The sequence below is a fragment of the Pyrus communis genome, chromosome 9, assembly GCF_963583255.1.
Source record: "Pyrus communis chromosome 9, drPyrComm1.1, whole genome shotgun sequence".
Classification (NCBI taxonomy): domain Eukaryota; kingdom Viridiplantae; phylum Streptophyta; class Magnoliopsida; order Rosales; family Rosaceae; genus Pyrus; species Pyrus communis.
This window is the reverse complement of record NC_084811.1, coordinates 8,710,618-8,781,453: the sequence shown is the minus strand read 5'-3', so window position 1 is coordinate 8,781,453 and position 70,836 is coordinate 8,710,618. Positions and strand designations below refer to the sequence as shown.

General features: G+C 36.6%; 5 protein-coding genes across 6 annotated transcripts; 4 read left to right on the top strand and 1 right to left on the bottom strand.

The window, feature by feature from the left end:
- Positions 1–9,926: 9,926 nt before the first annotated feature.
- On the top strand, positions 9,927–11,799 carry LOC137745030 (actin-depolymerizing factor 3-like). The gene is made up of 3 exons (XM_068484883.1): positions 9,927–10,070; positions 11,080–11,345; positions 11,449–11,799. Exons 1-3 carry the CDS (start codon positions 10,068–10,070, stop codon positions 11,678–11,680), a joined length of 501 nt encoding a protein of 166 aa, XP_068340984.1. The 5' UTR covers positions 9,927–10,067; the 3' UTR covers positions 11,681–11,799.
- Positions 11,800–19,302: 7,503 nt separating this feature from the next.
- LOC137744813 (actin-depolymerizing factor 2-like) lies at positions 19,303–21,341 on the top strand. Its single transcript, XM_068484614.1, has 3 exons — positions 19,303–19,460; positions 20,467–20,732; positions 20,836–21,341. Exons 1-3 carry the CDS (start codon positions 19,458–19,460, stop codon positions 20,984–20,986), a joined length of 420 nt encoding a protein of 139 aa, XP_068340715.1. The 5' UTR covers positions 19,303–19,457; the 3' UTR covers positions 20,987–21,341.
- Positions 21,342–22,285: 944 nt separating this feature from the next.
- LOC137744812 (pentatricopeptide repeat-containing protein At3g53700, chloroplastic) lies at positions 22,286–25,156 on the top strand. The gene has a single exon (XM_068484613.1). The coding sequence runs from the start codon at positions 22,395–22,397 to the stop codon at positions 24,720–24,722; it is 2,328 nt and encodes a 775-aa protein (XP_068340714.1). The 5' UTR covers positions 22,286–22,394; the 3' UTR covers positions 24,723–25,156.
- Positions 25,157–37,046: 11,890 nt separating this feature from the next.
- LOC137745635 (UNC93-like protein 3) lies at positions 37,047–40,216 on the top strand. 2 transcript variants are annotated; one of them, XM_068485621.1, is made up of 10 exons: positions 37,047–37,579; positions 37,808–37,971; positions 38,059–38,122; positions 38,207–38,320; positions 38,394–38,438; positions 38,820–39,070; positions 39,191–39,281; positions 39,461–39,573; positions 39,716–39,839; positions 39,926–40,216. In XM_068485621.1, the coding sequence occupies exons 1-10, from the start codon at positions 37,412–37,414 to the stop codon at positions 40,106–40,108; spliced, it is 1,317 nt and encodes a 438-aa protein (XP_068341722.1). In that variant the 5' UTR covers positions 37,047–37,411; the 3' UTR covers positions 40,109–40,216. The 2 variants fall into 2 exon arrangements, with proteins under 2 accessions (XP_068341722.1, XP_068341723.1); XM_068485622.1 differs by having other exon boundaries at positions 37,439–37,579; positions 37,769–37,971.
- Positions 40,217–60,074: 19,858 nt separating this feature from the next.
- On the bottom strand, positions 60,075–65,084 carry LOC137746033 (short-chain dehydrogenase TIC 32 B, chloroplastic-like). Its single transcript, XM_068486080.1, has 8 exons — positions 64,943–65,084; positions 62,425–62,656; positions 62,264–62,343; positions 61,927–62,080; positions 61,756–61,834; positions 60,736–60,820; positions 60,523–60,569; positions 60,075–60,438 (listed from the first exon to the last, which is right to left on the bottom strand). Exons 1-8 carry the CDS (start codon positions 65,058–65,060, stop codon positions 60,265–60,267), a joined length of 969 nt encoding a protein of 322 aa, XP_068342181.1. The 5' UTR covers positions 65,061–65,084; the 3' UTR covers positions 60,075–60,264.
- Positions 65,085–70,836: the final 5,752 nt, after the last annotated feature.

Genomic DNA, 70,836 nt, shown 5'->3' with positions numbered 1-70,836 from the left:
TTTTCAAGTTGTCATACAACTTGAGTTATTGGACTTGACATTCGAAGCCCGTTGGGCCTTGAGGCCCAAACTAACCCGAGGTCTAAAACGAACTTATTCGTTTGATTAATTAACATATTAATTAATCCTAGCCATAAATAATTAAACCATTTAATTATCCTTACTCATCTCCGTTGTTTCTTCAATCTCTACCTTACACGGTGTATGATCCATTAGGTTCCTTTTAGAGATGCAGTGGGTGATTAGAACTCTTCAAATCGATTGTGAATTGAAACTTACTTTTCAATTCTCCCTTTAGTGATTATACACCTTTAGGGCTTCCACAAACCATAAAAGACAACTAGCAACATGTCATGGCTACCTAAGCTAATCAGAAGAGGTGGAGAACTTATTCAGTTTGAGATTATAATGCAATACGATCTTTCTTTAATACAATACTTTTGACCACATTATTTGATTTGATAGTTTATTCATGTCTACTATCTAATGTGATTCTCTTATTTATATGATTACCTTGAATGTGATTTGGAACGAATTCCTAAATCTTATTCATACTTTGGCCAGAGATTCTTAATCATATCATAGAGTATTCTTCCTTAAACAGTTTGAAGGTTAGAGATCCCTTGTTGTGCATTTACTTGCCTCCATGACTAAGTGGCTTAACCCTAACTATGTCGTGGACACCCTTTGACGGAATGACTTTGATATAGTCAAAGATTAAGGACCTAAGCATAAGATAACTATGATGCCTTAGGTCAAATGACTACTTTGCATTATCCCAACCATGAGTTTTCATGTGACATGAGTATAAGAACTCCTTGTTGATCGCGTTCAGTGGACTTATTCTCTATTGAGCACCTACATGCTTGTCTTGGTATCAGTCACACCAATGACTCGAGACCAATCACTCTTTCTAAGAAAAGACATAACACGTACTGATCTTAACGGACTGTCAATGCCCAATTGGCAATCCTATGATCAGGAACATTTAGGATATGTATACGAAAGAAAATGGTCTCATGAATCTAATTTCTTTAGATCACATTCTCCCAATTACATATTCCTTGGACTTATCGTTTAAGCATATAACATTTATATGAGACGGCTTTAAACAATAATATTTGCCCTTTATATTAAACTAGATTAGTTTAACATGTGAAATGTTTGTAAAGTATCATCATATGATTGGCTTTAGGCACATTTCTAACAAAACGACGTTGTGCAGATGCAGAGAGAAAAATGTACAGCTTAAAGCTAGATTTGCAAAGGTGCCAAGTACTAAGTTTGACCCGCTGAGTTTGAGATTAGACCGAACAGAAAGAGAGAGAGAGAGAGAGAGAGAAAGCTAGTGCGAGATTATGGAAAAAAAGAAAGTGGTTACGCTTGGGATTTTGGCAGAAACAAAATAAAACCAGAAGATCAGACATAGAGTGGGTAAAGGATGAGCACATCATTGTACCAACGGGAACTATTCACCCCTACTCATCCCTCTTTCTTTGCCTTTCTCTCTGTAACACTTCCCCTCACCAAATCTCACACCTATCCCTCAATCTTTATTTTAACAAAGCAAATGGCAAACCAAACAATAAACAATGATTTTAAAACAGTGCATTACTTGTTGAATCAGAGGAGAAAATTGAAAACCCACACTCTCCCATACCTCCGTCAGCCATTCTCTCCAATCCATAGCTCTCATCTCTCTCCAATCTGTCAGTCCCTCTGTCCCTCTGTCCCCCTCATCTCCTTCCCCTAATGACCCTCTGACTGATGCATCAGCCATAGCCACACCCACCCTCTAACCTGTCAACCCTTCTATCTCTCTTCCCTCTGTCTCCCTGAGTGAAAGGCCAAATCCAGCCCCAAGACCCAAAACCCGTTCTTAAGCCCAATGGAAATTTTGTAAATGAAGCGAAATTGGGCTGAAGGCATGATAATGGCAGTCTCGTAAATAAAGTGAAATTCGAACCCAAACACTGCACATTCGTACAATGCAATTTCCCTCCTTACTTTAGACTAAAGTAATGTTGTTTCTCCTTTTTTATTGGTAAATTATTTTTCATTTATTTTTGTAGATACCTATAACACAGGCTAAACGTGTTTTATCAACCTATGATATAGGTATTATATATGATGACAAATAAATTTTCTTTTAACTATTTTCTATGAAAGCGATTAGATTTTCATATTTAAACATTCAAATTGAAAATTTGAATATAGGTGCAAAACTCAAGAAGTATAACTGAAGTTAAAAAATAGGGAAAGTGAACTAAATTCAACAACTGCTCAAACTTTTAGACCTGGATCAAAGTATCATTTTAAAGATACTTTTATGGTAATTTGTTACCATCATATCCTTACGTGAGCAGCACGCAATCCAAACAATTAACTGTGTAGTCAAATAACATTTATGTACCATCAACCACCCTTTCACCTCTACCTAAGAATTTTCTTTTACTAAATTTTTTCTTACAACCATCTTATTTTGTGAGCAGTAACTGGTAAATATAATTGAAAAGACGTATACGACCGTCTCATCATAGAACTTTTACTCTCATACCCACTCATTATGAAGGATAAATATGGCATTACATAGTTAAATCTTCCCATTTTATTCCCAAGATAGTGTGCCCAATAGATCCCGGGGCATTAGATAATCCCAACCTACCAGCTTTTAACCATTGCAAAGCACTATAAAAACAGAGTCAACACTGTTTTCTACATGCCCATACCACCTAACTGCTTAAACACCAACTCTCCATACTCTCACTCCCATACTCATCATTCCTCCTCCTCCTCCTTTTTCTCATCCTTTTTTCTCACAATCCCAATTCCAAAAAGAAGCTGAAATGTCTCAGAGAACGAATCGCCACCAGAGAAGGCCATCCCAGAGCTTGTTTTTGTCCCCTGACTATCTCTTGGCTCCCTTGTCTGATGATGCTGCAGCTGCAGCTGCAGACAAGGTGGCTGCTCCTGCTGCGGCTTCGGGTCAAGCTCCGCCACCGCAGATGACGACTCCTCCTCTTCCACCGACCCCAAAAGCAGCGGAGACCAAGGAGGTTTCGACCGAGGAAAAAACAAGAACCACAGACGTGGATAACTAAACCCAATTGGTAATTGGAATTGTGTTGGTTATGTTGTGTTGTGTTACTTTTGTGTTTTGCTGATCGGTGTTGTTATGTTGTCTCAACACTCGAGCGTTTTTATGATGTTGAGAATCACAGATGAACCACATTAATGAAAAAATATAAATTTAATTTGAGTATAATTAGTTTTTAATTCCTTTTATTATTTATGATGTGTATTTCCGTGTTTGGATCCAATAGGGAGGCTCATTTGAGCAATTATCTGTCACAAATTAAAATTAATGGAATAATTAAACAATGGAGTTCAATGGAGGGCATTGGGGCGGTGGATTGAAGGCCTTTGCTGCAAAATCCAAGAGTTGGTGACTGGTGCAGGTTGTCTTCAATATTAGCACATCGAGTGTAGAGTTTTGTCACAAAATATATCGCGTATCATTAATGAATTCATGACATACATACTGTTGAATTCAAATTAATGAATTCGGGGTAGAGTATTGCTCTTGTGAGAAACGAAAGAGATTCATTCCAACAGGTAAGATCAAATTTATTTAGAGGCTAAAGGCAACAGTGGTAGAATTGCTTCTTTGAGAAATGATATATACTTCATAAGAAAGAAAAAGTAATTTGCTTCTTGAAAGAGATAATGTTGTGGATTAATTTACAAGATGGTTTTAAACTCATCTTTTAAAGTGAGTTAGTTTAAGGTATTGAAAAGTTAGAGATCTTCCGAAAAATACCTCAAATGTGGAGGAGTATAGACAAATTACTTAGTAAGTCTTATGTTTGGAGCACTTAACATCGAAAAACAACTACTCTTAAACGAATGTTATATATTTTCATGCATGGATGGGTATTGTGATGGCCATATAGTATTAATAAGTAGTCATCCTAGTGGTACCAATTATTAAAAGACTAGCTAGAGAGTAAGTCGTATCATCTAGGGAAATGAGCTAAAAGCTTGTAACTAGAGTAGTCATAGTGGAAACCTAGTGGAAACCCAACTAAGATGACTGGAGATCCCACGATCTAGGTTCAAAAGGGACAATTAAACTATGACAACTCGGAGTAGCACTACAGAGATATACTCTCTTATCCATGTCCCGTAATGATAAAAGTGTTGTCTGCCATTGAAATTAGGTTAAGCTTTATGCTTTTACTAATTTCTATAGCTTGGAAGATACTCTTAATGGGAAGTCACCTATCTTGAGTGTGGAATAAGATTGTTCCTGTGAGAATTTTCTTAAAGGGCTTAATTCTCTAGAGTACTCATGAGAAACCAAGAATTGTTCGGGGCGAAAGGAACTGAACCGAGCAACCACAACGTGTCTGGAAGGATATTGTATTATTACTATTATCTTAGTTTACACAAACAACATAACAGTTAAGATATTGTGTTCACTGGATAGCAAAGTAAACCTAGTAGTAATTCACTACAAAAGGTTCAAAGCCAAAAGTTATCTATTGCGATGCGGTACTTTTTCCACTAAATTCTCTCTCTAATGTCTGCATTGCAATTTGCATAGTGTTGTGTCAATTTCTATTCATTGGGGGTTCGAACCAAACCGTGGTACAAGAGCAACACTCATCTTCACCACTGTGATAGATGACCACTTGCTATTACATTAAATTTATTAGTTGAATGAAAATTAAAAGTGGTGTCTTTTAGTGAAAAGATGTGTCTATCCCAATTCAAATGAAGAGTTGCAACTTTTAACAACTCTTCATGAATAATCATATGCTTTCAAAAGACGTATATCAAATTCTATAAATAAAGAAGACCCCAATAATCGTTATATAAATTTTCATTGTTTACATCATAGTACATAGAGTGCACTAAATATTTGAGTCTCATTAAGTTCATATGAGGTAGTTTTCAATACAATCTTGGTTCATTGGAGCATTGTGATTTGAAATGCTACTATTACAATAACATGGTCGTATTCTAAGAGATAAACGTCAATTAATCATGAGCATCGTAGAGGGGCATAAACTTGTCTTAAGGATAGAATATCTAACATCTGACCCAACCAATAATGTGCATGCTTTAAATTGTGTATTTACTTGCATTCTAATTTATGAATTTTATATGTTATTAATATTGTAATTAGATCCTATTTTTTCAAGAACCAATTTATAAGGAAAAGGTATACATTCCCACTGATTTCATATCCTTTGTCTACTGTCTACTAAAATCAAATGAATGAATAAATAAGTGGGTCCTACATAGATTTTGATATAGGATATATGAAAAAGGTCGTGCTATAAACATATTTATTTTTACTTTTCACACACTTTTTTTAAATTTTTGACTTTCAAATAGAATAAATTAAAGAAAATCAATGACAAAAAATTAACAGAATGCATCGACAGTAAAAATAAATGTATGAATAACATTATCCATATGAAAATTTAAGGTATCCCATTTACATGAAGGAAGTTGTTTATTCCATATCCAATCCTTCTCATCCCTAGTCCTTCCTATTCTCATTCTTTGTACCATACAAGTAAGAACGACTTAATGAAATACTTAGCCAGATAATACTTATTTGCTATAAACGAACCAAAATAAGATAATGCATGGGTGTAGGAAAATATGATACTTAATATAAGCTTCAAAATATCTAATCCAACGGTCCTAGACAAAGAATTTTCCTGTACCGTGTGATGTAGGAAAACGATATTGTATATTCTAATGAGGATTTTTTCCGGATTCTCTTTGTGAGGATTTTGAGAATCCTTAAATTGTATTTGTTTATCGTATGTCTCGTGCGACCAAAAATCATTTTAAATACTTTTATTTTAAATTAAATATGAATAGTACATGACGAAAACTGACCGCACGATATACGATGAACGGACAAGATTTGAGGATCCCTAGAATCCTCATAAAGAGGATCCTCCTAAGTATATTCTAATACAAAAAGTCAGGCGTAATAATTGCAACACAACACATTTAAAATTCCTAAAATGTTTTGTACTTAGTACTACAGTTTAATAATATTCTTTTACAGTTATAAGTAAAAAATTTTAGGCTTAACTCACATAGATTCAAACTTAATACCAATTTATACTGACTAGTCCATTGTAATACTTAATATGAATCCCCCCATCTTTTAGTATAAATATATCACCGAATTAAAATTACTAAAATGCTTTGTAAGTGAGTAGAGGAAGATGGAAGAATTTCAATTGCAACAGGCAATCCACCATTTGCATCAATGTTTCTTCTTCCTTATGGTGAGCATATTTGATGAATTCTTATTTGACTTGGCCTCGTAATGGTCCCAATTTGGATAAGAATTGACTTGTGTGGTCAATTTACATGCCCAACATGAATAGTATGTGCATTCGTTCGGTTTTGTTCAAGGGCATGCTATTTTTTGTCAAGATATTGTCCCACATTATAAATTAAAATAGTGTTTTAGACTGTAATACTTGTTTGTTTTAATTGTATGTTATTCCGCTCCAAGTTAGATCGTTGTATTCTCGAGTAATTTGTCAATTCTCCCTGTGACAAATTTTTTTATTTGTAAGAAATTAGTGATGCAAACTATCAATAAGAAAATATAATACTTACAATATTAAATACATATAAGTATTATAGTTCGTCCCCAAATTTAGTTAGTAATTTCTTACTGTTAAATCTATCGATGCTTGATCCTATTTGCCGTCAATACGAGAGAAAATGGTTTGCTTTCCGCAGCTACACAGACCTTCGGCTACAACTCACCAGTGAAGGAACTAAAGAGGGATTTGGGAGGTCCCAGGATCCTTCGGATAACCTAAATCGTGCTTTGAAATTTTTTGAGGACCCCTCATACTTGAAGATGACGGCCAGTGCAACTGCAGCAACGACGTCTTCTTGGAGAAGACGATTGCGCAAAGAATAACTTTTTTTTTTTTTTTTTTTCTGTTTTAAGACTTGGCCCATGAAGCCCGTTTAAGCCAATTGTTTGGTTTTGTTCGATTTTTGCTGTTTGTTTGTGGGCCTAATATTTTGCTTAGGCTTTTGGTGAGATGGTTGGCGTGTTGCTTGTTTTCTTGTTTTAAAGGCACTTTTTCTTTGCATTACTTTTTTGGGTCTTTATTTTGTAAAATTTCTTAGTAACTAATGAATTTTATCTTTGTATCATTAAAAAAAAAAAAAAAAAACCCCAAACCCCTATCACATCCCCCCGCGGTCCCACCCCATCCCTTCCTCAACTTGATATTATATTCTTCCTTAAAAATAACTTGATATTTATATTTATTTTGTGCATTCTGATAATGATTTTTCTCAATTAAGAGGGACTAGCAATCTTGCTAAAAAAATGGTGGAAGAAAGGGTTGCAGCAAATATTTGCATATGTATATTTGCTTATTCAGTGGGCTTTGGTTTTATCAGTTGCAACTGCTTCAATAGAGATGACATTTTTTTATATTAATATCATTGAGGGTCTACTTCGCAACAAAATGAGAGATCAATAATTGCGTGGAGATGACATTTTTCACTGTAATTTTTTTTATCTTTATTATTGGGACCCTCCGAATCTAAAATCATGGATCCGTCATTGCAACTCACCCCACCCAATTAAAGCCCACATCACCAGCATGTTCATTGGGAGAGGGAAGGGTCATGGACTAAATACGAAATTTTGCCCTCCAAACTAACACTATTGATGAAATTTAACCTTCCAAATTTTTTGTTGTTCAAATGGTGTGAGAGGCTAGGAGTTAAAAATGGTTTTTTTTTGTCAAACGATAGATGTTAAATTACAGAGCTACCGATGTTCGAATCCACACCGTAGTACAATAGGAACACTTCTCTCTATCTTTATGGTAGAGGGTACTTGCTAAGAGTTCGTGTTAGATGACTAGTTTTCATTCACTACTAGATTCTTCCTAAACTGGCCCTTGAAAAGCCTTGAAAAGCCATGAAGATCCCTTGGCTATTTTAGCCTACGTTGGATATGTCCTATTAAAATTTGATTTTTGTCATTTGGTGCTAAATAACACTTTAGCCTAGAATAGTTTGCGTGCATTCACCATGCTCTAAGGGTGATACACTGTGAACCAGCATTTACAACCACAACCAAAAAGTGCTAAACAACCGATGCCGTATTTGTGTTACCATTCAAAACATAAAATAAAATTAAACTAAAGGTTCATAAGATAGGCAAATTTGTACAACAAACTCAAAATGAATTAGTGCAATTTATTTGATTCACAAAATGACATAGATATGTAAATCCCAACAACCATCGCCTCAATTACCGCCCGCCATCGTGGATTCGTGGCCACCCCAACCAAGCCCAAACTGCAGTAGGACACCGGTCCAACCATCAAAGTGGCCAATTCCATTCATAACTTGCTACTCTTTGGTCACAAGTGCGAGATACGATTATCAGACAACGTAGTTGAATGTCTGAATAAAAGAAGAAAAAAAAAGACAACACAATTGATTCTTGAGCAAGGGAGGATATACATGAGGACTAAGGTGGTCACAAGGTTACTTTGAATTTCAGAAAAATATACATGTGAAGGTCTTCTGAGGAACCTTCGTATGTTTAGTACGAGTCCCTTTTATGTGCACGTAGTGTTTGGTGTTATGTCTGCTAATATATCTCGACAGATTGCATCAATAGCACTCTGCAGATTGCATCAATAGCACTCTGCAGATTCTCTTAATCTCACTCATTAGATTACTTCGGCATATGTCGATATTTGTTGATATATGTACAACATATTTGACTAACAACAATAAGCCCACCAAGTTTCGACGAAATGTCTTAGTGAATAAACTGAATCTTTTTTGCATTGGATAGTGCTATTCAAACACTTATTTTGATCTCTCACACACCCTTTGTTAATTTTTGAATATTGATATTTTTCAATACTTTAGATTGAACTATAAAAAGTTGAGCGAATTGTATAAAAAATAAATATGTGGATAACACTATTTATAAAAATTATATATAACAGAGCCCGGTAACAAAGAAGAACTGAAAATCAATAGGGATTTTATATCAAAAAAAAAAAACAAAACAAAAAAAACAAAAAAGAGGAACTAAACTCGATGCACACATTCAAAAGTATTTAAGTATTATTAGTTGTTCAATTATTGAGATCACTTGTGTTTGTGTACCTCATGAGAAGAAGAAGGGATTTCAAAACTAGTTGATCATGATCGTTCATGTGCTGCTGATTTTTCTTTTTGTTTATTTCTTTTCTTGATAAAAGTAGTGGCAAATTAATAATTCAAGTTCATATCAAAAGGTGGTGTAGCGTTGTATCGACGCAGAAAAAAGAATCTGTGTGGACCCCCCCCGGTCCGTGTGTTGTTTTGGTTATTAAAATTTGGTGTAGCGTTGTATCGACGCGGAAAAAAGAATCTGTGTGGACCCCCCCGGGTCCGTGTGTTATTTTGGTTATTAAAATTTGGTGTAGCGTTGTATCGACGCGGAAAAAAGAATCTGTGTGGACCCCCCCCCCCCCCCCCCCCCCCCCCCCCCCCCCCCCCCCCCCCCCCCCCCCGGTCCGTGTGTTATTTTGGTTATTAAAATTTGGACAAACATCTTCTCCGGATTCTCTTGATTGGGATAAGTAATCTGCGCACTATAAATTAGTGTTCAACTCGTCATCAACGGTACCCATTTCTTCCAAGTCTAGTAATAACCATGTCTTAAAATAGGAAATTAGTGCATATCTCATAAGCCGAGTCTGGAGAAGCCGACTCAAGCAAAGCCACTCCCGCATCCACACACAAAGACCCGTACAAGTCGTGGCGGCACGCCATTGGCCGAACCGCTCATCACCCGCTCCTCTATCATACGGTCAGCTCCACGTTGTCAATCCTCTGGCATCCAGAGAGCCACCGAAGATAAAGAGCCCTTGGACATTTCTTGTGCGAGACACAGATAGCCGAGTCTTCATCGGAGGAGACGCCCTTTCCCTATATCTCCTCCTCCTCCTTCGTGGCCAACAGGGAACCGAACAGCAGCGAAAATGGTGAGTTTTTCGCACTCTTTTAGCTCCGTTTTGCTCGGATAGGGTTTTCTGACTGTAATTTCTGTTTGGCTGCCGAGAAAATTCATAGAAAATAAAGTAAAATCACGGATTTACGTCCGATTGCGATTTCTGGGCTGGTTAATCGATCATCGGTTTTGTTGATTCGATTTTCTTGCCTCCGCTGTGTCGATCTGATAGTTTTAAGCTAATTTGGCTCCAATTTGTAGTTCATCTACTGTTGTCTATACATGTCGTGCTTTCAGATCTGTATTTTTGTTGAAATTTTGATCGCGACTTGTTGTTTTTGTTTTTTTTTTTTAAGATTGGATTTTGCATCGTCTATGTGTTTTGGGCCGGGAATTTGATCTGGTTTTTGCTGATTGGGAATGTTGTGGATCTACTATCTGTAACAGATGATTTGGGCCAGTCTGGTCCGGTCCAGGTGTAATTTGTATATTTGTTCTTAAACATATAATAAAGTAATGAGTACTTGGTAGGTACCATGAAATATTGTTGAGTACTTAGTATTTACGTTTGTTTATGTATAATTTGCTGATCTTGTATTGTTGGGCTATTAATGTGTGTGCATGTTGTGTGAGAGTCAATTTGATACGATTCGGATGAAAATTAAACATATAAATGTGCAATTCGTATCATTTTTCTCTACGGCACGAGGGAAAGAAGTTTGACATTGGTTGTTTTTGTTGTGTTATTACTGTACTCAAGGCATTGTAGAGGACCAAAAGATTATAATTTTAGGATCATATCATGAAAAGACATTCTGAGGATAAGAAAAATTGTGCACATTTCACCCGAGTTATGTGTTTTCCTAGGAAATAAGACATGATGGATTGGTTGAGAACTTGGGACTGCATGTAGAGATTCATTGTGTCAAATTTTTGTTTGTTAATCTTAGTTTGATAAAACGTCTTTTCTATCTGTATTCATTTCTCTCTTGAAAAGTTGTAGTGTAGCCGTTTGATCTTTGTTAATTGCATGCAATTTACAGGCCAACGCAGCATCTGGTATGGCTGTGCACGATGATTGCAAACTGAAGTTTTTGGAGCTTAAGGTAAAGCGGACCTACCGCTCCATAGTTTTCAAGATTGAGGAGAAGCAAAAGCAAGTTGTGGTGGAACATGTTGGTGAACCAGCAGAAACCTATGAGCAGTTCACTGAGAAGCTTCCTGCTGATGAATGCCGTTATGCTATTTTTGATTTTGACTTTCTTACACCTGAAGGTGTCCAGAAAAGGCGGATATTCTTCATTGCCTGGTAATGCCCGGTTTTTTAATCATTTTCAAACATGTGTGTACTCTGTTATCTAATCATCCGTTCTCTAAATTCAATTGTTTGTTTCCCTCTCCTTTCTATGAAGGTCTCCTGATACCTCAAGGGTGAGAAGCAAGATGATCTACGCAAGCTCCAAAGACAGATTCAAGAGAGAGCTCGATGGAATTCAGGTTGAGTTGCAAGCGACTGATCGAACTGAGATTGTTCTCGATGTCATTGAGAGCCGAGCCTCAACGACAGATTCAAGAGAGAGCTCGATGGAATTCAGGTTGAGTTACAAGCGACTAATCCAAGTGAGATTGAAAAGTTATTCTTAGTATTGTAAAGTTAAGAGATCTTCCGAAAAATACCTCAAATGTGGAGTATAGACAAATTACTTAGTAAGTCTTATGTTTGGAGCACTTAACATCGAAAAACTACTACTCTTAAACGAATGTTATATATTTTCATGCATGGATGGGTATTGTGATGGCCATATAGTATTAATGAGTAGTCATCCTAGTGGTACCAATTATTGAAAAACTAGCTAGAGAGTAAGTTGTATCATCGACGGAAATGAGCTAAAAGTTTGTAGCTAGAGTAGTCATAGTGGAAACATAGTGGAAATCCAACTAAGATGACTGGAGATCCCCTGATCTAGGTTCAAAAGGGACAATTAAACTATGACAACTCGGAGTAGCACTACAGAGATATACTCTCTTATCCATGTCCCGTAATGATAAGAGTGTTGTGTGCCATTGAAATTAGGTTAAGCTTTATGCTTTTACTAATTTCTAGAACTTGGAAGATACTCTTAATGGGAAGTCACCTATCTTGAGTGTGGAATAGGATTGTTCCTATGAGAATTTTCTGAAAGGGCTTAATTCTCTAGAGTACTCATGAGAAACCAAGAATTGTTCAGGGGCAAAGGGAATTGAACCGAGCAGCCACAACGTGTCTGGAAGGATATTGTATGATTACTATTATCTTGGTTTACACAAACAACATATCAGTTAAGATATTGTGTTCACTGGATAGCAAAGTAAACCTGGTAGTAATTCACTACAAAAGGTTCAAAGTCAAAAGTTATCTATCGCGATGCGGTACTTTTCCCACTGAATTCTCTCTCTAATGTCTTTATTGTAATTTGCATAGTGTTGTGTTAATTTCTATTCATGTGGGGGTTCGAATCCACATCGTAGTACAAGGGCAACACTTATCTTCACCACTGTGATAGATGACCACTTGCTATTATATTAAATTTATTAGTTGAATGAAAATTAAAAGTGGTGTCTTTTAGTGAAAATATGTGTCTATCCCAATTCAAATGAAGAGTTGCAACTTTTGACAACTCTTCATGAATAATCATATGCATTCAAAAGACGTATCTCAAATTCTATAAATAAAGAAGACCCCAATAATCGTTATAAAAATTTTCATTGTTTACATCATAGTACATAGAGTGCACTAAATATTTGAGTCTCATTAAGTCCATATGAGATAGTATTCAATACAATTGTGGTTTATTAGAGCATTGTGATTTGAAATGCTACTATTACAAGAACATGGTCGTATTCTAAGAGATAAGCGCCAATTAATCATGAGCATTGTAATGGGGCGTAAACTTGTCTTAAGGATAGAATATCTAACATTTGACCCGACCAATAATGTGCATGCTTTAAATTGTGTATTTACTTGCATTCTAATTTATGAATTTTATATGTTATTAATATTGTAATTAGATCCTATTTTTGCAAGAACCAATTTATAAGGAAAAGGTATACATTCCCATTGATTTCATATCCTTTGTCTACTGTCTACTAAAATCAAATGAATGAATAAATAAGTGGGTCTTACATAGATTTCGATATAGGATATATGAAAAAGGTAATGCTATAAACATATTTATTTTTACTTTTCACACACTTTTTTAAAAATTTTGACCTTCAGATCGAATGAATTGAAGAAAATCAATGACAAAAAATTAACAAGAATGCATGGGCAGTAAAAATAAATGTATGAATAACATTATCCATATGAAAATTTAAGGTATCCCATTTACATGAAGGAAGTTGTTTATTCCATATCCAATCCTTCTCATCCCTAGTCCTTTTTATTCTCATTCTTTGTACCATACAAGTAAGAACGACTTAATGAAATACTTAGCCGGATAATACTTATTTGCTATAAACGAACCAAAATAAGATAATGCATGGGTGTAGGAAAATATGATACTTAATATAAGCTTCAAGATATCAAAACGAGACTGTATATTCTAAATGAGGATTCTCTTCGGATCCTCTTTGTGAGGATTTTGAGAATCCTCAAATCGTGTTCGTTTATCGTATATCTCGTGTGACCAGAAATCATTTTAAATATTTTTATTTTAAATTAAATATGAATAGTACATGATGAAAATTGATCGCACGATATACGATGAACGAAAATGATTTGAGAATCCCCAGAATTCTCATAAAGAGGATCCTCCTAGGTATATTCTAATACAAAAAGTCAGGCGTAATAATTGCAACACAATACATTTAAAATTACTAAAATGTTTTGTACTTAGTACTACTATTTAATAATATTCTTCTACAGTTATAAGTAAAAAATCTTAGGCTTAACTCATATAGATTCAAACTTAATACCAATTTATACTGACTGGTCCATTGTAATGCTTAATCTGAATTCCCCATCTTTTAGTATAAATATATCACCGATTTAAAATTACTAAAATGCTTTGTAAGTGAGTAGAGGAAGATGGAAGAATTTCAATTGCACCAGGCAATCCACCATTTGCATCAATGCTTCTTCTTCCTTATGGTGAGCATATTTGATGAATTCTTATTTGACTTGGCCTCGAAATGGTCCCAATTTGGATAAGAATTGACTTGTGCGGTCAATTTACATGGCCAACATGAATAGTATGTGCATTCGTTCGGTTTTGTTCAAGGGCATGCTATTTTTTGTCAAGATATTGTCCCACATTATAAATTAAAATAGTGTTTTAGTTTGTAATACTTGTTTGTTTTAATTGTATGTTATTCCGCTCCAAGTTAGATCGTTGTATTCTCGAGTAATATGTCAATTCTCCTTGTGACAAATTTTTTTATTTGTAAGAAATTAGTGATGCAAACTATCAATTTGGGGTCAATAACAAAATATAATACTTACAATATTAAATACATATAAGTATTATAGTTTGTCCCTAAATTTAGTTAGTAACTTCTTACCGTTAAATCTATCGATGCTTGATCCTATTTACTGTCAGTACAAGAGAAAATGGTTTGCTTTCGGCAGCTACACAGACCTTCGACTACAACTCACCAGTGAAGGAACTAAAGAGGGATTTGGGAGGTCCCTGGATCCTTCGGAGAACCTAAATCGTGCTTTGAAATTTTCTGAGGACCCCTCGTACTCGAAGATGACGGCTAGTGCAGCTGCGGCAACGACGTCTTCCTGGAGAAGACGATTGCGCAAAGAAGAAATTTTTTTTTTTTTTTTTCTGTTTTAAGACTTGGCCCATAAAGCCTGTTTAAGCTAATTGTTTGGTTTTGTTCGATTTTTGCTGTTTGTTTGTGGGCCTAATATTTTGCTTAGGCTTTTGGTGAGATAGTTGATGTGTTGCTTGTTTTCTTGTTTTAAAGGCACTTTTTCTTTGCATTACTTTTTTGGGTCTTTATTTTGTAAAATTTCTTAGTAACTAATGAATTTTATCTTTGTATCATTAAAAAAAAAAAAAAAAAAAAAACCCCAAACCCCTATCACATCCCCCCGCGGTCCCACCCCATCCCTTCCTCAACTTGATATTATATTCTTCCTTAAAAATAACTTGATATTTATATTTATTTTGTGCATTCTGATAATGATTTTTCTCAATTAAGAGGGACTAGCAATCTTGCTAAAAAAATGGTGGAAGAAAGGGTTGCAGCAAATATTTGCATATGTATATTTGCTTATTCAGTGGGCTTTGGTTTTATCAGTTGCAACTGCTTCAATAGAGATGACATTTTTTGATATGAATATCATTGAGGGTTTACTTCGCAACAAAATGGGAGATCAATAGTTGCGTGGAGAGGACATTTTTCACTGTAATTTTTTTTATCTTTATTATTGGGACCCTCTGAATCTAAAATCATGGATCCGCCACTGCAACTCACCCCACCCAATTAAAGCCCACATCACCAGCATGTTCATTGGGAGAGGGAAGGGTCATGGACTAAATACGAAATTTTGCCCTCCAAACTAACACTATTTATGAAATTTAACCTTCCAAATTTTTTGTTGTTCAAATGGTGTGAGAGGCTAGGAGTTAAAAATGGTTTTTTTTTTGTCAAACGATAGATGTTAAATTACAGAGCTACCGATGTTCGAATCCACACCGTAGTACAATAGGAACACTTCTCTCTATCTTTATGGTAGAGGGTACTTGCTAAGAGTTCGTGTTAGATGACTAGTTTTCATTCACTACTAGATTCTTCCTAAACTGGCCCTTGAAAAGCCTTGAAAAGCCATGAAGATCCCTTGGCTATTTTAGCCTACGTTGGATATGTCCTATTAAAATTTGATTTTTGTCATTTGGTGCTAAATAACACTTTAGCCTAGAATAGTTTGCGTGCATTAACCATGCTCTAAGGGTGATACACTGTGAACCAGCATTTACAACCACAACCAAAAAGGGCTAAACAACCGATGCCGTATTTGTGTTACCATTCAAAACATAAAATAAAATTAAACTAAAGGTTCATAAGATAGGCAAATTTGTACAACAAACTCAAAATGAATTAGTGCAATTTATTTGATTCACAAAATGACATAGATATGTAAATCCCAACAGCCATCGCCTCAATTACCGCCCGCCATCGTGGATTCGTGGCCACCCCAACCAAGCCCAAACTGCAGTAGGACACCGGTCCAACCATCAAAATGGCCAATTCCATTCATAACTTGCTACTCTTTGGTCACAAGTGCGAGATGCGATTATCAGACAACGTAGTTGAATGTCTGAATAAAAGAAAAAGAAAAAAGACAACACAATTGATTCTTGAGCAAGGGAGGATATACATTAGGACTAAGGTGGTCACAAGGTTACTTTGAATTTCAGAAAAATATACATGTGAATGTCTTTTGAGGAATCTTTGTATATTTAGTACGAGTCCCTTTTATGTCCACGTAGTGTTTGGTGTTATGTTTGCTAATATATCTCGACAGATTGCATCAATAGCACTCGGCAGATTCTCTTAATCTCACTCATTAGATTACTTCGGCATATGTCGATATTTGTTGACATATGTACAACATATTTGACTAACAACAATAAGCCCACCAAGTTTCGACGAAATGTCTTAGTGAATAAACTGAATCTTTTTTGCATTGGATAGTGCTATTCAAACACTTATTTTTATCTCTCACACATCCTTTGTTAATTTTTGAATATTGATATTTTTCAATACTTTAGATTGAACTATAAAAAATTGAGCGAATTGTATAAAAAATAAATATGTGGATAACATTATTTATAAAAATTATATATAACAGAGCTCGGTAACAAAGAAGAACTGAAAATCAATAGGGATTTTATATCAAAAAAAAAAAAAAAAAAAAAAACAAAAAAGAGGAACTAAACTCGATGCACACACTCAAAAGTATTTAAGTATTATTAGTTGTTCAATTATTGAGATCACTTGTGTTTGTGTACCTCATGAGAAGAAGGAAGGGATTTCAAAGCTAGTTGATCATGATCGTTCATGTGCTGCTGATTTTTCTTTTTCTTTATTTTTTTTTCTTGATAAAAGTAGTGGCAAATTAATAATTCAAGTTCATATCAAAAGGTGGTGTAGTGTTGTATCTACGCGGAAAAAAGAATCTGTGTGGACCCCCCGCCTCTGTGTCATTTTGGTTATTAAAATTTGGACAAGGATCTTCTCCGGATTCTCTTGATCGGGATATGAGGATTGATTAATCATATCCGTTTATCATATATCGTACGATCAGTTTTCGTTAGTTACTATTTATTCATTTTTAAATTAAAATTTTAAAATAATTTTTAACCATATAATATACGATATATGAACATGATTAATTGATTATCCGAATTCTCACGAAGAGAATACAAAGAGGATCCTATTCCTTAAAATTTAGCCCTTTTTTTTCCTTGTGAAAAATATCTGAACATATGGCACTATTAATTCCGTAATGATCTATTAACAGTATGCCTACCCCCAAAATACCTATTAACATGTTAATTACAAGCCGAGCTAGCCCAGCCAAGCTGAGCCGTTTTTGAAGAGAGGAACTTGCATGGTTCAAGTTATGTCGTTATGATGACGATATATATGTATCGTATAAGTTATTCTTGTCTTTGTAAGGGTTGACAATTTTATATGTTGATAATAGTTGGTTTGAAGCAGTTCAAACTTGTATTGGCTTCGGTTGTCGAACATCAGTGTATTTGATTCGCAGAGCTTGTGACAATTCATTTTTTTACGAGACAATTAAAAGTACATTATATTCAAGAAGTTTGAATGAAATAAATTATCACCTTGATATTTTACTTTTCCAGAATTTTGTTTATTTTTTTCTCTATTTAAATTCACCATCTTCAATTTGAATTTTAAAAGATGGAGATCCCTTCTTCTTTGTTTATGAAGATATTACAGGCTTTTAAAAAGACATTTATGCGCTAGCTTAAACTACTATGTTTGAAATTTTTGGTCTTATATTGTCTATTTTTATATATTATTTTTAAAATATGTGCCACTAATAAGTTGCAAATTACAATTCAGGCTGACTTATCGTAGTAAATGACCCCGAACAACTTGAGTTTAGTATCAAGCTTGAAGTTTTTAAGCTCGCTCGAGCCTAACTTGGTTTGCTTTTCAATTAAACAAATATAATATTCAGTATGCCTCGACTTGTCTACAACCCTACAGTTTAGTGGTATTGTTTTTACATGGTAACTGAGATGTATCATGTTGGACTTACTTGGATAATCATAATAATTGAATTTTTTTATTGAGTTTGATACCTAGTTTGCGTAACTTACCCAAAACATCACCTGTTAAACCAAAAAAATAAAGATTAGACACTAACCACAATAATATAAGGTCCAATGTGCATTAAAACATTGTTTAAGTACTATTATATTAATAAAATAATACAATTTCTCTAGTTCAGGAGAAGGTCTTTTGTCCGAACACCAGATAAGACCAAAAGAGCGAGACGGTAGGTCAGAAAATGGGGTAGTGGTGGGCCTCAAAATTAGAGGGTGGGCCATGATAGCGCTTTTGAGTCCGGGCCGTTGGAAATTGGTGGTCGGATGCCAAACACTAAAATTTCTTTGTTTACCGCTTAACATTACGGTTTAATTAATATTCATCTTCACTTGTATGGGAGAGCTCTTAAGTTCAACTATAGTGAGATGTCTATTTGTCTTTAAAAATGACCAGTTAGTAGCTTCGTCATGACGGTTCATCATTATAGAGACCGAAAGACTCACAGAGTATGAGATATACATCTCGTATATTAATGTGATGCATTCATTTTTCAAGTATATCATAATGAAAACCAACATTCTCATTCATATCATTTAGTTATTCTTTTAATACACCAATATATTTTTACACCAATAAATTTGTTAAAATGTGGAATAAATTATAGATTAAGTTTTTAGTTCATCAATATATTTACATCAACAAATTTGATTTAAGTCACGAGTAATCCGCTCACTATAAATTAGTGTCCAACTCGCTATTAATGGTACCCATTTCTTCCGAGTCTAGTAATAACCATGTCTTAAAATAGGAAATCAGTGCATTTCTCATAAGCCGAGTCTGGAGAAGCCGACTCAAGCAAAGCCACTCCCGCATCCATACACAAAGACCCGTACAAGTCGTGGCGGCACGCCATTGGCCGAACCGCCCATCACCCGCTCCTCTATCATACGATCAGCTCCACGTTGTCAATCCTCTGGCATCCAGAGAGCCACCAAATATAAAGGGCCCTTGGACATTTCTTGTGCGAGACACAGATAGCCGAGTCGTCATCGGAGGAGACCCTTTCCCTATATCTTCTCCTCCTCCTTCGTCGCCAACAGAGAACCGAACAGCAGCGAAAATGGTGAGTTTTTCGCACTCTTTTAGCTCCGTTTTGCTCTGATAGGGTTTTCTGACTGTAATTTCTGTTTGGCTGCCGAGAAAATTCAGAGAAAATAAAGTAAAATCACGGATTTACGTCCGATTGCGATTTCTTGGTTGGTTAATCGATCATCGGTTTTGTTGATTCGATTTTCTTGCCTCCGCTGTGTCGATCTGATAGTTTTAAGCTAATTTGGCTCCAATTTGTAGTTCATCTACTGTTATCTATACATCTCGTGCTTTCAGATCTGTATTTTTGTTGAAATTTTGATCGCGATTTGTTTTTATTTTTTTATTTTATTTTATTTTTTATTTTTAAGATTGGATTTTGCATCGTCTTTGTGTTTTGGGCCGGGAATTTGATCTGGTTTTTGCTGATTGGGAATGTTGTGGATCTACTACCTGTAACAGATATTTGGGCCGGTCCGGTCCGGTCCAGGTGTAATTTGTATATTTGTTCTTAAACATATAATAAAGTAATGAGTACTTGGTAGGTACCATGAAATATTGTTGAGTACTTTGTATTTATGTTGGTTTATGTATAATTTGCTGATCTTGTATTGTTGGGCTATTAATGTGTGTGCATGTTGTGTGAGAGTCAATTTGATACGATTCGGATGAAAATTAAACATATAAATGTGCAATTCGTATCAATTTTATCTACGGCGCGAGGGAAAGAAGTTTGACATTGGTTGTTTTTGTTGTGTTATTACTGTACTTAAGGCATTGTAAAGGACCAAAAGATTATAATTTTTGGATCATATCATGAAAAGACATTCTGAGGATAAGAATTGTGCGCATTTCACCCGAGTTATGCGGTTTGCTTGGACATAAGACATGATAGTTCGGTTGAGAACTTGGGACTGCGTGTAGAGATTCATTGTGTCAAATTTTTGTTTGATAAAACGTCTTTTCAATCTATATTCATTTCTCTCTTGAAAAGTCGTAGTGTAGCCGTTTGATCTTCGTTAATTGCATGCAATTTACAGGCCAACGCAGCATCTGGTATGGCTGTGCACGATGATTGCAAACTGAAGTTTTTGGAGCTTAAGGCAAAGCGGACCTACCGCTCCATAGTTTTCAAGATTGAGGAGAAGCAAAAGCAAGTTGTGGTGGAACATGTTGGTGAACCAGCAGAAACCTATGAGCAGTTCACTGAGAAGCTTCCTGCTGATGAATGCCGTTATGCTATTTTTGATTTTGACTTTCTTACACCTGAAGGTGTCCAGAAAAGCCGGATATTCTTCATTGCCTGGTAATGCCCTGTTTTTTAACCATTTTCAAACATGTGTGTACTCTGTTGTCTAATCGTCCGTTCTCTAAATTCAATTGTTTGTTTCCCTCTCCTTTCTATGAAGGTCTCCTGATACATCAAGGGTGAGAAGCAAGATGATCTACGCAAGCTCCAAAGACAGATTCAAGAGAGAGCTCGATGGAATTCAGGTTGAGTTGCAAGCGACTGATCCAACTGAGATTGGTCTCGATGTCATTAAGAGCCGAGCCAGCTAGATTATGAATCATAGGCTATCTGGTGGGGAGTTCGTCCCTGCACCCTTTGTTACTTGCGTGATATGTTTATACATTGTGGAATTGGCAACTTGGCAAATGATGGAATCAATTTCCAAGTTTCGCCGTTGTTTCTTATTTATTTTAAACAAGCGTCTGTGGTTTCTGGTATATCATATGATATGTTTATTTGATAGAACCTATCTTTGTTGAGTGGCTGCTTTGGTAGCTGTATGTCAACAAACTAATATGTAGCTGTTTGTGGGGTTTAGACGGCACCTTTCCGCCTTCTGAGTGTTGTATATGACCCTTGTCATTTTACTTTGGAGCAGTATAAAGGGAGCATGCTTTTATGGCCTTTCCTTGTTGCTAATTTACTGGCATGTTCTGTATGACCTACCTTGGCATCTTATTGTATTTTTGATCTTCTGGTATCTTTTCTAGTTGGTAAGAGATGTTTTTACTTATGGTTGCGGCAACGCTTAAGCGAGCATGCTCCCTCGCACGCTCCCTTGAGTAAAATGTCGACTGTTTCGACGAATCATTTGGGTGTGGTTTTAAGATGATGATCTCCCCATTTTCCGTTGTTGAGTTGTGATTCTGTGCCTATTTTCGGCTTTCATGTACATGCCTATCCGTTCGAGGGAAATAACTGCCCTGCTGCTGGTGTAAAATACAACTTTGGTCGATGTTGGCCTGGACCTAGTGACACGGTGGCAGTCTTATTGGGTGGTTTGTCTGACACATGTCGCCACATACAAGATGTCTAACGAAGTTAAAAGAAACAAGAAAATAAAGTGACGGTTTTTGAGTTTTAAGGGTGAAGAAATCATCCCATCTATTGTGTCTTATACGTCCTATTTTGTGGGACGGGAATATACATGACGTGCTGGAGTCAATTCCAATCTTAACTAGTTCTAGGGACACCAACACGAGTGATTTTGACCCACCTTCAGCGAGACAGATATTCTCACAGCCCAACGCCATCAAATGCACTTATTTATCGTGCAAAGCACGTCCGTGTGAATAGTCAAACGAAAGAGTGCTTCTTTGTCAAAACACGATTGATAAGTGCCTCCTAAAAAATGCCAAGGAATAAAAGTGCTTTTTGAAAAGCAATCTGAAATAAGCTCTCGATCTATATTTGAAGCAAGGAAAGAGGAATGAACAGTTGGGATTCGAGGCAAGGACAGAGAGAAGAATGGTCAACTGTCAACTGCACGTATTAACTCACCATACGGCGTCGTTTCAATGAAAGAAAGAAAATCCCATAACCAGGATACAAACCGCAACTTATCCGTCCATCTCTCTCTACTTCAGTAGTTCAAACAAATTTTCAGCTCAATTTAAAAGCTGCCTTTCTTCTCCGCCATGGCCTGAAAGCACCCCATCCGTTTGTTGAATTGCTTCAATGGCGTTCTCCTTCTCTCTCAAATGCTATCCATGGTCTCCCACCCACACCATACCCCAAACCCTGCCACCGCCGCCCTCCTCCGCTCAAAAACCCTTCACTTCTCTCTCCTTCCCGCTCTCTCACCGCCACGACCGGCTCCTCATCCATTCTTCCCTCTCCTATTCAACCCCTACCTCCACCCACCACCACCACCACCTCCCTCCGGACTTCACTCCGCAGCAGCTCCTCGATACCCTCCGCCGCCAGAACGACGAGTCCTCTGCGCTCCGCCTCTTCGAATGGGCCTCCAAGCAGCCCAATTTCACCCCCGACTCCACCGTGTACGAGGAGGTCCTCCGCAAGCTCGGAAAGGTGGGGTCTTTCGAGTCGATGAGGAGCATCCTTAACGAGATGAAGCACGTCGGCTGCCCTATTAGCTCAGGTACTTTCTTGATTTTTGTTCAGAGCTACGCAGCCTTTGATTTGTATGATGAAATTCTTGGGGTTGTGGAAATGATGGAAGGCGTGTTCGGGTGCAAACCCGACACTCATTTTTACAATTTCTTGTTGAATGTTGTTGTTGAGGGGAACAAACTTAAGCTTGTCGAAACTGCGAATTCGGGCATGCTTGGTAGAGGAATTAAGCCGGATGTTTCCACATTTAACATTTTGATAAAGGCATTGTGTAGAGCTCATCAGATTAGGCCTGCCCTTTTGTTGATGGAGGATATGTCGAACCATGGTTTGAAGCCGGATGAGAAAACGTTCACGACAGTAATGCAGGGGTACATTGAGGAAGGTGACATGAAAGGGGCATTGAGAATGAGGGACCAGATGGTAGAACATGGGTGCCCGTGTACAAATGTGACTGTTAATGTTTTGGTTAATGGGTTTTGCAAAGAGGGTCAGGTCGATGAAGCGTTCAGTTTTATAGAAAAGATGGTGGATGAGGGGTTCTCTCCGGATCAGTTTACGTTTAATACGTTGGTGAAGGGTTTGTGCAGGGTGGGGCATGTTACGCATGCTTTGGAGATCATGGACGTGATGCTTCAAGAGGGATTTGAACTGGATATTTACACGTATAACTCCTTGATTTCCGGATTGTGTAAGTTGGGTGAAATTGAAGAGGCAGTGGAACTTCTTGATCAAATGGTTTCGAGGGACTGTTCTCCAAATACTGTCACATATAATACTCTGATTAGCACATTGTGTAAGGAGAACCGGGTTGAAGAGGCAACCAAACTTGCTCGTGTTCTTACTAGCAAGGGAATTTTGCCTGATGTTTGTACTGTCAATTCTCTGATTCAAGGTCTCTGCTTGAACAGTAATCATAAAGCTGCTTTGGAACTATTTGAGGAGATGAAGGCATCAGGATGCCAGCCTGATGGGTTTACTTACAGTATGTTGATTGATAGCCACTGTTCGAGAGGGAGGCTAAAGGAGGCAATGAGCCTGCTGACAGAAATGGAGTTGAGAGGTTGTGCACGTAATGTGGTTATATACAATACTCTCATTGATGGGTTGTGCAAAAACAAAAGAATTGATGACGCAGAAGAGATTTTTGATCAGATGGAACTGCAGGGGATTTCAAGAAATTCAGTGACCTACAACACCCTTATTGATGGCCTTTGTCAGAGTAAACGTGTGGAGGAAGCTTCCCAGCTTATGGACCAGATGATAATGGAAGGCTTGAAGCCCGACAAGTTCACCTATAATTCCATGCTCACATATTTCTGTAGAGCTGGGGATATAAAGAAGGCGGCAGATATTGTTCAGACAATGAGTTCAAATGGGTGTGAACCAGACATAGTCACATACGGGACATTGATTGGGGGGTTATGTAGGGCAGGTAGGGTTCAGGTTGCAAGCAGACTCCTCAGAAGTCTGCAGATGAAAGGGTTGATCCCATCTCCCCAGGCTTATAACCCCGTACTACAATCGCTATTTAAACGGAAGAGAACAACAGAAGCCATGAGGCTTTTCCGAGAGATGATGGAGAAAGGTGATCCTCCTGATTCTATAACATATAAGATTGTCCTACGCGGGCTTTGTAATGGTGGAGGACCAATTGGAGAAGCAGTTGACTTTGCAGTTGAGATGATGGAGAAAGGTTATTTACCAGAATTCTCATCATTTTCTATGCTGGCTGAAGGACTCCAAGCTTTATCCATGGAGGATACCTTAATTAACCTTGTTGATATGGTCATGGAGAAAGCAAAGCTTTCAGACAGTGAAGTTTCCATGATAAGCGGTTTCCTCAAAATCCGCAAATATCAGGATGCATTGGCCAACCTTGGTGGTATCTTGAATAGAGAAAAGCCCAGAAAATCTTATTGGCAAAGATGATTTATTCTGAATCAGTTTCAACTTTCAAGTATCAGCTTCTAGTCCAACAGACGATGCAACATAGATGTAGCAAACATGATGAAGGAATTTTGGAGGATGATATGCGTAAAGCTAGGAAGCATGGAATCAATACATTACAGCACTGTTCCCCATCTACAAAAGGAGAGTTCAGGTACTTCCATAGATATGGTAATATTATACCACCGAAAATGAATCCATCCTTTCTTTTGATACTCTATCTTCTAAGCTGATGTAGCAGATGATGTAAACGTATTGCAAACCTTTTTTCAAATGTATTAGCCGTTCTCCCTGATGGTGCTTGTGTATTATTCTAGAGTATAGAAAAAATAGCTGGCGTATGGACTAAGTTTTTGGAAACAATAGTACATGTTTATCATGATATTAATTCGAATGCATACGACTGCAACTTCTCACTTTATGTTGATTCAAGTTGGACTTTACGTGTATAGAGAAAGACCCAAAAGAAGTGATCAAACATTAAGAATAGAGCTATAGATTTTTCTGTAGTCTCACATATTCACGTCATGCATTCATATTTGTGTAGAATGTGACCCCTGCTGTGTGTAACGGGTTTAGGTTCTTCTTCGAATGTAGCACATGTTTGATGGGAGTATTGAGTTGTCACTCGTGCTGTGCCATGCAGATTCTGGCACAACATATTTCAAAGTGAACCTTACTGGAAGTTCAAGTCTGTCTTGAACTTATGAGTATATAAGAAGAAAATTTCTTCATTTTAGAATCAGATCCTCCTCTTCTTAGTCTCAGGCGACCCACGATGGAACGTATTTTGACTCTCTCTCTCTCTCGCTCTCTCCATCTCTCCATTGGAACTTATTTCGTGCTCTCGTAATTGTGAAGAATATGCTAAGGTGTATTCTTTAACTATGTTATTTCTCTTTGATCTGGTACTTATGCACCTCATTCAGTCGCACAAAATATTTAGCATTTAGATTTGCCTTATCTGGTGGACACTTTGATGATCCATTATCTTATCTGGTCAGGACAGAATTCAGTTTGCAGTGCAAATGGCTTTTTTGTTGATCAGGGACGTACCAGTCGAACACAAAGACGAGTGATTAACATTACTCTTGAACTAAACCCTTAGTTTTTCTACAAGTGTTTGGAAATGCTATCTTAAAAAACATTTCTGCTTAGAAGCACATCAAGATTTTTAATTAAAATGCAAGTGCTTTTTGGAATCTTTAGGCCTCGTTTGGCAGACTTTTCTAGACACCGGATAGTACTGTCTAGTATGGATCCAGTGTTTAGCGCTGTTTGTAGTAAATAAGAACCGGATAAATTAATCTGGACCCACTTATTTTATACGGCTTACAATATCTAATTGGGTCTTGTTCCTGTATTTTTTCTGCAATTTCTTGTATGTACTTTGGTCGAATTGGGTCTTTCTATTGATAACCGTATATGTTCTTAATGCTTCAATTTCTCTCCAAATAGGAATCAAAACTATATAAAAACAAGTAACTTAAATTCATTAAAACAGTTACTTAGTATTACACTACTACGGTCTAGTGATATTCTTCTTCACTTGTAAGGGAGAGGTTCGATTCTCGCTAAAGGCGAATTTGAACCACATTATTGCTAGCCCACCCCTTCCCCTTAGTGTAGATAATATCATTTGTCATGTTAATGACATATGAAGGTTTATCATTTTGTCTTTAAGTTACAATGCAGTGTCAGTTTAGTTGGTCTTCATCTTCACGTGTGTAAGTGTGAGGTTTTGGGTTTGACTTATGTAGTTGGCGAGTTCGGTAACAAATTATTATGGCCGACTTATTGTGTGACTTAGCTTAAATCCGAACCCCTTAGCCCTTAGTATAGATATTTTTTTGTATTATTATTATTCCTTTTACAGTATACAGTTGTTAGCAGGTATTACAAGCAATTCAATTAAATTTAGTCATTATTATTAAAAGGAAAGTGATTTTCGCACAATTTTTTTCTTCTCTTGCATAGTGTACACTCTTGTTTATTTATGGTCTTATATGAATAAATTATAGGAGAATCAATAGACAAAAATAACAGAATTGTGCAGAACTAAAAAAGGGTGTATGAGAATCATATCTTAACTAAAATATGAGGGTAAGCAGTAAACCCAATACGAAGGAAGGACCTATACTGCCGCCGGGGCAGTATCTCAAACAAAAAATGCATTATCATTGCTTCATTTTGCCAACTAATAGTTGGTTATGAGTTTGGAATACCGTCATAGTGGTCCCCACCTTAACTTTATGCAGATCATCCTTAACAAGATGTGGGGATCCTTAGGATCTTCATAAAGTGGATCCGGATGGGATCCAATTCCTCTTAGAAAGATGATCCTGGATCCATTTTGTGGGGATCCTAGGAATCCTCACATCCTAACTGTTCATCGTATATCGCGAGGCCAGTTTTCATGAGATACTATTTGTGTTTAATTTTAAATAAAAAAAGTCAAATGATTTCTGACCGCATGATACATGATGAATGACTAAGATATGGGGATCCCGAGAATCCTCACAAAGTGAATCCGGATGGGATCCAATTCCCCTTAACAATCCATGATTCCCAAGTAAGCCAGAGTGGCTTTTGACTAAAACACCAACCATAGAATTGTAATTTAGCTTTAACTGTCTATCTACCTATGCCATAGGTTTTTGTTCATAGTCTACCTATAACATAGATTAATTGTATTACATCTTTCTTTATAATATAACTTTATCACAAAAGTTAATGAATTAAAATTTTTTTATCTAAAAAGACAAATTGATACAAAAATATGTAATTAGATAACTGGGCCCAATCTTAAAAATAACCTATACTTTTGGACCTAGATCAAAAATCCCCCAAAAAATAAGGCTTATTTTAGCTATGTCCCCTGAAATTCAATTTTAATCTCACTTTGCTCTATTTAACTCAAAAGTTGTTACTTTACTCCCTGAAATTCAAAGTTCGCTCAACTTTGCATCATGAAACTCGATTTTGATCTTATTTTGCCCCCTGAACCTTGAAAGTTGTTATATAAAACTCAAATTCGCTTCACATTGCCTTAAATCTGTTAATTTCTTATGTGGGTTTGATTTGGGAGCGACATGCTAATCAATTTCTTTTCTTTTTTTTAATCTTTTTCACCTCTTCAATTTCTTTTAAACTTAATATTCTTTGATTGTTGAATGTAAACACATAATGGAGATTTATAATCAAATTTATTGCATGTAGCATAGTCTTATTAAATGTTAGGTCCTACATATGTTTCTAGAGGCAACCTATAAGTTTGATGGAGAAGAGAGTCCACAAGTCAAAGTGATACGAATTTTCATTTTCAGGGAGTAAAATGGTAATTTTGGAGTTACAGAAAGCAAAATAAGATCAAAATGAAGCTCCAAAGAGCATAACAAAAAATAAGTCAAAAAAAAAAAAAAACAAAAAAAAGGAAATTATTCTGTACTTGTAGAGACATTGCACATTGACATCTCAGTAAATGTAAAAAAAATCTTTGTTTCTACCAAAGCCATGAAAATTGTCTACTACCATTTCACTAGCATCTGCATGCTAAAAGCAAACAAATATACACCGGCAAATTTTTTTTAAGTCGAATCTAGCTTTGCTATGCTAGCACATGACTATATGATACCATATGATCTCATTCAGTTTTACATGTGAACTTGGAGACTCACAACGCTCCGGGATCAATGGTTCCGGCCAGCAGGACGAGCTGGACCTGTGCCGTGTGGTGCCTAAGGCTGCGCTCAGCATTTCAAACCATCTTAGCCTGCACCATAGTCTACACCACCACCCTCTACGGTCCACAGCCTCTCAGGCGTTTAGTAGCTTACCCTGGATACTCTTACCTCACCACAATCCTCATCCTCCCAGACGCGACACTTGGGGAGGCGCTGAGAGGCTTCTGGCACGCGCTTTATGGTTGTATTCAGGTCCTGATCCTTACACTCCTGAGCCTCCGGCTGATAGGACCCGCACACTTCAGTTATTTCGTATCCGCCCTTGCAGTGGCACTGTGCACTTTTGTTGTGGCACTGCCTGGAGCAACTCACTTGATGTCTAAGCGGATTGCGTTTGGTCAGATTGTGATTGTGTATGTAGGCACTGCCATTCATTGTGCAGAAGCTGATGAGTTGGTACTTATGCGCCCGATTCAGGTGTGTTTGAGTACTGTGCTTGGAGCTTCGGCATCTGTTGGGGCTATGTTGTTTCCCAACTTGTTCTTCTACCGAAAGCCATCTCTGGCAACTGCGTTGTCTCCTTACCTTGCCTACCACGAGGTATATATACATCTACACACACACACACACACACACACACACACACACACACACACACACACACACACACACATACATTTACAACATGTGTTGTTTGTCTTCCATATGTTTGCATATCAATTTGTACGGGATTCATAGACGTTGGTTAGGCAAGTGCGTCCACCTTCTTGCATGGAAGTTCGCAACCCATTGGTTATAGATTGGAGTAGTTCACAATATCGTATTCTTAAAAACTTCACGATGATTCAAATCATGTGGTCCATTCTTTCGTTTTTTTTCTTTTCTTGTTTTGGTTATAAAAGGCATTCTTGAGGTTATAAAATGGTAAAGGTACAAAATTTAACAGAAATTTTGAATAAACTGAACTAAAATTTAGGAACAAAAATGGAAAAATAATATTATAGAGGATCGAGTTTTAATTGAAAAAAAAAAAAAAGTGAAAACACACCCAAAAAGAGAAGGGTCACCCAAAAAAAAGAAGGGTCAGTGGAAGAAGAGGTCCTTAAATTCTTGTCACTGATGCCTGAAAATCAGTCTATTCCATATTCCTTCGTGGCTTCATCTTCAACTTCACATCCACCACGTAATTCCATTCTTTTTGTAGCAACTTACTCCGTCCAAATTCGAGATTTCAACATTAGTTTTACTGAAATTTTGATAAGATTTGAAATGGTTATATGATGTGTGCGTAGAATAAATATGCAAATTGAGTGATATAACCTTCAACCTGTTCTTTTTCTTGTCACACCTCAAAATCACATGTCACGATGAACCTAAAGGGAATGCTTGTAACATTTCAGGTGAGACAAATGTGCCAAAAATATGCCGAGAACGCTAGGAAGAGGTTCAACTTCTATTTAGATGCAATCTTGTCTCAAGACAGCTCTGCTGCACTTGACTTTATTTTACAGGCCAAACCCTTGGCTGAAGCAGGAGAAAAGCTCCTCCGAAGTATCGAACATAAACAGGTAAAACTACCTTCTGTACAGGAGCTTGGTTCCTCTGCTCAGATTCTCTCTGCTGACATTGTGATTTTAAGTTAAACCAATGTGGTTTCCTTTTGGACAGGAAGCCTTACTGTGGGAAAGACCAACAATCAAAAATATCCTCAACCCTAGTCGCTTCTATGTTCGAGAAAAATTGCAGGAAGTTGAAATACCCTTGAGAGGGATTGCAATAGCTTCAACTTCATGCCCTTCCTTTCCAGTTGCCATGATGAAGAAACTGCAAGCGGATGCTTTACACGACCTGAAAAGGCGAATACATGACCAGCTTGAGCAGCTCGAGCGCTTTGCACCTTTCTACACAAGAAAGAAAAAGGAAAGATCTTTGAAAGAGGCCTTCTGGCCCCTTGAAACCATTTTTCATGAAGATTTATTGGCTTTCTTTTTCGTTGATTGTCTGAAACTCCTCCAAGAAAATACCGAGGCTATTGAAGAATGCAAGCGAGAGAGCTCTTACACTGAAAGCTCAGGTGGTTCACAAATCAAATGGAGCTGTGACATTTTGTGCATTAAACCAAGCAAAACAAGTCTATATTTTGCAGTTAAGTGCTCACTTTCATTAGGCCTTGCTGTGCTGTTGGGTTTGCTGTTCAATGAGAGAGAAGCATGTTGGGCAGGACTAATAATTGCAATAAGCTTTGTTAGGGGAAGACAAGCAACATTTACTGTAGCGAATGCTAGAGCACAATCTACGGCAATGGGATCAATCTACGGGATCTTGTGTTGCTTCATCTTCAAGGAAGTCGAGGACTTGAGTTTCTTATCTCTTCTACCTTGGTTAGTTTTCACAAGCTTCCTAAGGCACAGCAGGATGTATGGCCAAGCCGGTGGAATATCAGCAGCTGTAGGGGCACTACTAATACTTGGCAGGAAAGATTATGGCCCTCCGATCGATTTTGCAATTGCTCGAATCACAGGGGCTGTCATTGGATTGATATGTTTCGTCACCATAGAGATTCTCACATCCCCTGCAAGAGCAGCAACTCTGGCAAAACTCAAACTTTCACTTGGATTGGGATCCCTTCAAGAATGCATCGAAGATTTAGTTCTTTTCGACAACCAAATCGCTTCAATGAGTCCAAAGTTGAGAAAGAAACAGAGCAAGTTGAAATCCCATGTCAAAAAGTTAGAGAAGTTCATTGAAGAAGCTCAGCTGGAGCCTAATTTCTGGTTCATCCCTTTCAACGGTGCCTGTTATGGCAAGCTCCTGAGATCTTTATCAAACATGGAGAATCTTTCACTTTTCATGTCCAACATAATAGAATCTCTATCACTCGTATTACAGTGCTTCGACCTTGATTTGGAAGAACTCCGAAAACCCATGAAGGGCTTTGAGAAAGATTTGGAGATTTTCAAGAAAAAAGTTGGGAAATCTCTGCACTGTCTTCAAGAACTGGCTTCCAAGAAGTCTGTTGCAGTTCATAACAAACATGACATTGAGTTTGGAACATCAGCAAGGGAAAATGATTCTAGGGGTTTGGATTCAGATAAGGAAGAGACTGAAAGCATTGTAGACTCTTTTCTTCAAAATTCCAATGAATTATCCGAAAAAATTGCCGCCATGACTGGATTAATAGAGGATCATCAGAAGCTTAGAGGGCAAGTAACTGTTTGTTTGGGTGGATTAGGGTTTTGCATCAGCAGTCTGCTGAGGGAAGCAAAAGAGATGGAGAAAGAGTTTCAAGAACTTATCAAATTGGAACATCCTTCAAGCCATGTAATTGTATGAAGACACATACTTTAATATCCTAAAATCTTACTCTTCCTAGCAAGTTTATTTATTAGTCAGAGGGTTTTTAATTATTTAATTATAGAAAGAATATTGCTTCCAACTTCTAATATATACTTGAGTTTGTCGAGAATGGATCAGCTCATAGCATAGCATAGAACATGATTCTAGACCGGTAGATCATTAGTCTCTAAATCCTTACCCTTTAGCTAAGATTTGAACTATCATGTGATATGGTAAATCATAATCATATTACTGTTGAATCCTTAATTAATGAATGTTTAGCTAAGAATCAAATGGTTATAAATCTCGATGCATGTGATGATAACCAGAATTCTTGGCTGTTGAATCCTTAGTTCATCTTTATAGCCAAGAATCAAACGGTTACGCATGTTCGAGTAAACCAAAATCAATAGTTGTTACATTCTTAACCGTTAAATGGTTTGGCTAAGAAATGAACGGCCATATATCTCGATCCACGTCATGAACCCTCCAGAATTTTCGCGTTCCAATTTGCGAGGATCCAATCTGTCTTTATCTGCATGCATGCAGTTACGTGATATTCACCAAAAAAATGTAGACCCCACATGTTGTGGGAACTTGGTCGAGTAGTCACAAGTATATAACGAGAGGGTGGTGGCATGAAGTGGCACATCAAATTGTGTACATCTGCCTCAGCCGCTGCCGCCAACCAGTAGCACATAAATCTATTTAACTTGTCAGCATAATCATAGAGATTATCATCATAAGAGGGTATGTCTTTTCTCTAAACAGTGACTCACTGCATGGGGTGTCCTTAAATATTATTAATTTTCTCGGGTGCCAGAAGCACTACATCCAGAATCTTTCCTGCATTTTCTCAGCAACCAAACAGACTTTTGAGTTGATCACTACTAAAAAAACCCTACTTTCGGTTGTTGAATTCTCTAACTCTCACTATATCTGTTGGATTGGAACTTGAAGAAGAAGAAGAATCAGCTGTGGAGTCTGCTGCTATGGTCTCTGCAGCTTCTTTTCATGATCTGGAGAAGCCACTGCTTGTCGATAATTCTCGGCTTCGAATCCCATAGAGCCATGCCAGAGATGTCCATATTCTCAGCTCTGCCTTCTTGCTCATCTTTCTTGCTTTTGGTGCCACTCAGAATCTAGAGAGCACTCTCATCACTGTGAGTTGGGTTTTTTTATGTTTTTTTTTCCCATTTCCTCTATTTTTCAAGGGTTTGACACTCGCTCTTTTAGTCATCTGCACTTCGAATTAAATATTTTGGAAATTTTTAGCACTTGCAAAAGTAGTACAGAAGGATAAAGAATGAGTGCTAGAAGTACTAGATATGTTTTATGTTTTTGATCAACTTGATTCTGATGGTTATGGAACTTTTGGATTTGGCAATCAGGAGAAGAATTTGGGTACCACATTGCTTGAATTTTGTATTTATCATTCGCATTTTTCTCTTTGGTGGTGTCGGCAGTGGTTCGACGTTTGGGTTTCAAAGAACTCTTTGATTCTTGGGACTACTGGCTATTGGTTGTTCATAGCTGCACATTTGAAACCAACTTGGTAGCTACTTTACTAATCCACTAAATAACTAGCAACTGAATTCTTAGTCCAAAGTAAAAAAAAATCCCAGCTGATGTGCATAGAACACGACTCCTTAACTGCAAATTACAGTAGTACACATATGACATACATTCTTTGCAACGCATTGAAATCACGAAAGTAAAAAGTTTATGCAAACATGTCAAATTGAGATTCGTTTGCACAGAGGAGCCAAGTATAAGAAAGTCTTTACTCTAGTTTTGTTGCACATGGTTTTACGTTGAACTATTTCTTTGTAGGTACATAATTGTTCCGGTTTCTTTGTACCTTGGGTTTGCCTCTTCAATAATATGGGTCGAGCAGGTACGAGATCTCATATTTGCGTCAACTTCAAGTCTTTAGTGTTCAGTGACAAAAGATGGAATTTAATTGCTGAACTGATTGTGGATCCATCAGGGAACATATCTAACTGCAGCAGTGCATAGTCATGCCCGAGACAATGGCTTACATGAACGAACAGTTATTGGTAACTTAGGGATTGTTTGCCTGTCGACAGGTGAATCTGTTCGGTCCTCCTTATGAATTTGTGCTACAATTTTCTATCGAATTTATCCTGCCATTTTGGCTTATGATCTTTGCTATGAACTTTTGCAGTTCATTGGAAATCTTTTACCACTTTTCTTGCTAAAAAGTAGAAAAGTGAGTGCCAACTGCCATCCTTTTGTATACATTGCTTGTTTCAATTTGCGTTTAGAATCCATGGTTGTTTGGATACGATGTGCATTGATTTTGTTTCCCTTTTGATCACTGCAGGACGGAAATACAGGCGACATAAATTTGTTGTTCACTGTGTTTCTCTGCAATATGACCTTAGGAACCATACTGATGTGCTTCTTAAGCAAACGGGATGACAAAGTAGAGTCTCTCAACTTACTTGCTACTCTGTCATCTTCGTCAATGTCGCTCATCCTTTGTTTGATATACGGAGGCTATTAATCATCCCCCTCATGGCATATACAGGATTACAACAAGCATTTGTATGGTAACTACTTGACCAATTATCGCAGCTATACTGTCCTGCAGCCAAACAATAATAACTTATTTTCCTTTTCTAATCTTTCTTTTTCTTGCCCCGTGTTAATAATTGCACAATTATTTTAATTTCAGGGCTGAATTCACTAAGTACATCGTTAAACCAATGCTCGGTATGTCTGGTGTGGGCGGTGCAATGGCAGTTTATGGGGCTTTTGATGAGTAGTAAGTATATATACACAAGTAGTTCTTTAACCTTGATAGAAGTTTTTTCTAGACTTGTGATCACACGTTTGGGTGCCGCTTATGTTAGTGTTCACTCTCTGCTGGTCGACTTACCTCGGGTCTCAAGTCCATCACTCTTATTGTCACAGGCGGAACTTTAGTTCAGGCCGCTATATTCATCTGGCTGCTTCTTTTTTACAGGTTACTTAGCAGTTTTTATGGCAATTGTAATCTCCAATCTGAAGTGAATGCCTTGTTATCTCTAGTTCATATTTTACCTTTTTAATGATCAAGCAGCCCGTCAAGTGGACTACTTGGCACAATGAACCTTCTTATCATGTCAGCTCTCTTGGGCATCGGCGATGGAGTTTTCAACACACAGCTCAGTGCTTTGATTGGAATATTCTTCAGACACAATACGGTATGAAAAATATCACTCCTTTATAAGTTTTGTTATCCTTGCACTTGCCTTGACAATCTGAATCCGAGTCTGTTGTTTTTCCTGGACCATGCGCAGGAAGGAGCGTTTGCGCAGCTAAAGGTGTGGCAGTGTGGCGCCGTTGCACTCATCTTCTTCATCAGTCCATACATCTCATTACAGGCAATGCTAGTTCTTACGCTCTCTGCGATCTGCCTCTCGTAAGCCTTCTTTCTGTTTCTGTATCGCTGAGGCGACAAATCAACCTCGCTTCATCGAGTTCAGGTTCAGGTTCATGATGTGTTGCGCATGAAATATGAAATCTTAAAGAGCAAAAAGGATAATTATTGTACTTATTATTCCACACTTTGATGTAGAATAGATGCCTTCAATAATTCAACCTCCATTCAATAACTTTTCAAACGTACTAGACAAAAAACTTTGCACAAGAATACACTTAAATTTATTACCAGAAAATACCAACATAGTGCACTTAAAATTATTACATAAAATAACAACATAGCACACTTCAATTTAACACAAGAATGTTGAGAGTTGTCCCACATCGGTGAGGGATAAGGTTTGCTATGTGCTTATATGGTCTTGGGCTACTCCCCATATTGCCAATTGGTTTTATGGTGGAACCTCAATTTCATCATGGTATCAGAGCGGGTTGTCCTCGTGTGAAGCCAAACGGCCACACGCGCTCCACGTCACCCAGTTGTTGTCCACGTGTAGGCTTGAAAATTCGCCACACGTGCGGGGGCGTGTTGAGAGTTGTCCCACATCGGTGAGGGATAAGGTTTGCTATGTGCTTATATGGTCTTGGGCTACTCCCCATATTGCCAATTGGTTTTATGGTGGAACCTCAATTTCATCAAAGAACACATTAATACACCAACATCATCAACATTCACCTTCTCAGCGCCATACATGCTCAACCAAATCCTTGCGGAGTGTGTCATGACCTTGAGGAGTTTGAATTCTATTTAAACATCTCATATACTCACTCAATGTGACTCTATCCTGTCGGGTCTCATATGTGGTTGCAGCGAGATATTCAACATATCTTGCCATAGCTCTCGTATGTGTTGGTTGGTCATCATCCACATCTGAAACCGCCTCCGAAAATCATGAGCAGGAAATCTCGAACGCTTGATGAAATAATCTTTCATCATTCGGTCATGACATTCTTCTTTTTCACGCTGCACAAATGAACATCCCGTGACAAAACCACGATAGCTAGATTCGACATGGTGCTCATATTGCGTAATCGAGTTTGCAAGTTTAGCTTCTACATTATGTATCCTCAATGTCAAGGCTTGCTTGGTATTGTGCCATCTGCATTGTCCTGCTACGCCTTCTTCTATGACCCATTGATGATGAGATATTGAGGATTTTTAGGAAACAAAAACACTTTGAAAGTTGAAAGATTGGTGCATATAGAGGATGATTGAAGATTGAAAGATTGTGTGATCAACTGATATTCAACCTGTGTTTATATAGAGGATGATTGAAGGTTTCAATTTCATGTGTGTAGGTTTATGTTTTATGCGTTTCATGTGTTTTGTATGTATTTTGTATGTGTTTCACATGTGTTCTGTGTGTGCTTCATCTCTATCATTTGTTTTGTATGTACTTCACATGTGTTTTGTATGTGTTTTACATGTGTTCTATGTGTCTTGTGTGTTTTATGTATTTTGTGTTTATACATCTCTATCATGATTTTCATATTCTTTCATAGTGTTTCATGTATCAATTTAGTAATTTTTCAATATTTATTGGAATTTAAATATTTTTAGATTAAAATGTTCATAAAATTAATTTATTTATAGTCTACATAATTTTTTATTTTTTTTAAAAGTAAATTTAAGAAAAAAAATTAACCTAAGTTCATTATTTGATAATCCTAACCTAAAATTTTAGGCCAGAAATGTTGAAGTATAAAAGTTGTTTCTGAACTAAAAGCTAAATTTTTCGGGTTAAAAAATTTAGCTTTTAGCCTAAAAGTTGGAGATTGTTTAAGAAATAAAATAAAAAATAATAAAAAAAGAAAAGAAAAAACGTTGCAATTAATGGCGGCAATGACACCGAAATGATTGGGAAACTGCTCGCCGGCGTTTGTCGTTTCGTCAGATTTTTCTTTCGATTGATTCAAAGACCTTTCCTTTACCGCTTGATTCCCGACCAACCGGCAAAATCCCTAAATTCAGAATCCCCTTAACTCCCTCTCAATTTTCTCACCAACCAAACAGTATTTTAGAGATAGAACTGAAAATTAACCCCAATTGAAAGTCAATCTCTCTGTTTGTCCACTAGCTCTCGGTTTTCTCTGCCGGCAGAAACCCCTTCCTTTTGGCCTCGCACTGTTGGACTCTCTCACTCATGTCTAGGGTTTTATAGCGATTCTTTGAGAATCTGTACGGAGAAGGACTCGAAAGCTATGGACTCGGCCGGTTTTCCCGACGAAGAGACGCCTCTGGTGGCGGATAATTCGCCGATTCAAAGCCGGAGGAGTCATACCAGAGACGTTCATATTCTCAGCTGTGCCTTTTTGCTGATTTTCCTCGCTTATGGGGCCGCTCAGAATCTCGAGACAAGTGTCAACACGGTGAGTTTTAAGTTCCGAAATTTAATTTGCGGATGTGGGTTAGGCCAGTTGGCGCGCCCGCACCGGAGTTTGAACCCGCTGCTCGTAGATTTGAGTGATTTAGAATATCCCCTTATGTCGAAACAAAAAAGTTTGAAACTTTTGCTTGATAAATGCTTTCCCCTTGATAGATTGTTGTGATTTTTTCAGCTTGATTGTGATTGTTTGGGGCTGTGAATTTGTGTTCAGGAGGATGATTTGGGGACAATTTCACTTGGGATTTTGTATTTGTCTTTCACATTTTTCTCTATGGTGGCGTCTCCTGTTGTTCGAGCATTGGGATCGAAGAATGCTTTGATTATTGGGACTACTGGCTATTGGTTGTTCATAGCTGCAAACTTGCTACCCTCTTGGTAGCAACTAATTTTCTTATATCCGTACTCTCTTACATAAATTTGTTCACTATGCATATGCTTTAGGTTTGAAGTATTTCAATGTAGGTATACTATGGTTCCGGCTGCTTTGTACTTGGGATTCGCTGCTTCGATAATATGGGTTGGGCAGGTGCAAATTACACCCCATATGTATCTGTTGCAAGTCTCTTTTTAGTGTTTGGTGGAAGTGCTGACCATAATGTGTCTCTATCAGGGGACATATCTAACTTCCACCGCGCGTAGTCATGCCAAAGATTATAATTTACATGAAGGAACAGTCATTGGCCACTTCAATGGAGAATTTTGGGGAATGTTTGCCGCTCACCAGGTGAATTTGTGTTACATTATTGGTAATGTTTGTGGCTGTTTTGGCTTATAATCTCTACTTTAAACTTTTGCAGTTTGTGGGAAATCTTATATCACTTGCCGTGCTAAGAGATGGAACAGTATGTGACTCTGCCATCCTTGTAGTTAAACTTGTGTTTATCTTGTGCCCTTTCTGTTGATTTTGTTCACTCATTAGACCCCACGAGTCTGATGGTCCTAGCATAGAAAAGAACCGTCATTTTGGAATCTTCTTCAATCTCATAAGTTAAATCAAAATGCATTTGTTGGTAACGAAACCTGATACTATTTTAACAAGTACAGCAGTCTTACGGTTGTGCAAACATGGCTTTAGGTTTCTTACTTCCTCTTTGGACTTCTCAGTAACGACGAAATTTAGGAGTGTCTAGTCCTGCACATACACTAGACTATGATTTTTATTTAGAACTTATCAGTGTTTTGAAACTACGTGCATTGATTTATTTTTTTTCATATCACCGCAGGGGGGAAGTAATAATGGCACAACCTTATTGTTTAGTGTGTTTCTCATCAGTATGACTTTGGGTACCATACTGATGTGCTTCTTACATAAAAGGGAGGGTAGAACAGAGGAGGACACCCAGGATTCTTCTCCCAGCTTCTGTGCATCTCTGTTGTCTTTGTTAAAGACAATCATTACTCCTTTGTATGATGTACGGATGTTATTGATCATCCCCCTCATGGCGTATTCAGGATTGCAACAAGCATTTGTGTGGTAATTACTTGACCAGTTATTACTGCCTACTCTCTTGTAGCCGAAACATTATATTTTAGGTTTTCATTTCTTCTTTTACTTTTTCCCTTATTGAACATTGCACAATTGTTCTAATTTTAGGGCTGAATACACCGAGTATATTGTTACTCCAACACTTGGTGTGTCTGGCGTGGGTGGTGCAATGGCTGTTTATGGAGCTTTTGATGCAATCGTAAGTATGCCAACGAAAGTAGTTTGTATCATTGATTAAATGCAGCTTGTACCATTAGTTAGGTCAGTGGAGGTTGCATTCAAAATCAACACTTTTGCTGATGATGCATTAATGGAGTTTTTATGCATGCTCGATATCTGGTGTTTGTCTATCTCACATTTGTTTGGATCATAAATCAGTGTTCACTGACTGCTGGTCGACTTACGTCCAGTCTCAAGTCCATCACTATTATAATTTCTGGTGGAGTCCTCCTTCAGGCTATAATATTCCTGTGGATTCTTCTAGGATACAGGTTAGTAGTATTTACGTGTGGTGTACCACAATTTTGTAGAGAGAGAAATTTTTATGGTAAAATCTAATTCAAACCTTTGGCCGATAATGTAAATATCTGATTTGAAGCTGTTGTTGAATATGAATTTCTTGTCATGATGCAGCGCTCAGAGTGGTGTACTCGGAATTGTCTACCCTCTTATAATGGCAGCTGTATTAGGTATTGGTGATGGAGTCTTAAACACACAGCTCAGTGCTTTGCTTGGTATATTCTTCAAGAGCGACACGGTATTGACTACACCTTTCCCTAATTCTGTTCCCTAATGCTTTACGTGTACCAATCTGTACTCACATTGTGTTGTTTCTGGGAACAGGAAGGAGCATTTGCACAGCTCAAGGTCTGGCAGAGTGCTTCGATTGCAGTCGTCTTCTTTATCAGTTCATACATCTCATTGCAGGCAATGTTGATTGTTATGCTTGCCGCTATTGCAATCTCATACACCGCCTTTGTTTTTCTCACGCTTCGTGAGAAAGCGTCACCATCTTCAACTTCTTGATGTGATAAGATGAAAATTGAAATCATCCTTGAGAAAAATTCGTGTGTACAGGCTGGTACATGTCATGTCTGTACTGTTATAAACCAAAGCATTCAACCTTGACTCGTATGAGCAGCATATCTCCTTAAAGTTGACGTCACTAACTAACAAATCAATTATCACAGCTAACAACTTGTTAATTAGTGAATGACCACTAACAGAGTGACACCTATACAATCCAGACCGATAGTTTCCTAACAGCTACAATCTCCAAATCGATCTGCAAGCAAATGTGTTGTCTGTAACTTGTTCATCTATATCTATGTCTTCTATATACTACTATATAAATCCAGCAGCCCATTTAGGGTCACGGGCTTCACCTAAAAAGAATGGGACAAAAATACCCCATAAACAAAAAAAATTCAAAAGCAGTTCAAAATAATGCAAGGGTATTTTTATCATATAAACAGTGTTTTTTATAATTGATTTTTTTTGCACAGTTTTTTTATTTTTATAATTAATACCTCACAATGGGTAAGTAATAATGTGATTTAATCAGTTGTGCTATTAAATATTATTTTCTCTATTTTTAAACACGTTCAAAATATCGTAAGAGACGTAGTTCCAGTTATAAAAAAAAGTATTTCGCATCAAATGATTTTTTTTTCTTTTTTGAATAAACGATATTATCTACATTAAGACCTATTTCAACCCTTGGAGTAAAACTCAAATTTTAGGTTCTAAACTTACCCCAACTTGCTTCAATCCTTGGGCAAATATGAGTTTTAACCCAAAACTCATTTTTGGGGCAAATTTAACCTAGGATTCTACCTGAGTTAGTGAAGCTGGCTCATCGTATATGTGTACTTTTTTTAGTTTTATATTTACATATTCATTAATTCCAACGACTAAGATCTAATATGATTAAATCCAAAGGTAAAAAAAAGATCTAATAGTCCAAATTTAAATCCAACGGCTATAGTAATTAAAAAAAAAAAAATTTCTGTATTTCATATTCCTTCATAATGTTTCACGATTTTCATGGTGTCGGTTTAAAGATTTTTAAATATTTATCGGAATCTAAATATCTAAGGTTAAAATGTTCATAAAATTAAATTAAGATAGTCTACATAATTTTTTTTTTAAAGTTACCTTAAGAAAAAAAAATTATCCTCAATTCATTCTTTAATAAAATTTAACCCAAAAGGGTTGGAGGAGAAAACTGTTTCTGGGTTAGTTCAAAATCAATTCCACCAAAAAGCACTTATCTTGTGCTTTTTTCAAAAACCACTTAAAGTGTTTTTGGAACTTAAAATCAATTCCACCAAAACGCTTTTAGTCATTTTAAAAGCACTTTTAAATAAGCTCCTAGGCCTAGTTTGCGGCTACTGTGCTGTGAAAAAAGTGTTGTTTTGAGAAGCAGGGGTAGATCTGCTTCTACTTTATGCTGTTTTGGACCCATTATTTAAAAAGAAAATTTTAGCTCCAACTTTTTTTATTTACCAAACACAATTTTGGCTCCAACTTTTTTAAAATGTTGCTTTAAAAAAAATTTCAACAACAAACCAGCCCTTAATTAGTTTTCCTTTCTTATTTGGTTTGTTTGTATTTTTTATGACTTAGGATTTTCCTAGTAGGATTAGGTTCTGGTTGTGGTGTTCACTTTAAGGCTGGGCAAACGGGCAACTAGACCACGGGTTGGGCGAGTTAAAACAGTTCCCGGTGGGTATGGGGAGGGTCCAAATTTTTTAAATTCAAAATGTGGCGGGGCGAGATGGGTCTAAATAGAGAAAAAGGCCCTTAATCCAGACAGAATCCATTGTCCAAATAGCTGAGGAAACAGACTTTGTCTCATTCTCTCTCTATAACTGATCTCAATCTAGAATTCACGACTCTTCTGGCTCCTCCGCTATCGACTCTCCAAATAGCTCAGTTCTCTTGCTCCCAAGTCCCAACTTGATCGAGTAGGTATCTGCAATTGAAGGTGGAGAGATTGAAAGAAGTGCACGAATAGAATATGAGCGAGACTGAAAAACTGGCTAAAAATCGGATCTAAAGAAGACCAGAGAGGAAGTGATCAAATCGGACGACGTCTTGCTGGAGAAGAAAGATATCTTCATCGAAGTCTCCATGCACGATGGCTAAGTTTTGTGTTAAGGAAAACATCAAGAAGCTTACAAGAACTTACATTTATCATATTTAAGTACTTAAATTATTTAGTTAAATTTTTAATAATATATATATATATATATATATATAACAAGTTATTATTATGAAAAAATGTCTACAAGTTCGTTTAATGAAATTTGAGAAGAAAATTCGCTTAATGAAATTTGAGAAGAAAATGTTTGACAAAAAAAAAAAAAATTGCGTAGAAAAGAAAAGCAATGAAATTTTAGAAAAATTATCGTATCAAGAATTTTTAAATAATATTTAGTAAGTTACTATGTGGAAAAATGTCTACAAATTGGCTTAATAAAAATAGAGAAGAAAAGAGAAGCAATGAAATTATAGAAAAAAAATTCTACAAGTTGGCTCCTCAACTGACCTGCAGCTGAGCCAACTTACATTAGTTGTCATTGTTTCATGTTTTCTGTTGTGTTGTTTTGTGCCCTCGAAATTCTAGTAGCGGTGCGATGTGGCCTCTTGTTTTATTATGTGTGCATTAAGTCCATGATTTGTCACATTTATCATCTGTTGAATTATACCGTTTGCACTTAGTTCTTGTGTGTGACAGCCATATGTAGAGATAGAGATTTTATCTCATTTGTTGACTGTGCAAATTTCTTTCTAGATCAAGATATTGGTCAATGAAAACTATATACCCATTTGACACATCTTGTAAGTTTGGTTTGTGTGAAATCTATCTATCGTTGCTTGACAAAAAATTGTCAAATATGCCATTCATTCATTAATTGTTGCCATTGCTTTTGTTGTTATACTTTTTTTTAATTGCAATTGATTTGGCACATCCATTTGTCAAATATGGCCACACTACTAAAATAAACAGTTTGCGCGACAAGGTATATTTTGTTGCACAAAAACTATGGCGACCAGAAAATCGTCGTGAAAAAAGACATTGCGCGACGAAAATTTTCAAATTCGTCTCGCCTCTAAACAATTGCGCGACGCTTTATTAGTCGTCGCGCTAAAGTTATATGGACAAAGGTTTTCATCGTACGATATAAACGGGTACAAGGGCGTTTTGTGACTAGTTTGTCTTGAAAAGTTTCGTGCGACGAAAGATGAAAGAGACACGTGGTAATGCGTGATGAAGAAATAAGACGTGCTTAATTTTATGCGACAACCAATCGTCGTCGCACAAGTGTAATTTTTAATAAAAAAAATAAATAGAATAAAAGGAAAAAAAAAAATTTCATACTAATGACAAAAAAAAGCAAATTAATGAATAAAAAAAATTTATTTATCATATAAATAAAAATGTACGTACAAATATAAAGTTTTAAAAGAAAGCAGGAACAAAACTATGAAAAGAAAGCGGCAAAATCTATAGGCATGTCGTTTGGAGGTGCTTGGTAATCTTGCTACTGGTTGGGGACGGGGTCGGAGGTCGACGAGCCTGATTGCTGTGCTTGCTCGGTGTGGAAGGGCTATAAGGGCAATGGTGCAGAAAAATAGGGGAAATGTATTCCAGAGGAACTGAGGGTTTGTACAAGCATTGACATTTAAGACTTGTACGATGCCAGCTCACTCCTCAAGCATTGACAACCCTCATCGAGAGCGACCTGCGGATCATCAAACTGCTGGAAACATTGGTGCAGGTCACTCTTCCACTACTTGTAGTGTTCGGAGAAAAGTTGATTGAGGTATGCAAACATGGCCTCGTCCATGTCCTCCAAATTGTAGTTTGTCTGCAATGTAACAAATATTTTGATAGTATTAGTAATAAAAGATAGTAATAAATACAAATATATAAATTTTACATGTAAAACATTAAAAAGGCGATGCTACTTACGGACAATTGATCGCACACCCTGTTCTTCGTCACCTCCGGCATTGCCTTCCAAGACTTCCACAACATAGGGCAAAAGGTCCGCACGACATGCCCACCATCGTGGGCCAATGCACTATGCTGCTCCACTGTTGGTGCTGCCTGATGTCACTCATCATATCTGATTGGGATACAACCATTGGTCACCCGGATGACTTTCGCCATCTTCAATTGTCGACAAGGTCCCTGAGTGTTTTTCTTCGCTGCAAAGAGATGAAAAAAAAATCATTAACCCAAAACTAATAACAAATCCTACTAAAATTTCGGCATAACCTTCCCTATAATTAAAACATTTCTCATAACCTTGAAAATAACATAAACAATAGATGTATCCAACAGAATGATCACAACAGTTTAATAAAAGGTTCAGAACGATGACAACTTTTTAATCCTTACATGACATAACAAATTGAATCTAAAATAACAAAACTCAGTTAACATGGGAATGAATGAGTGAATTAGGATTGTATACCTAGCCATGTACCCTAGTCATTGATTGTGGATCCCGATGGAGACATTTGGTCCGTAGTGCGGGGGCACCAGTGAGTACGTCAGGCGCTAACAAGTAATGCCACCAAAGAAGTCGACGATGCCTGCGCCTGTGGGACTGGAGGACCAACTGGGTCAACCGGATTGATCGGCCTATGGTCCATCTCTGTTGGAGCAGTGGCGGCAGTAATAGGTGTAGTCGTTGGACTAGGTGTAGAAGTCACCAACATTCGAGTTCTAATGAGGTGAGACATCTACAAAATTGGAAATCAATTTGTTTCATACACAAAGATTTAACTTCCCGTACACATGCTAATAATTTCAACTTAAATTTAAAACAAAATTTAAAAACCTTAATTCTAAACCCAATTCAAGTATGGCAGAAACAAAACTTAAAACTAATATACTATACACAAACTAATCAATTCAGATAGGATATAAACCCAACAATTATAACTTATAAGAATAAACTAGCATAAAGGAATAGTTGGAGGCAAAATCATAGCCTATGAGTGTATGCGCTCATCTGTATCTACGTGCTCTGTGTGTGTGGGTGTGTGTATGTACTGTCTGTGTGTGTGTGTGTCCATGTATATATGCTGATTTTGGGTGTGTGTGTGTTGATGTATGCTAATTTCCCATGTACTATGTGTGTGTGTATATGTGTGTTCATGTATGCAAGTTGTGTTTGTGCGCTGTTTGTGTATGTACTAATCAACATATTTACTTAATAGTTTCACAAGTAGTAATGAGAAAAGGGACATATAAAGTGATTCTGAATCTCTTTAAACATCCACATTACATATAGAAATCATATGACTATTGGATATAAATAGCCATATCAGCAAATCAATGCCATGATCTTCTTCAACAGAAGAGCAAGACAGAGAAGAAATGGATAACAAAAGAGTAAGAATAGTAAGGGAGAAGAGCAGCTTAGGAGAAGTCATTAAGGGATCCATTTAGTTATTAGTATTTGCTTAATTAGCACGTAAGGATGGTGATCATGTACTTACATTATAAGTATGCCCCAAGTGCAATGTGAACACTGAGCAAAATTGTTTAGGATACAAAATTACATGTTGGTATTTCAAGTTTACATTCATACAAACCTACGCAGAGGTTTCTGTAGAGCGCGTACGATGCATACATCAAAAGAGAAAAACAAGAAATGCCATCCGACTCTGTCTCCCCTTGTTTCTCAAATATATCCAAATTCAGCCAAGAAAACATATATGGGAACTGAGATTGAAGCACAACATAAACCGGCAACCTTTTAATTACATTGAGAAAAAGAAGGGAGATGGGTGAACCTTCGAAAAAACAACTTGATGATTCAAAATATTCCACAAATCATCAAAGGTCGAGGATCCCATCTTAGACAGATTGTTTTGAGTGTCACTTAATTTTTTAACCGTAGAAAATTTTCAATTCCAAATAAACTTCAACATGAAGGAAATCCAAAAAAAATGCAAAACTCCCAAATTAGCAATGCTGCAAGATAGATACTTTATTGAAACTAATCGTATCCGTAGGACAAAACATTGGCTTCTCAAACCTCATCTTGTTTACAATCATTTACAAATGTGCAACAATTTAATAAGAAAAATTCCAAAATCCAACAACAAGGTAGCAAAAACCCCACTTGGTAAACCAAGGAACAAGGCTAAAGTAGTAAGTTGATTTAGTTCCATTATTTCTCAAAACACTGAATCACTTTGCATGGTAATAAGAAAAATTCAATCAAGAGCGAGACAAGGCCCTAATTCTAACCCTTTACTTGAAATTATAAAACCCCTAATTTAAGAACCCTAATCTAACGCCCAATGATGCACCCTAAATCTAACCCCCAATTTAAGAAAACCTAATCTAACCTCACTGTCCAAAATCTTAAGACCTTAAGAACCTTAAAAACTCTAATTTAAGAACCTAAATGCAACCCGCAATTTATGAACCCTAAATCTAACCCGACTGCTCTAATTCTAAGCCTCAATTTGAAAAAGAAAAAAAACCAAAAAAAACCCTAATTCTAACCCCCAATTTGTAAATAAAGAAAATTGAAAATAAAAATTGAAGAGGAAATTACCTCTTGGAGATGAAGTCGCGACGACCAGAAAGAGGGACGGAGAAACAAATGGAGATATAGAGGAAGGAAAGAGAGGGTATCGCGCATGGAAAAAGGAGGAAGAGGGAAGTGAGCGGAAGAAGGAGAGATGAGGTTAAAATATAGAATCTTGCGCAATAGAACCTTTGTCTCACAAGGCTAAAAAATCGTCGCACAAGTTTTTTTAAATTTTTGCAAAAAAAAAGCGCCTTAATTGAAATTTTAGACACTTGCGTGACAAATACATACATTTCGTCGTGCAAATATACTTTGTGTGACGAAATATATGTATTCGTAGCGCAATATTCCCGCATAAATTTAAAATAGCTGTTAAATCGTGATTTTTCGTTTATAATCGTCAAAAAGTTTTGTCTCGTTACTTGATCTCTAAATGTTTTGTTTTTGTTTTTGTTTTTTTTTTTTTGCGATTTTTGGCGTATGCGATCTCGAACCATATGCAAACAAGTTTGACGGTTGGATCGTTGAAATTAGTTTCGTAGAATGCGTATCCCATCAAAAAGATAGATTCACTAACATTTATAGTTTATTTATACTTTCATTAAGTATAACATAAGATTTTGTGGTATCCATTAGTGTAAATAGTTTAAATTGAAGATTGAATTCATTCATTGTATTCATATAGGGTTAAGGAGTGTAGCTTTAAAAAATCATCAAAATCGGAGTTAAAATAACCGTTAAATTGTGATTTTTTGTTTATAATTATAAAAGAGTTTTGTCCCGTTACTTGATGTTTGAATCTTTCTTTTTTGCGATTTTTGGCGTATGCAATCTCGAACCATATACAAACAAGTTTGATGGTTGGATCGTTGAAATTAGTTTCGTAGAATGCGTATCCCATCAAGTTCAATGGTATGTGTGTGTGTGTATATATATATTTATTTATTTATTAAGTAGATTTAAATTTATTTATTTTGTACATATAACACTTAAGAAGTTGAATGATATGTATATTTAAGCCGATCCAATGGTAACCAATTTATTAAATTAAATTAAATATATATATTATATATAATTATTATAGTTTTTAGGGGTATAAAATTGTTAAATTAATATATATATATATATATATATAATTATTATAGTTTCTTTTTAGGGTTATAGAATTATTAAATTAATATTTTGCTTATCATGTCGGGTTATCGGATCGTGTCAGGAATTGCCAAGCCTAGCTTGCGTGACCAAAAATTGTTATGCGTCAGACAATTATGTTTTAAAATTTTTTTTTTTATTTTGTTTACAATTTATTATAAAATAAAAACATACCAAATTTATTCACAAAGTAATTCATATATAAAAATGGGAATCATTCATACCATTTTTTCCATGACTCTATATAATGCATTAACCATTTCATGTGTTCTACAAAAAAAGTTAGAAATAAATTGCCTTAATCTTCATTCGAACTATAATAACTTTCACTTTCGTCGCTATCATCATTTTTAGTGTCCTATTCCTAATCATCGATAAGTACGTCACCATTGTCGTTTGTGCACATTGGACTATCATATCGTGGAATATTACTAAGGTCAATTGTGATCGACTGAATCGGTATTTCGATTGAAGATACTCCTTCTATCTGAAATGGTTCTTAGATAAGATTAGTATCTCAGAGTGTTTCCGCACCACTTTCCATCAAAGATTCAAGATATTGGTTAGCAACATTGTCGATGTCGTCGTCAGTATAGTCTTGTTCTGGTATAGCATACACGTTCCTATGATCCATTGTCTGAACAACTTTCTAACCCCTTATGGCTTTAGGGTCATCTAGATACCCAATTTGTTTTGCCATGGTTGCTAAGATGTAAAGGTCATCTTCGTACCAAGTTTTGGTAGTGTTCACTGATAGTAATCCATGATCTCTTTTCGCACTTCCATGCCTATTTGGGTTTGTAGCAAACCATCGACACTTAAATAGGATCACTTGGCACCGGTCTTTGTAAAGCAATTGCACGACACTTGTTTGTTTACCATAGAATTCAATCTCTGTACTTTCGCTTTCCCTGAGGACATGAACACTGCTGTTTTGCGTACACAACTTGTCATCTCGTGCACCCGCTAAGAACTTGACACCGTTGACATGGCAACCTGAGTAATTCGCACTCCAAGTTATATAACTTTTCACTGTACGCGGGGGAATTTGATGCTTTCAGTTGATTCACCTAATATTAGACAAACATTTAAATTTGTTCGTTCAAGCAACTTAATTGGTACAATATATATATGTCCAATACAAAACGCTTTAAACTTACATATTCGAGAAACCATTGCGGAAACAATTCACGGTGTTTCTTGGCATACAAATGTGAAGGATATGGTTGCTTCATCATATTTTCATGCTCGTCTAGGTATGACAGTGTCTCGTCACAATTGTTGAGTACGAACCAATGTGCTACCTCGATGTCCTTCTTGGAAAACGACTCGCCATAAATCGGATCTCTGAATGGTCGAGCGATTTGGGCAAAAATTGAAAGTTTCTCCTTTCTCACACCCCTGTCATTATTGTGAGGAGGACAATTGAAAGTTGTCTCAACATACTTTAAATACATTCCACAAAATGTAAGCGCCTCATATGCCACCCAAGCTTGTATAATGGATCATTCAGGCTTCACTTTATTTCGTACACTTTTCTTCAAGTCTCCGAGAAGCCTACCAAAAGAAAATGATATGATACACATATTACTAATCGTAATATATATAATATTGATTAATAAAAAAGACGAGGAAGATATACCTTTCTATTGAATACATCCATCGAAAGTTGACTGGTCCAGCAAGCAATGCCTCTTCTGGTAAGTGAACCATCACGTGTATCATACTTGTGAAGAAAGCCGGAGGAAATATCATCCCAAACTTGCATAGAACTTGCACAATGTCATGGCACAACTGATTAACGTCCGTTTTTCGCAACGTTCTTGACATCAATTGCGAAAAAAAACTGGACAATAACATGATTGGTTTCACTACATCGGTTGGCAGGAGAAGTCAAATACCCATAGGAAGTAGGTGTTGCAAAACCACATGGCAGTCATGACTCTTTAGACCAGCTAATTTACCCTTGTTAACATTCATGCAACGCATGATATTTGAAGCATACCCATCAAGAAACTTTACAGACGAAAAAAACTTTAAAAATTCTTTCTTATCATTCAGTTTCATTGAAAAAAAATGCAAGATCCCTTCTAGCTTTATCATTGTACCTATTCATCCATAAACCCTGTCATATTCCCATTCATTCCAAATCAAGACGAGCTTTGATCGTGTCCTTTGTCTTGCCCTCAATATCTAGAATTGTGCCGACCAATGTGTTAAATACATTTTTCTCAACATGCATAATATCGAGGTTGTGTCTGAATTTTAGTTTGGACTAATACAGGAGCTCAAAAAACATAGACTTATGTGTCCAATTTATATGTGTAGAAGGTATTGTCCTACTGACATTGGTCTCGAAATGAGCAAAATTCAAACAGTTAAGTTGTTCCAAAATCTGAGCACCGGACCATTCTCTGGGTCTGAGGCGATGCTCTTTCTCCTCGTCAAACTCTTTATCTTTCTCTCGCCACTTATGCACTCAAGGCAACCATCTTCGATGACTAAGGTAACAAACTTTTTCGGCTACCAACTAGATGTTACGTCTTCCTTGCATAGAGGGCATGTCATATAACCCCTAGTGCTCCACCCGGAAACCATTGCATATGCGGGGAAATCATTCACAGTCCACATCACTGCAGCCCACAAAGTGAACATCTTGCCAGTACATTTATCGTATGTGTGCACACTGTGTGTCTATAAATCTTTTAGCTCATCCACCAATGGCCGTAAGTATACATCGATTGACCTACCAAGATCTTCACTTATCAATAGAGTCATGATTATGTATTCTTTTTTCATACATTTCCATCCTCATGCCATTTCATGTTTGTGGCAGTATGCGTCGACATATACAATCGCTGCAACCTAGGTTTCAGGGGCAAATAATGCATGACTTTTTGTGGGATCTTAGTCATTCTAATTTGAGATGTCATTTTGAACCTCGACTCATTGCATACAGGGCATTTATCCAATGTTTTATACTATTTGTAGAATAAAATAAAATTGTTTTTGCAAACGTGAATTTTTTCATAACCCAATCCAAGACCATTTAACACCTTTTGCGCGTGTCTATGGTCTTTCGGCAAACAATTGTCCTCCGGAAGCATTCTCTTGAAAACCCCCAAAAAGTAATTGAAACACTGGCTCGACATACGATACTTTATTTTTCCATGCATTAGTTCCACAATGGCCATGATAATGGAAAAGCTCTTACACCCCGGGTATAACTCTTGGTTGGCATTATTTTTTAATAGTTTTTCATATTGTTCGAACTCTGCACTGTCCATTGGTGTAGGGACGTCATCTTCCCTTTCCTGATTGGTGTTTGTCGATGCAAATGGAAAAACATCATTTATAATATCCATGACTTGTTCATTAGGATCCACAATAGGTTCAACATTATCCACTCTTGTGGCGTTTGAAGATGAAGCATTGTCTAATTGTTCCCCATAATGGTTCCAAGTATTATATGTCTTAATCATTCCATTTCTTACTAAATGAAATCGAACATTTTCAATTGTCTCCCTTAACGTGTTGTTACACCTCCTACAAGGACACCGGATTCTAGTTGCACCCGGGTTGTGTGTATGTACAAAGTTAATAAAATCCTCGATTTCGTCCAAGTATTTGTTCACGCATCTATTCGGGTTTTGTATCCACGTCCTGTTCATAATTCCTAGAACCACAATAACAATACAACAATCACAACACCTTCATACAAAATGATAATGTCACCTTATGCCTCTGGTAAGGGCCCTATCCTATTCGGGAATGCATAGTCATGTCACGTAATTTATGGCTACATTAGATTAGATTTCGACGTGGATGAATTTCGGCAGCATCTCAATATAGTTCTTCAGGTGTACGATCCTAAGAACGTACAGAGATAACATCGAAATCTCCATAACCGAAACCTAATCCTTCAACCATAAACTACACGTCATAACTGTGCATTCCCAAATTGTCCAAATAATGGGACAATTCAAGAATTAATTGGACCGTTGACACACCCCGACCCGGAATGTCAACTAGGACTCTGAATTGAGCTGTGATGGCCGACACCAGGAAGGTGACGAAGCCATAAAGTGTAGTGATGTGGAAAATGTGAATAAATTTAAACCTAAAAGTGCCTAAATACAAGAATGCGTTGTGAGCGGGAATGAACCCAATTCACACGTGATGACAGAGCATAAGTATAGTATAGTAAAATAGGGTGATAATTATACCATCGATGATAATTACCTACACCAAGATTTGCCAGTAATCCTTGTCGGTACGAAAACTCTGATACTAACACCTGGAGGGGCGAAAAACCAGGGTGAGTGGGCCTAAAAATAAAGTTTTAATAAAAACCTTTTGAAAACGTTATAACCCTTCGCCGTAAAACCTGTATAGTTTTCCAGAAAATAATACTACTACGTTGGTATAAAAACCAATGCCCAAGAGCAGCTAAAACTGAAGTATGCCATGTCATAACATCTCAACAATAATAAATGTAAGACAGGTGTGAAACCAGTATAAAATAGTATAACAATTAGAGTCACCTAACATGACCTGTACGACTAGACCTGTAGCTCATCAATCTAGGCTAGCACACGAGTCGGAGTCACTTAGTGTGACCTGTACGACATGCTGGGTATAAATATGTATGCTCAAGTGCTACAATCACGTGAAAGCTGTGCGATAAATCATGGGTCACCTACGAGTCGGGACCACCTATTTTGGTCTGTACGATAGGCTGACACCAGACTTGGATCCAAGGTGAGCGTACGGTGCGGGAGGTGAACAATCATATGAAGGCTGGCTCTAGCCCCAGGCGGGAGCATTAATACTGAGGTGCAGCCATGATGAGCTTTAAATAAATGTGTGCATACCAATGCAATTCAACCCATTCAATCACATAATACTCATTTGAAGTTTACCTGAGTCTCCGCAGCATCACACAATACAATTCACAAGTGTAACAATCCAATATTTAAAATGTAACTTATTTACGACATGGCAAACAAAGCATAGTTCCATATAAAAAAGACATTTCTGGAAACTTAAAGTTTATACACACACACACACACACTATAAAAAGGAAAAAGACCCACTCACCTGAGGTCCGCGCTACAACTCCCTAGCACGAATATTAAGGCGTCACGAACGATCGTCGCCTAGAACAAATATCAATTCACAACTCAAAATTCTTATCTATAGAACATGTAACTTACATAAAATACATCCCCAAGGACGTTCTAGAATGATTTGAAACCCGTTGACCAAAAGTCAACCGTCAATCAAAGGTTGACGATAGGGTCCACAATCCTACGTAAATCGATCCGAAAGATCCGCACCTCGGATTTTCGATATGTAACTTCTAAAAATCTACATTATGCTTCTAAAACGTCATACTAAAGTTTCATTACAATCCAACGGTTGGATATCCGCAAATTGCAAATTCAAATAGCTGTTAACGTTTTATTTTATGAACTAACAAGTCTGATTCAGGAAGATCCATATGTCGGATTCCCAATCCGTAAGTTTATAATATCCTTAAATATTACATACTATAATGTATTAAAGTTAGGTGACGATCCAATGGTCGGATTGTCAATTCATATAAGGATCAAGTAACAGTCTCAATCAAAACTATGTTCAAATGATGAGATTTCATCAATCGGACTTCACCTATGGAATTGGGGTATAAAACTTAGCCTAGGAAGGTCAAGGGTACTTCAGCCCACGCACCGTCGCACACGGCAGTCGACCGCGTCAACTCGCTGGAAAATCAACTATTTCTAAAAATTCTCAAATTTCACAAAAATGAAGATTTCAATGACTAGAGCAAGTTTTATACCTGTGGCCAAATCCAATTTGGTAGGGAAAAGTTTCAAATCATCACGAACCCGTCGGAAACCCTAGAATGGGTGTTTGTCGATTCGACTTCTCCGGTGTTCCAATGCCCTTATCACTGGTTGTGTCTTGTTCCTGGGTCTACTGGGAGTTGATTAGGGGTGGTGGTGGGTGGGGAAACTCACCGAAATGGAGGAATCACCGTTGAGCACCTCCGGTGCTTCGATGGAGTTCTAGCTGAAATGGGACCTAAAACCCTTCTATCTTGGGCGGAAATGGTACATGGGATGTCGTGGAAGAGGTTGTAAAAATGGGTGAATTTCATCGGAAAAAGTGGTGGAAATTGGCTAGAATTAGAACCGGGTCGAAATCGGTTTTGTCGTGGGTGTTGTCGACGGGAAGAGGGAAATCCTCCTTCCTGATTAGCTACCCCCCCCCCCCCCCTCTTTTTTTTCTTCTTCTAATTTGTCCCTTGTCCTTTGTCTTTGATTGGTCCACTCTTTCCTCCCTAATTTCTTATTGGTTACAATTCCCACATGGTGGGAGTTTTAATTAATTTCAAATCCATACATTAGTAAAACAACTTCACATGTCCGTAACTATACTATTAAAACCCGAATTCGCAAACTGCTTTCTCCTAAGCACTCGTAGTGACGAGTACTACAAGAATACGCTAAAAGAATAAGTCCTACGTCTTTCTAACTGACGGTCAACGAAAGTCAAAATCTTTGCCTTTAGGGGCATTCTCTTAAAATCACTATTTTAAAATTTATAAAACTTAAAATTAGGGACGGGTTGTCACAATGCAGTCATGCTTTCGCATCCATGCACGAAATCCAACTAATCCTCAAACGGGAAACTAAGTTTTACTAAAAATAAAAAACAAGTACGAAGTTAATTTCAATTAACTCCGTTCATCACAACACATATTTGTACGTCACATACAAATTTAACAACATAATATGCATATAATTTCATAACACAATATAAACATAACAAACTAAGTTCAACATAATTTAATTAATTTTATATGTTTAAAAAATAAAACGAAGAAAATGCCTTCTCAATCATTATCCACCAATCGCTAATCACACACAATATCCCTATAGGCAACGAAATTAATGGCGTTAGTATGAATTTACATTAATACTTTTACCGTAACGATAAAAAACGCTTACCAAACACACCAAGATAGCTCGATCAACCTAGAGAAGAAGATGGAGGGAGTATTAGATGATGAAAGTGAGATAAAATGGAAATGACGGATGTTGGATTGAGCAAAATCGAAGGGATGAGTGCAGAGGCACAATCTGCAATTTTTTTGCAGTTTGCCTCTGCACATGGCAGAATCTAGATTAAAAAGGACGAACGATTTTGCGCGATGAAACATGTAATTCGTCGTGTAAGATATCTTTGCGCAACGAAAAAGGTTTTTGTTGCTCAAATGGCATTTGTGCGACAAAAAAGATCTTCGTCGCTCAAATGCCATTTGCGTGACGAAAAAGAAACATTCGTTGCGCAATGCATATTTTTTTTTTTTTAATTTTTTTATGTTTTTCTTCTTTATTTGTATGTATTGTAAAATTTTATTTTATTATACATAAAAAAACTCAAACCTAATTAAACATTAAATTAATTAACAAAACTAATTTACTATCCCAAATAGAAATTATAATCAATGAAAATATCAATACTCATCCACATAATATATATTTAGTCATTAAATTAAATATAAAGTCCACAAAATCTTATTTAAAAAATAAAAATAAAAAACAACTCTCATCAACTTCAATCTTTCCTCGCCCGCAACACATCAAACTTCCACTGCCGAAAACTCTGCTTGAAAAGTCCATCCACATAAATTGCTTCTGATTGGTTTCATCAACATCCCAATGAACCTACATTAATGCCAATAACAATAAATTAGTAATTTAAAAAATATTACGTTTTAACAAAAATAATTGTTCATTATTTACCATAAACTTACCGATAACTCTTTCAGCATGGATTTCTTCAACTCTTCAGGAATCTTTTTCCAAGATTCAAACTCGGCAGAGCAATCCCTCCGCACCAAATTCCCAATGTCATGCTTAAATTCGGCATACGCCTCAGCCAAATTTTTGCCTTCAAAGTACGGCACTTGCTTCCATCTATACCTCTCTAATCGCACAACAACTTTCTTTTTGCCAGAACTTCTCCAAAATCAGCCAGTTTTTTTGAAACAATTTTTTTTTGAAAACTACATCTCTGAAACCTTGATTATATAGCACTAGGACACCTTCGTGACGAAATATTCATCGCACAAACATCTAAATCCATCGTGCAAAATGCGTCATAAATGTGCAATAAATTGGAAGGTTTGAATGTAGTCTAACCGTGCTTTGCACGACAAACACATGGATTTGTCGCACCAAAATATCTTACGCGACGAAGTATCATCGCACAATGCAATAAATTGGAAGGTTTGAATGTAGTCTAACCGTGTTTTGCACGACAAACACATGGATTTGTCGCACCAAAATATCTTACGCGACGAAGTATCATCGCGCAATATATTGCGCGACAAATAAAATAACTGTAATTACAAAGTTTATGTAAACATAGATATCTATGCTTACGTAAACTTTATAATTACAAACAAATATTCACAAACGATTTAATACCTTAATATTTATTCTAAAATTAATTAATACTTTAAATATTTATTCTTTAAATAATTAATACCTAAAATATTATTCTATAAATAGTTAATAACTTAAATATTTATTCTACAAATAATTAATGGCTTAATCCATATAATTATTTTCAGCATATACGATATTCATTAAAGATTAAAAACACATATAAACCGAAGATAGCTAGGGTGCTTACATTAGGTCTCAATAAAAAAACCTAACAGGAATTGAAACCTAATTAAGTCAATAGATAAATTATAAAAAAAATAATTAAAAAAAAACCTGAAATTTAAATATTATCATACAAAACATAAATTTTAATCTACTATTTGGATGATCCTGCTCCATTCCACCAGACTTCATAACGCCATCGATTGTAACCTCCCTCCAATGCATCCTCCAACAACTTCATCAATTGTTCTTTCGATTCATCATCAAAAACATACTTACACTGTTACACATATATGCAAATAATTAATTCCAACATATAACTAAAAATTTCATAAACTTCATTATTGATCCATCAACAATATACTTACTAATAGTTCATCCATTACAGCCTTCTTCACATTTCCGGACACATCTTTCCAAGAACGCCACTCAGCAGTGGGACAATTATTCCCCATAGCTACAACAATCGCATAAGCAAACTCAAAATGCTTTCTCAAATCATGCGGGTTGGCGTCGCGCACACTCTTATTGTTGCTTTTATCCGCCATCTCAGCACGAACAGAATTGTGAAGAATAAGGATAACAGAATTGTGAAGAATAAGGATAGTAGAAGCGCCTATTTATAGCAAAGTTAGGATCTTTGAGTGACGAAGGCTTTGTCGCACAAACATATCTATGAAATGTCCTCTAATTCACCTGCATTAAATGGTAAAAGCTGACTGGAACTTGCACGATGAACAATTGGTACCGCAAAAGCCCTTTTGTCGCGCAAGTTTTTCGCACCAAATAAAATTACCCCGCGTTGACTTTACGCGACGACAACAATTATTCGTCGCGCTAAGTATTCTTGCGCGACAAATTCTTTCGTCGCACGCAAGTTGTTTTTTCTACTAGTGCCACCGGTCTGGTCCTAATCTCATTAATATTGTTATAATTTAATCATTTATTATTAAATGTTAGGTTTTATCATAAAAGATCTTAGTGTTATTAGGAGTGGAACCATATACTTATGTATTGGATATTATTTTCTTAACTTCCCGATGTGGGACTTATATTCAATAGCATTGAGTTTAGATTTAGCTATCTTTTTTTTATTTTTTATTTTTTATTTTTCCAGTATAAACAAAATTGTAGATTAATCTACATTAAGGGGAGAATGAGAGTTTGAACTTTGAACCCAAAGTGCAATGAATTGATGAAAAATATTATAACCACCATGACAATCTACCACTTATAAAATGTTTTCATTGATGAATGAATGTGGTTTCTTCAAAAAAGAAAATTAAAAAATTAATATGAAGCAAAATAGAAAATACCCACCGATAGAGATTTTACCACACACGCAAAAGGGTTGAAAGCTCCTATATTACTTGCAAGAATGACAAGATTATTGTAGTATAAACAGTTGTCGCAAGGTCGTTCTCCACATGTATTATTAAATCATTCGAAGCCATTGTCATGGTGTTCATCTTAAGTGAAATTACAATTATTAACCACAAGAAGCCATCGTCAATTTCAGGGAACCTTCAGACTAAAATTGCATCAAATTAATTTTCTAAAGATCCTAATGGTGATCAGGCATTAAGAAAATTAGATAGTTTAAAATAGTGATCAATAATTCAAAGTGTGCATGCGATCAATTATAAGCAATTAAATGAAAATCACATATTCATGCTAAGGCTCAAGGCTTCGCCCTAGCAAAAGGAATTAGTTACGCATATTCATAATTGAAATCATAGAAAATATTATCAAGAATAAAAGGAATGAAAACACCTTAAAGTAGAAAATCTCCAAGAACCTTAGCAATTACTCACTGTCTCCAAAGTTGCATAAAAGAAGGCGTAGAAAGAAAACTAAGAACCGCAAAAGCCTTAAAATCCCCTTTAGCTATCGCACAAACCCTTGTCTTTTTCTCCAATTAGGAAACTAAATAAAAAATAAAATAACTTAGAAAATGGAGTCATAATTAAACTAGGAGAATCCACATAGAAAATATCCAACCACGTTTTAGCCTCAAATCTCCTCCAAATCCGGCCCAAGATAGCTTACTTTAAAGATCATGACGTTCTGAACACATCTCCAGAAGGCCATGAAACCATCCGAGGTCATCTTGGGCTCCAAAAATGCAATACAAGCCCAAAACGTTACTATTCCAGCACCGCGCACTGCTCTTTTATTTTATTGCCAGAAAATCATCGCTGGGTAGAAAAAGTCCAAATTTTGACATGATCAATCCAAGTGACTCACGAACATCCTCTAATTGGAATTACTCCAAAATTCGTCCATTTGATTATGTTTTGATCCAGAGAAAGTCCAAAGTCCTATACTAAAAATATAATTCAAAGTATCAAATTTCTTCCAAACTAATAACCAAAATATATTAAAAATAAGATTAAATATATAATATAAAATTGAGTCATCACCCACCAAAACAAATATGAGAGCAGTCAACGAATTGTTGCCACTTCCCATCTTTCTCCCACCTAAACTCCAACGTTCACACAGTCGTTCAACTCCTCTCTCCTCTCTCCCTCACTTTTAACTCTGAGTCCTTCACTCTCTGACCCTACACATGCATATAAATTCCCAACCTCACTACTCCTCTCCCCCAAAAACCCCGACCAACGCAATGCTCCGCTCCTTCCTCACCTCCACCGTTACGCGCCTCTCCCCGCGCTGGCCAGTGCTTATCTACACCGTCATGTGGACCACATTGCTCACTCTGACAGTGGCTGTGGCCTCTTTCTCTCCCGAGGTTGCCTTCATGTTCGCCATTTCGTCGACGTCTAAGTTCTCCCTAGTCTGCGGCTCGGAAGGGTCGATCAGGATTCCATCAGACGTGTCGGGAGACATCCTGTGCCTGCCGGCTCACCTGTTCAGCAAGTCCGCATCGATTTCATCGTGCCTCCTGTTTTCGCGGCGGTCGTGGTGGCTGCCTCTTCTTACCTGATTAGAGCTGTAGGTTTGTGGGAGGCAGATGAGGTCCATTGAGCTGGGCAGTTTGGCTTCGACTTACAATTTTAGGTGTTTACTGTTCTTTTTTTATTTTTTATTTTTTGGATAAATAGGTTCATGAATGAAATTATGAGAATATAACAAGGTTTGATTCATTGTTTATGCTCTGGTCTTTGGAAACCTATGAGAAGTCAAAATTCAAAATAATTTACATACACGTTGCAAGTAAATATTCCATATATGGCAAGATGTGAAATATACTTAGTTCATCGATAAACTGAATCGTGAAAGAACCATTAGTTTTTAATCTAGTGGTTCTTTAAATTTTTATTTTTTCAATGTCAGAAAGTTCTCACATCCAAATTATAAATAATATCATAAAGTTTAAAAGAATTGAGCTGATTTTCATTCTTTTTAGACTTCTTTATTTCTGGTTGTTGAATTAAATAAATCAAATGAAAACAACGAAAATGATTACATGTGCATATAACAAAAAAAGGGTGTGTGTCATTTTATACTTTTATACTTACTACTTTTGATTTTATTTTAGGAATAGAAAGCCATTTTATGAGATTTGGTCCCAAATTTTCACCAAGGTTCCAATCACTATGAATCATACAATGGCACCTATTATCCAACAAACTTATGCTTTACGGGAAATAACATTGATACAACGATGACAAAGTGAAAATATTTCAAAATCAATCCAAACTATTCATGCGATGACCTAGATCTTAGTATTCCGGTCGTATGTAAGTTTATCCGACCTTTAACCATATAGACTAATGTTATCACAGACTGCACATAAAGATACTTCCAAGATTCAGATTTCGGAAGCTCCATCAATCAACTTGTTGCTGAAGTCCCAAAGCTTTTTGGCCAAGTTTTCATCACCGGCATCTTTGCTGGGTTCCGTCTCATTGCAGTCGGCATAGTATTTTCCGGTCACACCTTTCAACTTTGGGTGCAGAGCTACATACGATGTTGTAGCTGCTCCCTGAAAAAAAACAATAACATAACAAGCCAGGTAATAACATTTTAATCTCTCTGCTAAAACAAAGAGATTAAATTAATTAATCACCTGAGGTACATTCTTCCACATGCAGAAGGTGAACATCTTAAAAGCCTCTGCAAAAGAAATACGATCAAATTATGTAAGTAAAACAGTAACACGTCTTATAACTTAAGTAGATTAATTTGATACACTGCGGTCTATATCGCTTAGTATGTCGAACATGCAAGATAATCGCTCTTGTATTAGGTAGGAATTGGATAGAGTGTAACATTAACATACTCATCAAAAGAGGATTATGTCTCATGAGAGGTGTCATGATCAATCCGGGGTGGACAGAGTTGACTGTAATGCTCACACCTTCTTCCTGCACAAACACGGCAAACAGGATAACATTTAAGAGCAGAAACTTGACTTGCCTTCTATTTGTGGTTGATCGACATCACAAATTACATGTCGCATCTTTGGAGAGAGTTCTTGACTTGCGAGGGCACAAAGGAAAATTCCACTTAAGGAAGGACAGTGATTGATGGATCAAAAAAAAAAGGACAATAATTGACTTTAAAAGTCTCCCCACTACTAATGCTTTTTCTTAGAAAAGGAGAATTAACATTCGAACTCTCAAGATTTCTTCCTATAAAATCAAAGATAATACTTAGGACTTTACATGTAAAGAGTTATTTTTTTAACAAACAACATAACGTTATCTATTATCGAACAAATTTCATATACCGAATCATTTATTATCTTTATCATCACTTAACAATCATTCTTACAAATAAAATATTTATAAAAAATATTTTTAAATAATAATAAATAAAATGAATGATTGAAATTACGAAGTTTGTGCAGTGAGAGTGAGAAAGACAAGCAACGTCCTATATTGAATACCGAATTACCACTCGACCTAATTATCATTGGGTCCGTACGAAAACATTGGTGACTTTTAATACACAGGGACAGATCTTTGGCAAAGACAACCTACTCGTTTTAGTTATGAATCTCCCAGCCCCACTACACGTGTCTCCCAGTGTATATTGTGAGTCCTATGGAGCACAAGTTACCGACTTCTGAGCCCGAATGAAGTGTCAAGCATTCATCTAGAAGTAAAAAGAACTATCCTTTACTACAGTGAGTAGAGTGAACAATAAATAATAGAAAATTAGATTGTTGTCGTTATATAAAATGCTTTATCATAATATGCTTACGAGCTTAATCAAAAGAATCGATATCCACGGTGATAAGCCATCTTATTAAAGGATCAAAAGAGGGTAATGGACGCAATATAGGTAAAAGAATCACCTGCAATCGACGAGAGAGCTCATTGGCATGCAGTAAGTTTGCTAATTTGGATTGCCCGTATGCATTTATCGTGGAGTAACTGAAGGACACAAGAAATGGAGTTACAGAATAGTGAGCTAGAGCTAGCTGTTTATAAACAATCAAAACATGGAAAAAGATGTCATTACTTACCTATCTGGATCATTGATTTTGTCGAATCGAATCCCGCCTTTATAAGTGCCTGCATGAGCAAGCGATGATAGATTCACAATTCTGCCTTCCACACCAGTAGTTTTAGCAGTAGTCTTCATTTTCTCAAGGAGAAGGTTCGTTAACAGAAAATGACCTGTAAAATAGGTAATTGGAATTAACTAGATTTCAATAAGTGGAATAACGTTACAGTTTAAAGAAAAACAATTCAACCCAGTACTTTAGTCTTTAGTAGAACACGCGACACCAAAACAATTCGAAAACTAACTACTAATTAGATAGATCATAACAACAGAAAGAGATAGTAGTAGAAAATTACCAAGATGATTGGTTGCAAAGTGCATCTCTATTCCATCTTCTGAAAGCTGGAAGGGGCAGAACATAACACCAGCATTGTTTCTGCAACATATACAAAACCAATACATATAATTTTATAAAACTGAAGAAACTGAAAAATGTTAAAGGGATAGAATTTATCACATTAAGAGGCTGAGAGGGAGATCGAGAGCGTTGAAGCTGTTGACAAATGATCTAACAGACTTGATAGAGCTGAGGTTAAGTTTCAGAACATCGATTCGAGCTGTATGATTGTCTTTAAGAATAAGCTGTTTAGCTTCACTTGCAGCCTCAAGGTTTCTGGCGGCGATGATGATATGAGCTCCGCGGAGTGCCAACACCCTTGCAGTCTCTAACCCAATCCCACTAGCTCCTCCTGCAGTTTACAATGACAGAAACAGCAAAGTTTGTCATTAATACAAGAAAGAAGCATCTTAGTAAGTGTTAAATTAATCATTCCGGAATTCCATAATTATTGCATGTATTGCAGAAATGTAAATTCCAATTGTAATTTATATAGAATTCATAATTTAGGTAACCCTAGATATTATAATATTTTGCACAAATCAATACAAGAGTCATATTTTTACAAGGTTCTAAAAAACGCTAGGCGCTAGTTGAGCGGTGGGCTGACGCCTAGCGCCTAGGTGAATTTAGGTAAATTTCTTGTATATCTTGTAAATAAGTGTATACTGATACTTATAAAAAATTATACTTATATGAAATCTCTGAATAAAATAGTAAAAGAATAAAAAAATGCGTATCTAACAAGTCGAAAAAATCAATAGCACTTAATGCTATGAACTGATAAGGCTGACAATCTATGCTTTTTTAATGATAAAAAAATTAATAGCACTTAATGCTATGGATGGACTGACAGCTTTTAACTTGAATGGACAGAAAAAAAAAAATTAAATAGTTTAAAAGTGATTACGTGGGTGTGGAAGGAAGAGAGAGAAACTAATTTTCTCTCATCTTCTTCCTCTTCACAAGAACAATGACCAGAAGCATGAAGTCTAGAAAAACCAGAACACAGCTAATCTGCATTCATCCTTTCTCAAGTTCAAACATAGAAAAAATTGAAATTCCCAGACCGCCTAGGCCACCCAGGCCGCCCAAGGGCCGCTCAGGCCGCCTCGGCGCCCGCCTAATTTCTGTCCCGATTTTGCATTAATCCCGATGATTGACTACAATCCTGCATCTTGACCGATTTTTAAAACACTGATTTTTACATATTATCACAGCACTAAGGTTAATTGCCCACTTAAATGTAGTGGTCCAGATATGTAAGTTTTTATTAATTAGTTGCCCAAAATTTACATTCAAAAGCCATACTACCGCTTTTAATTTCATGTTTAATTGTGTAAGAAAGAAGAGGTTACACGCCAAACATGTAAGGTGACGTGTGTATCAAATATAGATTTTATATGTCGACAAACTTAGCTCTGATCCATGAAAGAATTTAAATATTCCACCAAACTAATTTTATAAATGGAAATTGGAAAGAATAGTCAACCCGTATCAGCTCAAGCAAAAGCTCCGTAACTTTAAAAGTGGGATAATTTTTAAACAGTGCTATGGATACATTTCTTTTTATCTTTTACACATGCTTCTTAATTTCTGAAATCTGAATCAAATGAATTAAAGAATATTGAATTATAAAAATTAAAAAGAAGTGTGTGAATAAATTTACCCTTTCCAAATCCTCACAACCATGTCTATAATTGTTCTTGGTAAAACAAGGACGGGCAAAAAACATGACAAAACAATTTCTTTACCGACAGAGCTAGATTTATACAAATAAGACTTATTTTTAATGATAAATAATCAATCCGGACGAAACCAAATATATTTGTCTGTCCTCCAGATTGGTACTCTCAAATAGCCCAACAATTAACACCACAAAAGAAGAAAAAGCCGGAAAGAGAGACGAAACGGAAATTTTATGGTGGCCCTAAGACCATCTTCAACCTCTCGGTTAAAATCTAAAACTTTTAGCTTATAAAATTTAGGTTTTAGCTTAGAAATAGTTTTTCTACTCTAACCTTTTTGGTTTAAATTTTTTAGCCTGAGATTATTAAAGAATAAATTTAGACTAATTTTTCTTTTAAAGTAATTTAAAAAAAAATATGTACACTATCATAATTTAATTTTATGAACATTTTAACCTAAAAATATTTAAATTTCAATAAATATTGAAAAATCACTAAATTTGGGTGAATTTTGAGTTAAATAATTTTTTTAATTATTTTAGTTGTTGACTTTAAATTTGAACCGTTAGATTTGATTATATTCGATTTTAGCCATTGGATTCAATAAATCCTGAGAAACATGCCCATGTGGGTGGGGCCCTGCTGGTGATGCCCACACCATTTTCTAGGCTAAATCCTAAAAGGAATTTGGTTTTTGTTTGACTTTTAGCTTTTAGCCCACACATTTAGCGTGTATTGGGTTGGGTTGGGTTGGAAGGGGAATAAAACCTAAAAAAATAGCATTTAGCCCTGAGTTGGGTTTGGTCTAAATATTCTATACTAGGTTTAGATCTTGATTATTGTATCTTGGACAAAAAATTTAAAGGTTAAAAAATCATGGGTATAAGATATTCCGGACCATAGAAAATCCCCATAACTGCAAAGAAAAACAAGGTGCAAATAGAACTGACCAGTAACAATGGCGGTAAGGCTGGATGCATCAACTCCTTCAGTAACCTGCTCAGCAGTGGAAGCTGATCCAAACCCACTTGGCCCTCGTTTTCCCGTCACCAATTCAAAGAAACCCATCTTCCAAAAATCTCACAAAACTAACCAACCAACCAACCACAGAACTCCAGAGGCAGAGAAGCTCAGAGTATTGTTTTTCCCTTCTCCTTTTTGTCAAAAGCAAAAGAATATGTGAAAGACAAACTGGGTTATGAAGGACTCTCTTGCTTTTATTTATAGCAATTTGGAACATACAGAATTGAAAACTTCTAGAGGGCAAAGACAAAGATGCAGAGGCAAAGCAAACAAAATTACATGAGATGTTATTACGGTGGGTTGATTGTTGGTAGATAATAATACGCTTATTTATGATAGCGTAACTTCAAACTCAATTATGAAAAAAAGTTGAGGTTTCATTATAAAATTAATTGGTAATATAGAGAATAGTACAACTTCTTATAAACTTATGCAAAATTCCTCCTCCCATTAATGTAGGACTCAATTCTCAATACGCCCCCTCACGTGTGACGAATTTTCAACTCTAACACGTGGACAATATAACGAGATAACGTGGAGCGTGTGTAGCTGATTGGCTTCACACATGAAACAACATGCTCTAATACCATAAAGAAAGTTGAGGTTTCATTATAAAACCAATTGACAATATGGGAAGTAGCCCAACCTCTTATAAGTTCATGCAATGTCTTTCCTCCCATCAATATAGGACTCAATTCTCAACAAATTCGATGAGAGATTTTTCAATGTGACAGGAACACAGGGTGGTACACCCCGTGTCACTATATAAAATATGTGTGTTAAAGAGTTAATAACTTAAAAAATAAAATTTCTCATCACTTGTATAAAAACACATGGTGTATTATCCATATTTCGGACATAATGAAAATTTTCTCCAATTCGAGGCCCTTTTAACTTTTGGACTTTTTACTGTGTTTTGGAGTTTATGATGTTTAATTGTAAAATCTTTGTTTAGAAATATAGTAAAAAAAAGACGAATAAATTAGTATTGAACTCATCATTCATGATATTTAAATCTCAAACTTCAACTTTTATTTAATTTTCCAAAATTAGTAATGTGAAATTCCGTTCATGGATTTCACTGTTATAATCTACGTATTTGTATTATTGAGATTTTATATTATTTTTCGAGAATTTATATTAGTTTATTTGAAATTAGATTTCAATTAAACTAGGTACGAAGGGTGAAATTTGGAAAATTATTATTTACTCGTTGACATTTTGAGGTCACAAGTAACATTTTCAAATAGGTCTCGAAGCCACGAGCGCATAAGCGAAAGCCGTTTGAGAGTCCGAGTTATGACGGTATAGTTACAGACATTTGAAGTTGTGAAACTTTAGGTTGTGAAAATTATTTAATTTCCACTAGAGGGTAAAAGATCCAAATATATATTTGGGTTAAGGGAACCGGTGAAGGAGATTAGAAATGAACCAATAAGGAGGAAAAAAAAAAAGAGAAGGAGAAAGGGCTGCTGCTAACCTGTTTTGGGGTTGAATTGGACTCATTAACCCACACACTTGACCCGCTTGTATCTCCTTCATCTGAACTCCGTTTTGAGTGATCTTAGTGTCCATGGAAAGCTCTTGATGAGCCCTACATCTTTGTAGTGTTAGATTTCCCAATTTCTTTCCCATTTTTCCTGTTCGAAGCCACCAACCCACGAGTGTTCCGGCGGCTTTATCCCTTTTTCCGATGGCTCCGGCAAGTTTCACCGTCCATGACCACCACCAAAAGACTCCCCTCAATCCCAGGAACAAAGCCCAAGCGGTGTTGAAGGTGTCGGAGTTCGATTGGAAGCCGAATTCGAAGCACACCCACCTTAGGGTTCCGGCAGTTTGTGGCCAGTTTGGGGTGTTTTCCGGCCAAATTGACCTTGGCCGTAGGTATAAAATTTACTCTACTCATTAAGATCTTCATTCCAGTAAATTTTGGTAATTTTTGGAAATAGTTGGATTTTTCCGGCGAGCTGGGGCGGCCGACCGCCACCCGCAGCGGCGCATGCGGCGGCGCGTGGCCTGTGGGCCGATGATGTCTTTTTAAGCACTTTTAGATGCCATGAGTTCATGTTTGATATACGGATGACGTAAATTGATTGTCTGGACTTAGCTTCATTTCGATATGTGAATAGGTCAAAATATAAATCGATGATCCGACCGTTGGATCGTCACCAAACTTTAAGAAATTATAATAAGTAATATTTGAGGATGTTAGGAACTTAAGGATCGGTAATATGACGTGCGGATCTTCCCAAATTGGTTTTTTAAGTTTGTAAAGTAAATTGTTGATCGCCACCTAACTTTAGTAATTGGCGGAGATCCGACTGTCGGATCGCGATGAGATTTTAGTATGTTGTTCTTTGAGAATAATGTGGACCTTAAGAAGTTACGGATCTAGATTATGATGTGCGGATCTTCTGGATCAAATTTTATAGCGTTGTGGATCCTACTGTTGACCAAGAATTGACTTTTGGTCAACATGTCTCGAAACGTTCTAAATACTAAAATTAATACTACGGGAGACTAATTGAAGTCTAGTGGGCTTACATTGGTTAGAGAGTGACTTGAGTATATGAGATATGGATATTAACTTATTTTCTTTTATTAATATCATATGTGAATATGTCTTGGTCTTATAAATGGGATTTGTATTGAAATGTGATTTTATATATTAGCCATAGACTATGTTATTAAACATGAATTGGCTTGTGTACTGATGATGGTTGAGATATATTTGAGTTTAATTATCTTTTAGTACTGTGATTGATGTGTATGATTATTTTTTTATGATAAGGTTATCCTAGAACCCTATTTGGAGTATCTTGTAGCACCTATATGCTTGTGTGACATATTAGTGATGGCCTTGAGAAGTTGATGGTGTAGATGACTACCTTGAAACTCATAGAGGTTGAGATGTGGTTAAGTTGTGTGTTGAAGTTATTGCACCATGTAGCAAAGGTACATGGATGGTCCTGCTTAGTATATCCGCGATGGGGGACCCTACGTATTCAGGAGTGATCATGCCTGGTATATCCGCGTTGGATGATCACCGCCTGCACGATTATGTTGAAACATAATGATGTATATGATGGATGAAATAGAAACCTTGATTATCATGTGGGTTATTATGTAGCTTGAATTGAATAATTCATGCTTGTCAAGTCCAAATGTTTGATTGAGAAATGTTATGCCTTTTTGGCTTGAACGAATCGTGTTATATGTCGAGTTATAGAGAACTTGAACTATGAATGGCTTGATCCCTAATGAGGGTACATAGGTAGTCTAACGAAGAGGTTAGATGCAGCCATAAAGTATACGAAAAATTATTATGCATCTGGATCTTGAATGATACTATGTATATATTTAGGAGGCGGGGTATGTTAGATATACGGGTATTTGGTGACGTCACGTATCGATCCTGGACGTATGTCGGGATCAGGGCGTGACAAGTTAACACAATCGCCAATGTTTATATTGCACAATTAAGACCCATTGTTGTTAAGACATGTGACACACATCTTAGCGTTGACTCTGTTTATTTGTGCCACATAAACAGTTTAACATACTTGTTAAGGATTTTGACAATAAAAGTCAAAGCGAGACATAAGACCAACTCCAACCCTTGGAGTAAGTCCTAAATTTTCCCTTCTATTCCCCTCATTTTCTCTCCAACCATTGTTCTAAAATTGAGTTAAATGTTAAAACCTAAACAAAACTCAAATTCCCTCCAAGATTTAGCCCAAAATTAGTGGTGCAGCCCATATGTGAGAGTGGAAAACAGAAAGTGAAGCCCAAATGCCCATCTCTCACTCACCTAAACCCTTGCACGCTCCACGGAAGCAGCAGCCGGACCCCACCCATGTAGGCTTGTCCCCTGGCTGTTTGCTGGCAATCATGAGCCTAACAGCTCTTTTTCTGATCGTGCGGCCACATTTAAATGGGTTGTTGGTTCATCCAACGATCCACGTTCAAATTTTTTTGTTTGTTTTATATTTATATATTTATTGAATCCACCAGCTGATAGCTAATATGATCAAATCCAACAGTATAAAAAAGATCTAACGGTCCAATTTTAAATCCAACAATTAAAATAATTTAAAAAATTCACCTAAATGTAGTGATTTTTTTTAATATTTATTGGAATCTAAATATTTTTAGGTTAATATGTTCATAAAATTAAATTAGGATAGTGTACTTATTATTATTTTTTTTTAAATTACTTAAAAGAAAAAATTAGCCAAATTTTATTCTTTAATAATTTCGGGCTAAAAAATTTAGGCCAGAAGAGTTGGAATAGAAAGGTTGTTTACGGGTTAAAATCTAAATTTTCTGAGCTAAAAATTTTAGGTTTCACTTCAAGGGTTGGAGATGGTCTAAATAGAGTGATAAGATTAAGTGAGACTCAAATTGATTTTTAGAGTTGTAAATATAATTAAGTCGATATAATAAAATCGGCTGAATTTATTGTTGGGAAGGTGCTTTAGGACCTGTTGGGGTTTTGTAACTAAATGAAAAGTGCGACTGTTACACGGCACCGTCAATGTCATTCAATATCGATCGGACTTTGGTGGCGTCTAGTACTAGGAGGAGGCCAAATGACTTGTCGACGTTGTAGCAGTGCACAAGGAGTAGGTGTTGTGGCCATGCCATGACTCACGTATGAACATCATAATTAGCAACTGGTCGCTGGCCTTCTACGTCGAACATTAGAGCAACTTCAGCGTTGCAAAGGCCCTCTAGGGCTACTCACTATTGAATCCACCCAATGAATAGTAATTGCCTTTAATGAACAGTAACTGCTTTTTGCATCTTCACCCTTAAATTGAATAGCCAGCAATAGACAATAAAATATTAGTATTTTTTATTTTATAAAATAATACAAAATAATTTAATTTGTAATTTCGGATAAGATTTTTAATAGTTCTCGTTGCGCTACGTGTCATTACCCGAAAAAACAATTATTGGTGATAGATTTCAATAAGATTTTTATTCAATACCGTCATGCCACATGTCGTTACCTTTTCAGAATTGTTGAGGATAGATTTCCAATCAGATTTCTAACCAATCACGTCGCACCACGTGTCACAATCTATTTACAAATCTTTGAGGATAGATTTCGATCAGATTTTGAACGAATGATAGCATGCCACGTGGTATTATCTACAACCTAATCCTTTCTTTTTCCTCCATATAAACCCACCATCCATGATCCATCCTAAGAAATCACACACCAAAATCAAAATCTCTATCATTATTCATAGTTTCTACTTCATTCTTCACCAAAATCAAAATCTCTATCATTAATATTCATAATTTCTACTTTCTTCTTACAATGTCTTCTTCTTCAAGGATGTTGTAGGAAATTGAGGAGCAAGAAAAAGAATTGTTTAAGCAAGGGGAAGAAATGTTCAATTTCCAAGTGGCCCAAAATGAGACGGAAGAGATGAGGATGAAGAACGTAGAAGCAGAGATGACGAAGTAAGAAGCCAAAGAGCCTCACATTCCCGTCGAGTCATCCAAGATGTGACTCATATCTGCAGGCCTAGCCGTTCCGCAAACATTGATAAAAGCAGGCAACAACGAGGTAAGGATCTTTTGGACAATTATTTTGTTCGTAACAATGCATTCACTGATACGTACTTTAGACGTTGTTTTAGAATGGAACGACATTTGTTCAACAAAATTATGATTGCTGTTTGCAACCATGATTCTTACTTTGTGCAAAAGAATGATGCTTTTGGTGTTATGGGTCTCCTTCCTAAGCAAAAAAATTACTGCTGCCTTGTGGATGCTTGCATATGGAGCATTTGCAGACCAAGTGGAT

Excerpts from the sequence above, each read along its gene's own strand:
- LOC137745635 (XM_068485621.1), top strand. The coding sequence starts at position 37,412 with ATGGACTCGGCCGGTTTTCCCGACGAAGAGACGCCTCTGGTGGCGGAT. Across the intron at positions 39,282-39,460 it reads ATGGAGCTTTTGATGCAATC|TGTTCACTGACTGCTGGTCG; the intron begins GTAAGTATGCCA and ends ATCATAAATCAG. Across the intron at positions 39,574-39,715 it reads TGGATTCTTCTAGGATACAG|CGCTCAGAGTGGTGTACTCG; the intron begins GTTAGTAGTATT and ends GTCATGATGCAG.
- LOC137745030 (XM_068484883.1), top strand. Across the intron at positions 11,346-11,448 it reads CGGATATTCTTCATTGCCTG|GTCTCCTGATACCTCAAGGG; the intron begins GTAATGCCCGGT and ends CTTTCTATGAAG.
- LOC137744812 (XM_068484613.1), top strand. The coding sequence starts at position 22,395 with ATGGCGTTCTCCTTCTCTCTCAAATGCTATCCATGGTCTCCCACCCAC.
- LOC137744813 (XM_068484614.1), top strand. Across the intron at positions 20,733-20,835 it reads CGGATATTCTTCATTGCCTG|GTCTCCTGATACATCAAGGG; the intron begins GTAATGCCCTGT and ends CTTTCTATGAAG.
- LOC137746033 (XM_068486080.1), bottom strand. The coding sequence starts at position 65,060 with ATGGGTTTCTTTGAATTGGTGACGGGAAAACGAGGGCCAAGTGGGTTT. Across the intron at positions 62,081-62,263 it reads CTTTGCAACCAATCATCTTG|GTCATTTTCTGTTAACGAAC; the intron begins GTAATTTTCTAC and ends CCTATTTTACAG. Across the intron at positions 61,835-61,926 it reads AAAATCAATGATCCAGATAG|TTACTCCACGATAAATGCAT; the intron begins GTAAGTAATGAC and ends TGTGTCCTTCAG.